Source organism: Micropterus salmoides, unplaced genomic scaffold (assembly GCF_014851395.1).
Source record: "Micropterus salmoides isolate LMB-PRFRI ecotype aquatic unplaced genomic scaffold, ASM1485139v1 Ms_hic_scaffold_15, whole genome shotgun sequence".
NCBI lineage: Eukaryota > Metazoa > Chordata > Actinopteri > Centrarchiformes > Centrarchidae > Micropterus > Micropterus salmoides.
This window is the reverse complement of record NW_024040596.1, coordinates 26,186,672-26,238,397: the sequence shown is the minus strand read 5'-3', so window position 1 is coordinate 26,238,397 and position 51,726 is coordinate 26,186,672. Positions and strand designations below refer to the sequence as shown.

At 42.1% G+C, this 51,726-nt stretch overlaps 1 protein-coding gene and 1 long non-coding RNA gene across 3 annotated transcripts; both read left to right on the top strand.

Annotated features, from left to right (window-relative positions):
- The first annotated feature begins 26,950 nt into the window (after positions 1-26,950).
- LOC119903603 (trace amine-associated receptor 8a-like) lies at positions 26,951-28,086 on the top strand. The gene is made up of 2 exons (XM_038719844.1): positions 26,951-27,123; positions 27,273-28,086. The coding sequence occupies exons 1-2, from the start codon at positions 26,951-26,953 to the stop codon at positions 28,084-28,086; spliced, it is 987 nt and encodes a 328-aa protein (XP_038575772.1).
- A 12,849-nt stretch (positions 28,087-40,935) lies between these two features.
- On the top strand, positions 40,936-49,802 carry LOC119904539. Of its 2 annotated transcripts, XR_005444719.1 has the most exons (7): positions 40,936-41,952; positions 42,045-42,117; positions 42,209-42,250; positions 42,376-42,448; positions 42,565-42,624; positions 42,711-49,494; positions 49,601-49,802. It is a non-coding gene; the product is annotated as an uncharacterized LOC119904539 (long non-coding RNA). The 2 variants fall into 2 exon arrangements; XR_005444718.1 differs by having other exon boundaries at positions 42,711-49,802.
- Positions 49,803-51,726: the final 1,924 nt, after the last annotated feature.

Below are 51,726 nucleotides of genomic sequence, written 5' to 3'. Positions count from 1 at the left end.
CGGAGTGAAGAATGTTGCCTTGAGATGGTTTAGAAGCTACTTAGCTAATAGAGAGCAATATGTTTACCTGGAAGGCTATGAATCAATGAAGTCACAAATTAAGATTGGGGTCCCTCAAGGATCAATTTTGGGGCCTCTTTTATTCTTAATTTATATTAATGATATGCCTATGACCTGTACCAAACTCCTCCCAGTTCTATTCGCTGATGATACAAATCTTGTAGCTTCGCACCATGACTTCAATATTCTAATAAAAATGGTTAACGAGGAACTATCATATATTATGGAATGGTTTCAATGGAACAAACTTACTCTTAATATAAAAAAATGTAACTTTATGATTTTTTGTAATACTCACAAACATTACCCAATTGAATTATCTAAGATCTTCATAAATAATACTCAAATCGAATTGGTTCAGCATACCAGATTTTTAGGAGTCATTATAGATAGTGGTCTTAATTGGTCTAACCATATCAATTTTGTATCTAAGAGGTCAGCTAAAATGTTGGGCATATTGAGGAGGGTTTGTCCTTTGGTTCATTCATCAGCATTTTTAACCTTATATTATAGTTTTTTGTTTCCATTTATTAATTATTGCAATATTGTTTGGGCAGCTACTTATCCTACCCACCTTAAGAAATTATTAGTTATACAGAAAAAATATCTCAGATTTATCTCACATTCAAATAGATACGCTCCTTCGGCCCCTGTTTATAATAAATTTAAAGTTCTCCCTATTGATAAGGTAAATATTTATCAAATATGTTTACTTATGCATAAGTTTATATATAGGAAACAAGATCTACCAGATTCTTTCCAGAATTTGTTTATTCCTATCTCACATGTTCATTCATTTCACACTAGACATAGCAATAATAACTTAGTCTTACCAATCACACGAACTACAAGACATCAATTTAATATTTCTTTTAGAGGTCCTAAGCTCTGGAGTGACTTAAGTCCATCGTTGCGATCAATGTCCTCTTATTCAGCTTTTAAAAAGCATTTGAAGAGTCTACTACTGCTAGCTTGACGCCTTTATGTAGTTTTTTTTTTCTTTTTTTTCTAAGTATTGTTGGTTTGTATTGAATTGCTTTCTATCGCTTGTTGTTTATTTTATTTTCATTTTTTTCTTTTTTTCCTGTGTGTTCTGTTTTTTGTTGTTGTTCTTTTTTTCTTCTACTTTGATGCTTAGTCTGCATATCTCGTGACTTAATATGGGAAAAGGAGTGGAACTCTGTACAAGCCTAGTCTGGCTTCGTTCCCTCCTTGCATTGTTCTGGACTTGTACCAAACGTGCTAAACAAATAAACTAAACTAAACTAGTAATAATTGTATAATTATTCAAAACTACCTAGAGGTCCGGAGACTCTAGGATTATAACAACTCCGGTGGTGCCCTGAAACGAGGAAAATTTAGATTTTATGAATCTTCAATTATGAATTCGTAATTGGGTATCAATTCTCATAAATTTATTAAAATGCATAACTAAAACATTTTAGGTCTGCTACACTGTGCCAATATGTCTTGCCGCGCTGAAAGAAAGGTACGGCACCGGTGCTGATCTGCCTCTGAGCCGGGAACATTGAAGTAACCGAGCCTAAACATGTCTGTGTGAAAAGCCACAGCCGGCATGCAGGTGTTTCAGCATTTATTGTGGGATTTCTGTATGAAAGCGGTTGTGTTTTGGATTATGCTCGCTCATGAGTTCAAGCGAACATGCGTACGAGCACACGCCTGGTTGCAATCTTAAAACCGCACCGCTCGCTGATGCTAAAAACTCCATAATTAAAATCAACTAAAATCAGGAAAGGCTCTCCTATAAAAGTATGTTTTAAGAAGGATTTTAAAGGGATTTTAATAGTTCACTGAGTCTAAATTACTGTCAAACCAGACGGCAACATTTTTAGCAACAGGCTTAATATGATTCACTAGGGAATAGGAGATGGCAGTATTTGCTTTGCCATTTGCCTATGACCTCAGTTTGTCTGAGTTGTGCTGGAGGAAATTATTTGACATCCAATTTTTGACATCACTCAAGTCTGTAATTGAACTCAGCATTCCAGGGTCAATGGATCTGACAGGCAGGTACATCCGTGTGTCATCAGCATAAACATGAAAAGATACAACATGTTTCTGGATATGTGAATGTGTCCAAGAGGAAGCATATATAAGGAAAATTAAAATATATCCCAGGACCAACCCCTGAGGCACACCATACTTAAACGAACAGAAAGAAGAGACGCAGTTATTCACAGAGGCACAGAATCTCCTATTGGACAGGTTGGATTAAAACCATTCTAAAGCAGTACCAGAGATCCCCAACTTGTTGTTTTGATCAATGGTATTGAATGCTGCGCTAAGGTCCAGGAGTACTAGGACTGAGCACATGCCATCAGAGGAGCAGATTAAAAGGTCATTGGTGACTCTAAGTAGGGCAGTCTCAGTGCTATGATGCTTCCAGAAACCAGATTTAAACTTTAATATGTTGTTGTTCTCCAGTACAGACAGCAGTTGTTTGGACACTACTTTTTCTAAAATCTTGCTATAAAAGGTAGTTTATAAATTGGCCTAAATCCGTCAACGATATATTGAAACAACAAATAGTCAATCAGTGAATGGAAGCACAACTTCACTGCTGAACTGTCACAATGTGTCCAAATTCACTCCTTGTTCATTCATTCATTACTCTCTAGCTAGCAGTATAGACCAAACCATGATGTTATGCAGATGTAACAACAGTCATATCTGGGTAGACAACTTGATTTGAATTGAATGTGTAAAATCTGCAAATAACATCCACTAATTTAGGGATTTACACAGTTGAGATTGGCAGAGTTGTTTGCACCTTTGCGAGCTGAAAAAAATATAATTACTTTTCCTCCAACGTAGGCTGAGGTCAAGGGCAACTTCAACTAAGTCCAGTTGCCCTTGACCTCAACCTACATTGGATAACTATGACCTGGATGACTGAAAAGCTTCACAGACAATTACTTTTCCTCATTCTCAGTGGTTTTCGCAGGAAATGGTTAGATCAATCAGTGTCCAAGCCTTTGCTGTTCTTTGATGGCAGCATCAAATAACCAGGGGGTTATTCAAGAGATGAAAGAAAGGTGGTTAATATTGTTAATCAGGCTTGTTCCTGAGGGGTTAAACTAGCTTGTGGTGTGGTTGCTGACTGGTGCATGGGAGCGTGGTTAAAGAAACAGGAGGGAGTCTCCTGAAGCTTCTGGACATATCTGTACATTATGTGTGCCACAACTGTGGTAATGATCCAACCAGTAAGGAGAAGCTAACTGCTAAAGGCAGTTGCACTAACTTAGGATTACTGATACTGATTACTTCATAAAATACATCATAAAACACAGCAAGCAGCAATATTACATGGTATCATTAAAAGATAGCATAAAAAAAAATAAAGAAAAAAGTCAAACATCAACAATCAGTGTTGCACATTTTTACAATGTGTATGCTAGTTTGAAAAGATGAGTTTTAAGAGCAGTTTTGAATTTTGTAATAGACTCCAGTATACAGATATGGGGGAGAAGAGAGTTCCAAAGTTTGGGTGCAGCTAAGGAGAAAGCCCTAGCACCCATTGTACTGAGGTTGATGGGTGGTAGTGCCAAAATACCTGTTGTGGAAGATAAGTAGGAGAACGATTGCGGAGGGCTTTGAATGTTAATAGTAATGTTTTAAAGTTAACCCTTTGTGGCACAGGGAGCCAGTGTAATTGAATTGTTGAAGGAGTGATATGTTCTGTGGACTTGGAGTGTGTATTGATTGAGTGTTGAGTTAGAGCAGGGCGTAGTCTGGACATGTTTCACAGCGGGCACGCTGTGGACGGTCAGTGATTGTTCCCTATGTCTGGATGAAGCATGACACTCCTGATTTTACGCATGATCCATGATGAAATATAGAAATTAATGACAAAAAGCATACTGTCAATATTTTGTCGCTTTGTCGCTTTTCGGCAACAATCGCCGTTTTCTTTGTAAAGTGGGTCATTTACGTGAATCGTGTAGAACCGGAGATTTTTTTTTTATGGTTGGGGGGGTAGGTACATCTGCATGCCATGCAGGCTAAAATTGCGAAACATTATTGGATAATTCTTATAGTTGACATTTCTCTGGGCCAATCAGAATCTTAGCACTTGCTTTGCATGATTCAAAGTTCAAAAAAAATTATTTTTTCTTATACTGATTCCTCATGTAGGCCTTCATTTCAGCCTCTCTCTGAACAAGCTGTAGATGCTCCTGTCACTTTAAGACCCCCCCTCCCAAAGCCCACTGTCTTCTGATTGGCCAAGAACTGAAGCATGTATTACGTAGAACAGAGCTGTTGGTAGAAAAAGCTATTCAAAACAGAGCGTTCAGAACAGGAGGAAACCTAAAGGTTTGGCCATGTTTAACATGTACATCCAACATTATAACATTGTAGATAAGTCATAAAATGTGGAAATGCATAATAGGTCTCCTTTAACAAAGTGTGTCCTTTTTGAAAGATAGGAGGCAAACCACTGATAAACAGTTCCCCCAGTTTTAATACTTGGCAGACGGTCCCAAGAGGAGGAAATATGATACAGCGTCGTCGGGGGGGGATTCTAAAACCAACTGGCTTTAAAGTTACGAAAGTTTAATAAAAAAAATCTCCTTTTCCCCCTCAAAAAAGACTTTGAGCCCAGAGTTACACAGACATCCCTCAGATAGAGATGGCAAACTCGGGTTGCTTTTACTGTTTCTACTTTTAGAATCCACTGTGTTACTAATGTCTTAAAAATTAAGAAACTGCCAAGTGGTATCGCTAGTATAACAGGGTGAATCTTGGGGAATGTGCGACTGCGGATGGGGGTAAAGAATAGGATGTCACCGCTGCCTGCCAACTGTCTGCTTGCCATGGAAGCGTGATTATGGATGTAGACCATGCCACTCCACCTAGTAGACTGGAGTGGCAATGAGAAATTGGCAGGGGACTGCAACCTTTGGATTCTCTTGCCTCATCACAGGAGGAATGGACTGACATGCAAGTGAGAATTTGTGACAGAAAACGACTCATCTGTAACACTAAACAGCTATTTCAAAAACCTATGGTATCAGCTTAGACTCTGTAAAGCCAATTTACATACTAGCAGGATAACAAAATCTCCCGTGGTAAAAAAAACTCAACTCGGATTGCATTTTTAACGTTAAAAACCCAACAACAAATTAGAAAGGAGAGTCTGCAACTTAGGAAGGAAAATTTAGAAGAGTTAAAAGCTAAATTAGACCATATTGTTCAACATTTAAAAGGCTAACGAGTTTGTACTGCAGATTATTCTCATTCTGTGTCATAGGGTTGAAAACGCCTGTGCAAATCATTTAACCAAAAACAAGTCTCCCGTGTAACAAGTGATGAAAGTGATTATGAAGAAGCAGCTGATGTACCTCTGTCCGCTTTACAAACCAGTTTTAATAATGATGGAATTGATGCAAATGAAATTGAAATGACAGTGAGTGAAAGTCTTCATCTTTTGCAAAACATAGGTATTGAAAGGGAACATCTCAGTTTATGAACCAGAGGATGCAGTTCCCACTACGCGCACATTGAGGTGGCTCTGTGTCTGAGAGACAAAATATTCAATCTGGCTCCAAAACAAATCTGCCAGAACAAAGCAGCAAAGAATTGTCTGAGCGCATACATAGCGTAGGGAGGTCGCGGGGCTTTAATATTACACAGAGGAAAAAAATGTAATGGTGTTTGAAATTAGACATTGGCTAAATTTGCCTACCATTGCTCCAGAAAATGTGTGAATCAATGCATGCTCTAAAACACCAGTTAACAGATGTTTTTTCATGAAGAGTAGCTGCTGTCAGATAAAGTAGGCTAAAACCATACTTTAAACACTTTTATGATCTTAGTGCTACAGGATTGCGGCCTATCAATAGCACTAGCGTGTACTGCAGTGACTGGAGTAATAGCTAATGCTAATTAGCAACAAGATGCCCCCCTTCTCCATGAACGACTTCTACAGAAAATTTCAGTGCTGGAAACCAAGATCCACAGGTTTAGAAGTGAATGGACTATGTGGGAATGACACTACTTTACCGTGGACCGCAAACAGTGGACAAGAGCATGCTAACACACGGCACCAACAAGACTACAAAGAAGCAGGAGGCCTATGTACTGGGTAATAAACCTGAAAGTGAGTCTTGTTTGCTACTGTCGACAGACTAACCAACCCAGATAGCAGAGGACTGTGGGGCGGATCCGCCTTCAAGCCGGCACATCCGCCGTACGCTCTCCCCCGTTTTGGCCACACTCTCCGGATCTGGCCCGCCTCCAGACAGCGCTCTGTCGAACAGTGGACTCACTGCGGACACAGTAAGTAACATTAAACTGTGCTGTGTCAAAATATGATTTTGTACAGTTGCCTAGCCAGTAAAATTATAACTTCACCGGTCATAGATAATGTTGCTGTTTTAATTCAGACAATATACGATTATGGCAAGCTAAGTTAGCTCGTGTTACAGCACCTTAGTATTAATGTTAAGCTAGCTAACTAAAAGTTAACAAAGCCCAATTTGGATGAGGAGTGATTTTAACATCAGTTACCTGCAGTGGTCAGTAATTTTTAAGCCATTCATGAGGGCATAGTATATTTCACCCCTCTAGTAGTAACAAGCTAAGCTAATCTGATAGCCTAACTTAAACGAGTAATGTTGTTAAGTTGTACTAGAACCTGCTATCTGAATTAGGCTCATAGGTTGAGTCCGTTTCTAGCTGATTTTAGCTAACATTTTTTTTAAATTGATGCCATTAGAAGTGTGCCAAAAAAGCTAACGTTATTAACTTAGCAGTTAACCTTACAGTTTGCAATGGAAAGGTGGTTGTACAGACAACTATCACCTAATGACTTTATTACTGAAGAAAACTTGAAATGTGATTATTTCTCAGGCAGGTTAAGTTAACTAACCTTAACATTAGTGTTTTTTCTGCGACCTTTAAGCAGATTTATGGACGTAAATTGGCAGTTTACATCAGATAACTTATGTCATCTGCAGGAAGTTTACTCACACTGGAAGATTACACTGTGGATCTGCGATCTTTCAGATTATTAAATCATATTATACGTTTAGGCAAAAATTCCTAAACCCTAAGTAATGTTAGCTTAATTGATGTCAGTTCATGTCTTTTTCTCATTTGGCATTTTTCTTTTCTTCAACTTTGGTTATTGTAAAATTGGTCTTAAATTTAATTCCAAGTGGCATTACTCAAAGTCTTACTAAAAGTAAGTCACATCTAACTTTTTTGCATTATACTGTACTTTGCTGCAGCATACGGCTCATTCACAAGTGGCGCCAGTCTGATTTGGGGACTGCCTGCTGCTTGAAAATAAGTATTTGAACACCCTGCTATTTTGCAAGTTCTCCCACTTAGAAATCATGGAGGGGTCTGAAATTGTCATCGTAGGTGCATGTCCACTGTGAGAGACATAATCTAAAAAAAAAATAAAATCCAGAAATCACAATGTATGATTTTTTAACTATTTATTTGTATGATACAGCTGCAAATGTCTTGAAACATGTTAAAGTTAGTCTTTTTCATTAAATAAAAAATGTATTTGATCATTTTCATGGTTGCATTTCATTTGTCCAGTAGGCTAATACATATTTAATGTATTTACAATCTGTAAAGACGTTTTTTGACCGATGGAGGATAAAAACTGTAAGGAAACAATGCATTTAGGATCCCCAGTTATTTTATCTGACGTGAGCATCGCTGAGAACTGATGGCTCTCTTACGGCCGTAGCAGAGCTTTATTAAGTTGCTAATAAGCCTACATACTCAGTTTTCCTATTTTCTGCTTCTTCACGGTAAAAGCATTTAACTAAAGAACCACAGGGTGGCTTAAAGGTTATAAGAAGTAGTTATGCTTTTATGCAGAACAGTAGTTGTACATGTTGGTCAGCTAGATTTTAGATATTTCTGTAGCCAGTTTTGGTGAGATGAGCCACTTTATGAAGGGACCCAAATCGGATCCGGGCCGGATGAGCCACTTCGCGAACCGGTCCGGTTTGCTATCTGGGAACCCGCCTGTGTCTGTAGCCTCTGAACTTCCATCCACCAGGGCCTGCAATGAATTTGCTTCCTTCTTCAGACAAAATTCAAACAATTAGACAAGCAATCAGTGCCTCCATGTCAGTAACAGGATACAGTGAATCCAAAAAGTATTTAGTCAGCCACTGATTGTGCAAGTTCTCCTACTAAATATTCCAGCTATAGTGTGTGCAAACCTGGTGAAGACTTACAGGAAACGTTTGACCTCTGCAACATAACCTTTGTTGGTAATGACAAAGTATTGAGTTGAACTTTTGTTATTGAGCAAATACTTATTTTCCACCATAATTTACAAATAAATTCTTTAAAAATCCTACAATGTGATTTCCTGGATTTTTTTTCTCATAGTTGAAGTGTACCTATTGTAAGAGTTAATGTAAGAGAAGTTAAGTTAATTCACATTTTTGAGGTAATTTAAATATATTTACAGTGTTTATTCAGTTCACGGCATTTTTTATTTGTATCACAGTTGGTATCTAAATCATTACATTTGAATCTGTAAATCAGCTACGATATTAAGCAGAATCTTTGCATTTACTTCAGTCTAACTCCTGCTAGCTCCTGATTGGTTAGTTCGGTCATGTGAGAGGGAGGACGAGGAAGTGTTGTTGTTGTGACGAGGTGTGAAAAGTAAAGTGCTGCGTAAGAAAGTTATCCGTCTCCATCCTGTTGTTTTTCTCATAAAGAGTGTTCCAACCACCTAACATCGAACCCCCACGTTACACTATGATGAAAATTACAGACCTCATCTTTCTAAGTAGGAGGACTTGCACAATCAGTGGCACAAGTACTTTTCGGCCCGTCTCTGTGTCCACTTAAAAACAATTCATATAGCATGAGACAATTTGATTCTAATAACCATAAAAACCTGGAGGACCTAATACAACATCTGAAATCCTCTTTATTCTGCCAACAGGTCTTTTCAAAAATGTTTCTAAATGCATGGCCTCAGATCTACTACAAATTGTCAACATGTCTCTCCTCTCAGGTTTTTTTCCCCACAGGCCCTGAAAACTGCAGTCATTAAGCCACTCTTAAAAAAGAGCAGGTCCCTATCAAATCTCCCATTTTTAAGTAAAATCATTGAAAAAGCTGTTTTTCTACAGCTTAGTGCTTTCTTGGCACTAAATAACTGTTTTGATGTCTTCCAATCAGGATTTCGACCACAGCACTGAGATGGCTCTTGTTAAGGTCTTCAATGACATCCATTTAAACACTGACACAGACTATCTTATGTCTGTAGGTAATTACACATCTGAGCTAACAAATGACATGTGGAGTTCCCCAAGGCTCCATTCTGGGGCCCCTTTTGTTTAACATTTACAGTACATGCTTCCACTGGCTCAGATTATGAAAAACAACAAAATGTTACCATAATTATACAGATGACACACAGATTTACATAACAATATCACCAGGGGACTATGACCCCATACAAGCGCTGAGTAACTGTATTGAGCAGATCAGAAATCAAAGCCAGAAATCTTGGTGTAGTAATGGACTCAGACCTGAATTTGATGAGCCACATTATGACAATTACAAAGTCAGCCTACTATCACCTGAAGAATATGTCAAGGATTAAAGGACTTACGTCTCAGCAAGACCTGGAAAAACGACTCCACTACTGTAACGGTGTCTTTACAGGGCTCCCTAAGAAATCTATCAAACAGCTACAGCTTATTCAGAACGCTGCTGCTCGAGTCCTCACTAAGACCAAAAAGGTGGATCACATTACTCCAATTCTGAGGTCTTTACACTGCCTTCCTGTATGTCAAAGAATTGATTTTAAAATCCTGCTGTTAGTTTATAAAGCACTAAATGGTTTAGGGCCAAAATACATTTCTGATATTCTGCTTCGTTATGAACCATCCAGACCTCTCAGGTTGTCTGGGGCAGGTCTGCTTTCTGTCGCCAGAGTCAAAACTAAGCGAGGAGAAGAAGCGTTCAGTTATTATGCTCCGTATATCTGGAATAAACTCCCAGATAACTGCAGGTCTGCTGAAACTGTCAGTTCTTTTAAGTTAAGACTTAAGACTTTTCTTTTTACCATTGCTTTTAATTAAATATTTACAGAAATGAGTAGGTACTTGAGTGAAAAGATAATGAAAGTTAGATTGAACAGAGTGAAGGAAATGGTCTTAAATATCACGCCTGAGTGATTTGCAGCACCTGTAAACATGCATGTGGGTCCAGAGTATAACTGTATGAAAGTGGCCTGCGGACAGACATGTCCTGGTTTCTCTGTAGTGTCCAAGGGTTTTTGGAGTTTCAGTGGACCCAAAGATTGCTATGGACCTGAGTACAGTCTAGCTAGAGAGAGTAGATTAAGTGTACTTCTCTGTTCTCAATTATTTGCTCAACACGTCAGCCTGTTTTTATTTGCCCATTTAACTCTGATTGTACACTGCACTGTAACATTTTCTGTCCTGTTTTACCCTGTTTTAATGTGCATTTGTTTTTTTCAATTTCCCTATGTTGCTTTTAAACTTTTTTAAATTTCCCTGTTGCTTTTATGTTTTATGTAAAGCACTTTGAATTACCATGTTGTTGAAATGTGCTATACAAATAAACTTCCCTTGCCTATGATGACATTATTCAAAAGAAAACCTAAAAATGTTGACAACAACCTTTGCTTTTCTTATTTCTCCTCACCTGTCTGGAATACAACTTGACCAGTGTGCGCAGCAGCTCCAGACAGATGTAGGATTTAATACAGATCATAAAGTCTCCCTGTCTGATGTGTCAAATTGAATGGTTTTTGGATGTTAAGATTATTTTTTATGATTATTTAAGTTTCATCACAATCACAGCACAAAGAAATTTGACTTGTAGTGGGATTAACCAGCCTCTCACCTCAAGAAGGAGGTGAGATCAGATTCTGCCAAAGGCGGGGTTCCTCCCCTGGAGTTGGCCTTTTGACATGCAAAACTAGAGACATCGCCTGATGTTTTGGTAAGGACCTGCAGAGACTCAGACATGCATCGCTTAAGGATTGAGCCTTAGTGAACCGCTCTCGCCGTAAAGGTGTCACTGGAGACACTTTGCAGGACAGCAAGAGGGCTGTCCAACCCCTCTCTCCCCCACAGGTCACCTCCTGACATCAAAAGTATCCTGCCATCCTGCTTCACCCTGAAATAAAATAGTGGCCATAAAACACCACTCTCTTCTTTTTCTAGCTGATGTGCAAATGTGATAAGCTAAATGTGATTGTGAAAGGAGGGACACTAACAATCCCTGCCTTCTTGAGCCAACAAATGTTTCATTATAAACTGTGTTTGTTCTGTTTAAATAATAATCCTAATGAATAACTGAACCATTAACTAACGAATTAACAGAAATTTGTGTAATTATCAAGCTCTACTCAAAGATTATCAAGCTATACTCCAAGACCTAAAGCCTTGGGTGGACAGCCAAGGCTTTAGGTCTTGGAGTATAGCTTGATAATCTTTAGGTGGTGCCCTTCAACAAGAGCCTTATGAATCAATATGTAGATGTCAAAAATCATATGTAGACATGCTACAGAGTTGTATCAGAGGCGTATGGTTGAATTTGCACAACAATCACTTTGTCTTGATTTTCATTTTTTGGAAGTTCTTCTGTTTGCAATTTCTGCTACAAATGTTACTTGAACAAAGCTATCCACAAATGTAAATATTTTTGCAACGTGTGCTTTTCTGTCGACTGTCTCATTTGTCAGAGAGGGTGTGGTCATTGTGGAGGGGATTTAGCATCAGACATTCAACATCAGTTTTTTATTAAGCCAGAAAAACCATCAAAGCAGCAGACTAAATGTGTTTTATGTCTTTGAAACGTGAACGCTTGACAATAAATCATCAGGCCGTATTTGTATGCGCTATTGATTTTGAGAATGAATTATAGTGTGCTTCAGGAGTAGACTGTGTTGACCTCTTTGTGAAAAAATAAAGGCAACCAAAATATAAAAACTACACATTTGCATTTTTGAGACCACTATGTCTATTTGTAAAAGGGCAAAAAAACTTGAATAGTACAACACAGTTCGCCATGAGTCGTTTGATTTTCAAGCTGAGCTGAGGTCATATGGAATCAATGATGTAGCTGTGCTACGCGAAGCCTGCTTAGCCTCGTGCGAAGCATTCATCATTTGTAATCAAAAGTATGGATCCTTTTGATTACACCACGTTCGCTTCATGCTGCATGTCTGTATTCAAAACACAATTTCTCCCTCCCAACACCCTGGCGCTACATAAACCACTACAAAATACTCCCCAACGCTTACAATACTTACAATGGCTTGAGAATGAAGCGTTCAAAAACACCATTGAGATACAACACGCTCAATCACGGTGAAAAACAATTTGGCCCCTGTCATGTTGAAGGATATAGTGAACGGAGTAGTGTGCACAGCTTATGAATTGTGGCATGGGTGTCCCAAGTGTTACACTCCAGGACATAAAAACACTCTAAATAATGTTGCATTTGGGGTTCTCTACAGTTTAGACAGGCCCTTAGACACACAAGCTTCATGTCAAGGTGGTGTGGGAATGTGAATGGGAAATGCCAAAGAAAACAGATGAGATTCTGCAAGACTTTTTGAAAACTTATGAAGCCCCTGTAAGACTCAACCCCAGAGACGTCCTGTTTGGGGGACGTACAAATGTGTACAGACTGCATTACAAACATGCTGAGGAAGAGAAAATACACTATTAAGATTTCACAACACTATATCCGACTTTGCATGCCTGTAAATGCCATCCAAAAGTAATTTTCCGAGACTTTGAACTGATTGAAAAGTATTTTGGGCTGATAAAATGTACAGTTCTGAACCCAGAAAGAATAGTCGTCATCGAGGCTGTGAGAAACATAAACAAATTGTTGCTTAATTCGTTGCGGGACTAGCTGTTAACTGGTGACTGACCCTGACCAGTACGATGTCAGACAATTTGCATTTGTATCTGGAGACATCGCACTAGTATAATGGCGCTATAGATTGGCACAGTCTGCTAAAACTAAAAATATAAACATCTTCATCAGCGCAATGACTACAGCTTATGTTTTATAATCTTATGAACAAGCTTGGTGATCGCTGTCTGACAGACGGTGTGTTTGTGTCCAAGGATGGTGACTGGACCCCCTGAGAGGACAGGTCCCTATTTAGCAGATCTTACCGATGAGATAAATGGAGACACTGGTGGAGATGACTATGCTGTGGAATTTGTTTCTGGTGGTCCAAAATGTTATGCTTACTGCACATTGGAAAACAAAGCAGAGCTAAAATGAAGAGGAATAACATTAACTTCTCATAGTGCATTCGTTGTCACTCCTGATAATGACTGATCTTGTACACGAATTTGCGAATTCTGACGAGACGCCTCGTAACGTAATGGCAAAATCAAGCACTACAGTAAGGAATAAAAGGGCCTTCGAACTAAACAACATTTGCCAAAAGATTCCAAGTGGTATACACCAAACGGCGGGTGTTTTCTGATCTGAGGACTTTACCTTTCGGTTTTTGAAGTGGCTGTTGGAGAGACTACTGGCTTTGATTTTAGACTACAGCATCCTTTTAGTTTAATTGTGTCAGGTCCTTCAAACAGTGCTAAAACATTACACCAGCAGGTGGCGCTACTAATTTGAGTGAAAATTGGCATATGAATGTGTTCAGGGCAGGACTCTTATTATACATATCAAATTTGGTGCAGATGTAAGCATGTGTACTGAAGTTATAAGAACTTCCTGTTTCATGGCGAATCATGGATTTTTGACGACATGCACCGGGCAAGCTTGTCGACTAGTAATAACCGTTTGAATAACTTTTAATAGTCAATGGGTTTAGAGTGCACAGCGAAAATTTGAAGTTGATCGGACTAAATCCCTAGGAGGAGTTCATTAAAAATCCTATTAAAATTTTATGGTTGAAACTTGTTCATTTATGCTTACTAACGTGTTGTTTGACCTGACATACATTTCTGACTTTTTTTTCAAAAGTAACAAGCTAAGATGCTGTTAGTTAGGAAGTACTCGTATGAAGACATCAGGACTATATTGTGCTCTAAGTGCTATATATGTTAGTTAGCCTATGGGTTGCATTTTCACACATTTGTGTGTGTATTTGCCTTGTAATGCTGTCTGTGCTTGCAATCCACTGTCTGTTAGTGTGTTTGACTGCCCTTACAAAGTGTAATAATAATAATTATAATAATACATTTTATATAGCATTTTATCATGGAAACTCAAAGCGCTTAACAGTGAAGTAGTGGGTGAGGCGTGTAACATGTAAAGGTTGGATCTTTCTAGTGATATTAAACCAGCCCCCAAATGCTTGTGCACAGTTATTTGCTAAAGATGGCACTGAATCTTTTTGAACCTGTGTGTATTTCACCACATAATGCTATGATCACTGTCTCTAAACATTTGACCATCTTAACTTAGTATGACATGTATATACTAAAACCCTGTAACATTGGTGTATTAGTCATGTATTTGATAAAGTTTTGTTGTTGTTTCCATCACGTTCTGTGTGTAGTTTGTGAAAAGAGAAAAGCAAAGCAGTGAAGAGCAAACACCAAGTTCATGAAAGTACTTTCTAAATGCTATTTCCCTAGCAAACAATGGGAGGTCTCTCAACAATACAGTTGATAAAATGCATAATTTCTTTGCATCAGTTTTATTGTCTTATGTGCCTTACCCACAAATCAGAAAACACACACACACTCACAAACACACACACACACAGTTTGCAATTTTGCACAGCCATGTTCTTTTGTGATGAGAAACATGTTTCAGTTGAAATAAACAGTTTTCTACTTTATTACACATTGGTGACTTTATTGTGTTTTGTAGTAAAATAGACCCAATGTCCCCATACGAGGACATAATTTTTTTCAAAAAGTACTTCCTGTTCAAAGTCAATGTTTAGTTGTTTTTTTTTTATACTTATAGGTCATACTTATCCCAAATAGCCAAGATAAATAAAAAATGCACACAGAATCAAAGCTCATTTCTTAGGAGGGTATCTTTGTCAGACTTTAGCTGTTGTTTGATAGCTTTAGCTAGAAGCTGGCTATAATCACCAAGATACATGAGGTGTTTCCCCTGTCAATATGTAGTTGCATTAATTTCTTGTCGCCTACTTATTCTCCAGCCTGTGGGTTGTCTTTGCGGTTAGCGAGACAATCAGCTGATCAGTACGTTAATTGGCAATAAAACCGTAACCTTTGCTCAGAGCAGGAAGCAACAGTCAGCTAAACTTTAAACTTTGGTTTATTATCCAGCGCTGGCTTTGGCTTGTAGTGTAAAATATGTAGTTGGAATAATTTCATGTAGTTACCCTCTCTCCAGCGCTCTGTTTTGGCTTTGTCAGTGACCTTCATGAGACAATCAGCTGATCACTAATTGGCAATAAAACAACAGCTTCCAGCATGGAAGCTCAGATCAGCCAGCTAAACTTTTACTGCGCTGGTAGAAAATATATGTAGTTGGATTGTAATTTCATTCTTCTCCAGCCTCTGTATCTTTTACCTTCCTGAGACAGATGAATATTATTGGCAATAAAACGGTACCAGCAGGGAAGCTCAGATCAGCAGCTATCAAAAAAAAAAATTTTAAAAGCTTCTGTGTAATTTCCCCCTTATAGCCTTTAATATAAAAGAAGGGTAGTGGGTCAATGCATGTGAGAGTTTTTTGCTCCACTCATCCATATAAAAGCAATACACACAAGGCTTATACCATCTGAATAATTTATCAATGTGCGAGAAGACTTCAAGAGTTCTATCCCATTCTCCCAATTGGACAAAGCCAGTGCTGAGTCATGTCTCCCACTCTTTAGATGTGATAAGGTAGCCTTTTTGAATGACAGAATCGTCCCTGCGTGATCTAAAAAAAGATAAAGGATTGTGGGTCGTAGACTTTAAGGTCTGTCTCTACACGGGAGAGCTCTCCAGACACTCAAATCATTACAGACTTTGTTTCTGAAGTAATTCCAGTCTTTGGCTGAAAAACTAATGTACGGTGTGCTTTCATGAAGAAAGATTTCATCAAGGTCTCTTGTATAAAGATGAACTGTTCCTTGCCAAACAAGAGTCCCGACATTCTAAAATCTTCCACAGCCCATTCAAACTGAGGCACCCAAGCCTTTTGGTCCAGAAAACCGGCCAATGTTGTTGGGGCAGTCTTATTTCTAGGAGCCATACTCAATGCAATAGGATCTATGTATAATTATACAGTGTTTTGGAGTCAAAACTCCCGATTGATTACCTGTGATGTCCATGATTGGGATGCAGCAAAGATGGCGCTGTTCTGCATGAAAATAGCTCTGTCCGATGCGGATTCACCCAAAAATCGTAAGCAGTCACCCCATTACACCCACACGCCCACCCACCCACCCACCCACACACACACGCCCACACGCCCACACACACGCCCACACACGCCCACACACGCCCACACACACACACACACACACACACAGCTAAAGCCACTCCCAAACCTCAACATCTGCTTTTGGAGGATAAGATTGGACACCCCGATTTTCAAACCCATCTTGTCTTCACCTTTTGTTGTTTAACCACCATGACCCCAAAGTTTATTTTCCTTCTCATACCTCGTACACGCCTGTTACGCGCACCGTGCATGGTTACATGCATGTGCAATACTAGCTTGTATTTATCACTTATTATTAAGAATGACAGGTACCAGGTCTATATAAATGTCAGCTAATGCTTGACCAGATTTATATTCTCTATAAGCATCAAAAAGGAATAGGCTTAGTACATAAAGTAAAATACAATAACCCCGGTCGCCTCAGCCTTTCTGTATGGAGTTTGCATGTTGTCCCCATGTCTGGGTGGGTTTCCTCTGGGTGCTCCGGTTTCCCCCACCATCAAGAATAGGTTCTTCAGTCAGTGCCATTGACCATACACTGCATTCAATCTGGAGATGGTCCTTGGGCGCTGTACAGTGGCTGGCCACTGCTCCCTTCAGAGATGGGTTAAATGGAGAGAAGGAATTTTGCTACATGTATGTGTATGTGACATAGTATACATACAAGTACCTTTACCTTGTGCGCTTGCCTTGTGGGACATGCGCCAGGAACAACAGGAGCATTCAAGACGAAGGAGAAGATGAATGCAGCGTGCAGTCCAGTTCAATACAGGTAATCATCACACTGCTGGTCATACAGCATGGTGTCCCGGGCCTTTCATGTACCCAATTCTACAGTCTGCAGATTAGTGCACACTCAAGTGGAGAAGATCTCAGCCCTTCGAAAAGAAGGTCATCAGACTGTCCACTGCTAGAGCACTGGGTGAGGTCTGCCAAGAATTTGTGTGGCTTGCCAGCAGCCCACTGTTCTCCAGGCGTGGGCGCTCCATCAATGGCTGCCGTTTTCTTAACTGTGGTCTACAAGAAGATTCTATGGCTTATAAAAAAAAAAGGAATAGATTTTGCCACTTCTTCCATCCTTGACAAATATTACCTTTGTTTACCATTACCTCTGATCTCTCAAACATTGATGCTGCCATCAGTCCATTAAACTTCGATTGTCAAGTATGCACAATCAGGGGTGTTGCTCTAAATTAACTTCATGAAGCAGCTAAACAAAAAGTCCATTCATGCCATGAAAGGTGCTCAAAGAAGGCCTATACTCATGATATTCAGCCTCATATAAGACTAATGAAAGCTGCAGTACCGGAGGCTGCAGTTTCAGGACCCTAGTTCTTTTGCGACAGCGCCATCTAGTGGAGTGGTGGTGGTAATACACAGCAACACGAAGGAGGTTAACCCTATCTGCTAGCACGTCGGCCATGAGGCGCAGGTGTAGGGTTAACCGGTTGACATGCATATAATCAAGAACTTAGGTTTAGGCACACACTCGGTGGTGGTTGTAGTAAGGGTAATTGGCTTCGGGGGGCTGTAAAGAGTAACATAGCTAGCCAGCCAGCCAGCCGTATCAAAATAAACAAGGGTCCTGGAATTGTAGTTCCAGTCCTAGGATTGCGGTCCCGGTACTGCAGCTACATGCTACTCGGTACAGGCCCCAGGTGTGACCTGTATGGAGGACCAAGTCTACCACAATCAGATGAATATATCCATCCATCCATCCATCCATTGTCAAGCGCTTATCCTGCGTACAGGGTCGTGGGGGGCTGGAGTCAATCCCAGCTGACATCGGGCGAAAGGCGGGGTACACCCTGGACAGGTCGCCAGTCCATCGCAGGGCCAAATGAATACAGAAATAAAAAAAAAAGCTTAAATAAAACACACTGATGGTTCACACACTGGTTCTATCACCTTATGCCATATTCTGCTAGCTGACAGTTAACTGTTGTTTCACTAACTCCAAAAAGCCTTGTCCATTTGTGCGTATCCCATATGTTCAAACAACAAGCTATTGCTCAAATTATTAAGAACCAGAGGGTCAACATCTGTGCCTGTGTCGCCAACACTTTCAGTCAGTGTCCACACGATAAAGTAGGAAGTCATGACTTGTTGTATTTTCAAATAGATTAACGCTTCAGTTCATTGATGACGTCACTAAAGAAAGCCATTTCTTTTCTGACTAGGTGGAGCAAGGCTTGTTGATCTATGCATGTAAAGTCGACCTATGCAGTCTGATATTGACTAACCAATAGGTGAAAAGTTGACCCCCTGAGAAAGAGCCCCTCTCATTTGCATAGTAAAAGCAGACATGTACACAAATGTAAAAAAAGGGGAGACCCTTTTTTTACGTTTTGGGAAATAAATAGGGACAGACAAAAATATTAAAACAAATACAGTGAATGAATAAAATTGAAAGATATAAAAAGGAAAATAAATATTATGAAAGGTGAATACATAAAGCAGCAAATTAAAATATTTATGTCACTTTGTATAATTGAATGCATACTTTTTATAGGTATTTCTGGTGCATTTATAAAATATTTATTTATTGAATTGTTTAATTTCTGTATTAATTTTGCTTGTGGAAGACTGTCCTCCATACAAATCCTTCATTACAATTGCAATACCAAGGGTTGGCCAGCAGATGTCACCATGTTACTTGTATCTTATGCTTCACAGTGATCAACAATTTTCAGGACTGTTGCTTTAAAGTGATTCACTCTTTTCAGAAAGCTTTGTTTCCTAATTCAGCAACTAGCCTTTGCCCTGGAAGGAGCTACAAACTAGTTATTTTGTAAGCTTTTTCCACATAAGACATGTGGAAACAGGAAAGCGTTAACAACAATGTGTGCTGCTTCAGTTTCAGGGTCCTGGTATTGCAGATGCTGTGAGGTGGTCACGGAATACTTGAACTGAATTAAGTGTAGCTAATTGTTATTAATAACACCTGTACTTTTCCTTCTATCAACAATAAAAATGTCTGCTGTGAAAAAGGCTTTCTGGCTGGGTCTGGTCTAAACTGAAGCGGACCATGCAACAAGCAAGTGTCTCCAAACAAATGATTCAATGTTAAATCTCTGTCATGCTTTCTGGTTTCCAGGTATAGCTACAATTGAAAAGCATTGATTGTGACAGATTTGTTTAATGCCCATTTTCCAAAAGATTTTGGCTTCTTCTCATATGTTTTGGTTAAGTCCGGTCAGGCTTCCTTAGGACAACCTTTCTCTCATGGCCACATTCGGGGAGGTTGGATCTAGTGTCTTTAGCCTCAAACTTCTTGGTGACATTGTATTTAATGAACGGCATCATGCTTTTATTTCTTTGTGAGGTCTGTAGTATACACAGTAATGGAAAGAAACAGAATGATAACTCTTCTCTATTTAAACAGGTTTACTGATTATATTACACACACACACCTGCCACTCAGCACAGGTGAGTTTAATTGACAGGAAAATCACCCACTTGGAATCCCGTTATTTTGTAAAACCTCTAAAATGTACCAATAACATTGTGCAGTACCATGTAGGATTTATCTGTGGCATAAAATATCTTTGTTTTGTCAGCTTTTTTGTTTTGTTGCACTGCAAACCAAAGAAATGTCAGTTATTTTTTAAATTTCACCAATTTTTTAGAAGGAATGTTTTTTTTAAGCATAAAGGTGCCATTTTATATTCATTTTAGCAAAACTTGACATCAAGCCAGAGGTTAAGCCAAACTAAATATGTCAGATCCTTCTCTTCTGGCTGGTCCTACATTTTAAATTGATTTAAAAACAAGTGCAATAAAATTCCTCTTATTTTTGTTAATCACAGATGCATATATGACAGTAAGGCAGAAGTTAATTATTTAGAAATTATTTAACAATTTGGCAGACATCAAATATGGTTTTGAGTAGGGTGTGTTTTACAAAATGCAATATTACAGGAATATTCATACTAATACAGAAACTGTCTTCTTTTTTTAACTGGATCCGTTTGTGATTGAGAGGCTCCGTCACTGAGTGCGGGCAGTGCGCGCGTGCCCACACACACACAAGCTCCCCGCACCCTTACAGCCTTAATTAAGCTGTTCATAAACCTCACTATTATACATTTCTCCTACTGTTTTAGTAGCGCGATCAAGGGTGCACACTTGGTAGCTCTTTCTCTTTGTTAAACATACATTTAAAAAGACATCAAACACTTACTGTGTCAAGGTGCATTGCAGTTTCGCTCTGTTTCCCCATTTGGCAAAACAGGAGCGTAACATTTCCGTCTTTTAAATAGTATTTTTCTTGCACGCTTTCCTGATCACGTGAACAGCACAATTATGGTTTTTGGTTGAATAATAATTTGTAATGCAAATAACTGTTTCTGGAGGAGGAAATGGATGTGGAGAGGGATATAATTATTGCGGAAAATATGTTTAAGTGTAAACACACACCTTCATTGTGCTGTGCATTTTTTCTTTACTTTTTATGGTGCAAGAACGTGTTACGTTTTATATGCCTGTAGAGTTTGGTTTGCAAGCCAATACTCCTGGTGCCACCTGGGGAGCACAAGCCATTGCCACATCAAATCAGGCTCCGCCCATCGAATCATCGACTATTCTGGATCAGCCCTACTCATTACCATTGAATGTAACATTGCCTAGCACCAGGGCTTTAAAAGTTGCTCTGTGTATCATCAACTTAACATAGCATCACAAGTTATAGCCTATGTTATAGCTATGCTAATAAGGACCTCAGTCTTTTCTACGTTGAGCTGTAAAGGGTTGTTAGCCCACTAGTATGTAATGGCAGTCAGACAATTGTTTTGCACAATCAGTTTCATCAGGCTTACAAGAGACATAAAACTGGATATCATAAGCACAACAGTTATGAGATAATGATTGCTAATGATATGCCCTAAGTAGCAATGTTAGAAGCTCTAGCATCCTCAACCAAATAATTGAATAGGAGCATGTACCTTCTCGCGTCGCCGAAGGTTTTCCCTTCCTCCCTTTTATTCAGTCCCCCCCCCCCCATGTGTAGTACTCTGGACCTGAGAAACTCCGGAACGACCGCACGGTGGCCACGGGCTAGGCACACCGCCCCCCAGCAGGAGAGCTCATTGCGGAAGTGGTAATAGGGGAGCAGCCTGTCATCCACTTTGGCAGGCCAGCCGTCCTGGACGTAGGTACGGAGAGTTGTGAGGACCTCATCAGCAGCTGAGGCCCGGTGCAGCTCTGCCAGAGTGACTACTGAACTGAGCGGCCCGTGCAGGATGTGGACCCAGTCTTCATCGCTCTCTGTGTCTGGTGTCACCCTGCCCGTCTCAGCTCTGACACAGCTCTAGACAGGAGGTCGGCCACCGTGTTGGCCCGCCCAGGCATAAACTCCAGACTGAAGTTGTACTGGTTCAGCCTGTCAGCCCACCTCAGCAGTCTCATGGGCCTGTGTCCCGAGCCTTGAGTCGCCAGCAGTGCCGTCAGCGCTTGGTGGTCTGTGCAGATGGTGAAAGGCCTCGCGTAAAGGTAAACACGCCAGCGCATGCCCACAGGCAAGCCAGGGCTTCCCTCTCCCCCACCGAATACTTCTGCTCTGCTGGAGTAAGTGCCCGTGAGGCGAAAGCCACCGGGCGTTCCACCCCCTCTTGAGTCTGGGAGAGCACAGCGCCCAGCACCACCCCGGAGGTGTCACAGGTGACCATGGTGGGCGCGGTCAAGCAGAAATGGGTCAGTGTGGGTGGGGACGTGAGCTGACGTTTGATGACGTGCACGGCTTTGTGGCAGGCCGGGTTCCAGTCCCACGTAACATCCTTCCTGAGCAGCTGGCGCAGGGGGGCCGTTGAGTCAGAGTAGTGTGGCATGAATCTGAGATAGTAGGCGGCCATCCCCAGGAAGGAAGACATAATCGGGGCGATGCCCTTCTTTGAGAGCCTGAAGCCCAGGAACTTAACCTCCTCAACCCCGAACATGCATTTTTCAGAGTTCAGTGTGACCCCATGCTGTTTCGAAACGCTGGAAGACCTGCTCCAGGCGATCGTCATGCAGTGCGGTGGAGGGCGCATGCACCACCACGTCATCCAGGTAGATGGAGACACCCTGGATACCAGCCAGTATGAGTGACATTATCTTCTGAACAGAAGGGGCTGATGAAAGTCCAAATGCCATGCGTTTAAATCTGAAAACCCCCACGTGCATGACAAATGCTGTAAGGTCCATGCTAGCCAGTGCCAGAAGGACCTGCAGGTAGCCGTTACGTAAGTCCATCTTACTGAAAACAGTGGAGCCATGGAAATGGCTAGTGAGCTCCTCAGCCGTAGGTAGGGGGTACTTATCAGGAATGATGGCTTACATCTGTGAGGTCAGTCCACTCCCCCTTCTCTTGGCTATCATCAGGTTAGACACCCATGGCGAGACGTCGACGGGGTCTATGACGTCCGCTTCCACCAGGCGATGCAGCTCAGCCTCCACCGCGTCACGGAGAGCCAGGGGAATGCGCGGTAGGGGCTGGATCACAGGGCGGACTGACAGATCAACAGTAGCTGGTGTACAAATCCAGTAATGCTGCCCAGCCCGTTGAACAGTTGTGGGTAGCGGTCAGGCCAGAAGGCGGCAACCTGCAGGACATGCAGGCCCCTAGCATCACTCACAGTAAAACCCAGGGCAAGTCTAGGCCCATAATGTTAGCTCCCTTCCGGGTGATGCAGAACTTGGTGGCAGGCGCGCATTGTTGATCATATCTGATGGGCAGGCGGGTCACACCCAGAGTGGAGATGGGGAAATGGCCGTAGCCTAACAGGGGTTTAGCCGCTGCTGCTAGAGGCACGTGACTGAAGAAGCGGTCATATGTGCATTTGTCAGGATTGACATTTTAGCCCCTGTGTCCACGAGGAGTGGAATGAGAGCTGTGCCCACACGGCATGTGCAGAGCTTGAACGAAGGCTGTGAGGTCTGTACCGTGTTTATGGGAACAGCAGCAGTATCATGGCAAGCAGGAGATGAGCGACAGCAGCATGCAAAATGGTTCAACTTGTTGCAGTTACAGCAATGTTTTCCATGGGCAGGACTTGACTGATCCCTAGTTGCATGTTTAGGGGAGCCACAGTTGCTACAGATCTTGTGCCCACTTTCCCTGGGCCACCTGTCCACCCTCTGTACATCCAGACTGTCACTCACCCTGTCAGCCGCCTCTACAGTCTCTGTGTGCTGAACTGAAGGTGGTGATGATGTCACATGCTCGTGCACAGCGCGGCCGAACTTTCGCGCCTCTATTAGGGCTGTTTCCAACTGCTTTCCAATTACTAAAGCGTCCGCTAGTGTCGTGGAATCTGGCTCTAGTAAAAGTCTCTCCCTCAGTTGGTTGCATGACATTTTCTCTATTAACTGGTCGACTATAATTCCATCCTCCAAAGCCCCAAAATCACAAAGTCTAGCCGCTCACGTAATGCTGATACATAATGGGCAACGGTCTCACCCGGGTTTTGGGCCCTCTGATGAAACTCAAAACGGTGCATCCGCCGGCTTCTTCCGGAGCTGAAGTGAGCCTGTAAGGCGGCCGTGGCTGTGACGTACTTATCATCCGATAAGGTGAGTGTGGCGAAGATTCGCTGTCCCTCCTGCCCGAGACAATGGCGCAGGAGCGCGCACTTCCTCGCCTCAACTAGGTCTGAGTGTCCCAAAGTCAGCAAATAATGCTGCACCATGAATGCCTTTGAAGAGAGCCCCTTTGAATTTGTGTGCTGTTATCCTCCCAGTTTGTACAGATGATTCTGTAAAGACTGCAAAGACACCATTCTTGGCAAGAGCTGTACCTCCAAGTGTGGCCATATCGTACAGGTATTAACAATTTTGCCTTTAGAAGTGGCCTGATCTCATGTTTATGTTAAGCATACTGAAGCCTGGAACACTCTGAATGAATCTATTTAGGAAAAAGATAGTGAAAAAGATAAAAAGCAGTCCATTAGATTTTCCTGTATTTATTTGCTGTATGCTGCTAATTTGATGTAATCACTGTAACACTAATTGAAAAGTGATTATATATGGAAATGACAGCCACATATTTAATGCACACAAACTATGCATCCCAAAACTCTGGTTTTGATGTTTCAGAAGATGTATGACAAAGAAATATCCATTTACTATGATGAAATTCAAGTTATGTAACAATCCGTCATGACTTACAGCATTTAGTTATTGTCATTTTAATAGCAACAACAACAAGCCCAGAGGTGATGTAAGTCTACTGTAATGTGTGTCATTAGGTCCTCTACGGTGACCTCCCCAGTGTGTCACTTCTGTGGTGAAGAGGCCTCAGGGAATTGGACTGGCTGCAGCCAGACTTCATACAGTTGTTTACTGTAGGTCCCATTGGCTACCGTCTGTTGGCCTCAATGGATGTGCCATTAACCACATCATTCATAACTCAGTAAAATGAGCCAGAATTTTCAATTTCATATTTATTGTCTGTCTTTATGTGTCAGTTGTGATGAGTAACTGACACTTCTGAAAAGTTAGATGCACAATTTGGTCATCGCAGTCTAAATCTGTATTTATCTTCATTATTCCATAGAGACCAATTAAACAAACTGCACCTCTGTGACCAGCGAACATGGGCATCGATCTAAACAAACATTCAGCAGGTTTTCACTAACAAGTAAAACAACAGGGTCACTAATGTATTTTAGAAAGACCGTGTTAGCTCACAGTTTAGTCTTCCAACCTAAACGACAACATAGGTTGTTTAACGAAATTCCAAATACGACTCGTGAGCGTATCCTACAAAAGTGCTCCTATCTGTGGCTTTTGTCTATGCCTCACAAAACGGCAATTTCAAACTGCAATTCCTGTCCTGGTTTTGGAAATCTGCTGCCACAATAAACAAACATCAGCTGTAATTTTGTGTGGCTAAAACAACGTATATGGTCATTTTTCTGTGGAGGACAAGCTCGGTTTTAGAACACTCACTTCCCAACAAATTCTTTACATTGATCTGCTATGGTTACGGTTTGGTTAGATTTTAGGTTAAAACTGGTTGAGATAATCATGGTCATGATTAAAAGATTCTTGCTGTTAAAATTATGTGAATCAGGGTCTCCCATGTCAAAAGTCACACACTTTGAATGTCACAATCACAATAAGTATCCTTCATCCATACACTGGTAATGTCAGAGACAGACTGATAAAAAGACAAGGCACACTGATGTGCGCTCTGTGTTTGTTGATTAAGATTTATCTGGTTACTAGAGTTGAAGCTGTGGGAGTTGAGGTATAGTGGATGTGGATTCTAATTTGTTCAGTCTGTCGTTACATGCTAGGTAGCTAGCCATAAACATCAGGATCCATCTTGTGGGACCATGAAAATCCATTCTACCTTAAATGGAAATCTTGCCAGTAGAATTGGGGCAGATGCATGAGCAGACCAACAGACTTACTGTAGATCACTATCTAGGGTATGTTTAAATAAAATAGTTACAAACTGCCCTATTTAAAGGCTGTTCCAAATGGCTCAAACTGGCAGGCAGGGAGTAGAGCCTGTTGTCATAGAGAGGGAGACTTTCTGACTGTTTCTCCTCAAATACATACATTGTACTTACGAAAAGTAACAACTATTTGTGTGAATAATGAAAAAAATAGGCCTTAACAGAACAAATTTGCACACATTCTTACCTCCACATACCTAATCCAATTGCATTGCTGAGTGAAGTAACCAGGTTTAACCATTGATTTCAGAAAGTTTCAAAATTTTCAGACAAAAGCAATATTTAGGTCAAAATGAAAATGCCATTTTCTAACTATTTGAAAATGATGCATTTTTAACTTTAACCTATAAAGAGCATGTTGACATGTAAATGTAAATACCATTGTCTGGGGGGGTGCTGTTTTGCTTATTGCATTTGAATAATGTCCACTGTAGAGCAGGTTAAATCTTTGAAAATGAAATGTCAAATACCGCTTTCATTTTCAAATTTAGCATTTTCATTTTGACCTAAATAATATAAATATTGTTTGCACAAATAGAAAATTTGACTGAATTGTTTATATTGCATTTTCAAACAAGGCATAACTTTTATTAAATTAAATGTCAAACAGATTGTACATTTTCATTTTAATATGGTCATAGATTGCCCACAGAAGTATGAAAATAAAAAATTCAATTCAATTATTGCATTTTAATTTTTACTCAAATAACTCAAACATTGTGGAATTACATTTTCAAGTTTACATTATCATCTGAAATAAGTCTCAGAAAATCTTCCATAAATACATCCAACATCTTTTTTAATCTATTGTACTATAGGATTGGAGTCTGAATAATGATTCCTGTGGGACTTAATCCTGTGCAGCAAAATGATGATGATCCAAGTAGAGAGGATGTTGCAAAGAGAAACAGTCAGATGAGAGATGTCATTCTCTGCTACAAAGAAAAAAAAAACACAGCAGAGGGGAGGAAGGACAGAGATAAATAAGCTGTATTACAGAGGGCTATGATCAAAAAGCTGCCAGAGCTCATCAACTTCTCTTCTCTGTGATGATGGAGACTCTGGAAGAAGTTGAACTCTGCTTTCCGCAACTCCTCAATACGTCCTGCAAGAAGCCAAAGCGTTCTCACTTTGAGGTCATAATGTCGTACATTATACTGTCCTCCATCACTGTGCTCAGCACAACTCTGAACCTGCTGGTCATCGTGACCATCTCACACTTCAAGTATGGCAATATACTGGATGGAATTAAAAAAAACAAATGTATAGGTATTTTTTCTAGAAAAAGTCTCATTTTATTTCAGTCAGTGCTTGTGTCCTATAAATATAATGAACAACAAATGTATTTTATGTGTTGCTTGTTTCCCTCTCCAGACAGCTCCACACCCCCACCAACCTCCTCCTTCTCTCTCTGGCTGTCTCAGATTTCTTTGTGGGCCTCCTTGTGTTCTTTCAAATTATGTTCATAGACGGCTGCTGGTACCTTGGTGACCCCATGTGTATCGTGTATCTGTGTCTAGGATGCTTTATTACCGCTTCCTCAGTAGGAAATATGGTGCTGATATGTGCTGACCGCTACGTGGCTATTTGTGATCCTCTGCATTACTCCACCAAAGTCACTCAAAAAAGAGTTAAAGTCTGTGTTTCTCTTTGTTGGATAGGTTCTGTAATCTTTCAAAGTCTGGTACTTAAGAATAACTTTGAAAATACAGGCAGCGCTATTTCTTGCACTGGTGAGTGCGTGGCTCCTGGTAACTACATTACACAACTTGCTGATCTGTTTTTGTCCTTTATCGGTCCTGTTACTGTCATCATAGTTCTGTATATGAGAGTATTTGTGGTGGCTGTGTCTCAGGCTCGTGCCATGCGGTCTCATATTGTAGCTGTCACACTTCAGGGTTCAGTGAAAGTAAATGTTAAGAAATCTGAGATCAAAGCAGCCAGGACTCTTGGTGTTGTTGTAGTTGTTTTTCTAATGTGTGTCTGCCCCTATTACATTGTGGTCTTTACAACCCGGGACGCTTTGCTTGATGGTTCATCAACCTTTATGATATGTATGTTATATTTAAGTGCAAGTATTAACCCTTTGATGTATGTCTTTGTCTACCCCTGGTTCAGAAAATGTCTTAAACTCATTGTTACACTTGAGATACTGCGGCCTGACTCCTGTGAGGCCAACATACTGTAGAGAGAGATGACTAAAAATAGTTTTACTATGAAAAGGAAAATATACTTCAACATATTGTAATGGATAAAAAAGAAAATGTTTGTGTAAAGGGAACATGTGCTTTTCTTTGCATTTACTGCTGCATTGCATGTCATTTAAACATGTGGAAGAATGCATTAAAAGGCAATCTACACAATTGTCTGTTGTATATTGTCACTTTAGTTTTAAATCTAGTATATATATATACACACCGAATGGAATTTTATTCAACATTGTATACATTCAAGTGAGCATTAATCATAACCATATATGTCAGATATGCACTTCTTCCATTTAATTAGGGAAAGAGAAAATGATGGAGTGCTGGTGTTTCTCAGTGGCTTCTTGAGAGAAGTAAAATGCAAAAATGCACAGTAATATAATAAATCATAGCAATGGCAACCACATTTTATAAATATGTTGATATTACTGTTGTAAGTGTGATTTACATAATAATCAATGGTGTTTACCTAACATCTTTTTAAAAGCATTTGTCATGAAACAATCACTTTGGGCAGAAGATTTAGTGCACAAGTCCTATTGGGTTTTTTCCTATTTTGTCTTACAGTTAAAAGACTGTAAAAAGTAACAACATACAAAGTGTCATTTGACCACATATAAAGGTTGTTCCAAATGGCCAAACTCAAAGTCAGAGAGAAAGAGCCTGCTGTCACAGAGGCTATGTTCAGACTGCAGGCCTTAATGCTCAATTCAAATTTTTTTCCCAGATCCGATTTTTTTTTTGACAGTTCACATTATTGCTCAAATGTGGCCCATATCAGACTCGAGTGTGAATTGTCCACGGCCTGAAAGTGATCTGCCTGTGCAGAATGTGATCATGTAATTAGGTAAATTAATTAGGTAGGCATATGGAGATACATTTATTAAGAAATATATCTTAATAAATATTTCAGTGAACAATGTCACAGAATCCAGAAGTGTGGATACACTTAATTTGTACCACATCAGAAAATTAAAAAACAATAAAAATTTGGTCACAAAAAATAAAACTGAAGGACGACATGTATTTACAAAAACTACTCAAGGTGGATGGGTCTTGTGCATCTTAGGCACTGTCAGCTGTTGCAACAATCATCCTACAAATCCCCCCCAACATCAGCTGCCTGTGAGCACAACTGGCATTTATCATGTACAGCTTTTTTGTTATGCAGAATTTAGATTCACAGTAGCAAACATGTAGCAAACAATACTATACAGTATTCTAGTGTAAATGCATAAATTGAAGAAGCATACTCAAGTTAAACAAAATAGACTGCATTTGCAGACAGACTTTTATTCACATTCTATTTTTACATTTTTTACCTCACTAACATTGACATCAACAACTTGACATTTTGCCCTGAATCCATCCATGCAAAAGCAATACCTAGGGTTGGCCAGCAGATGTCACCATTACTTGAATGAAATGCAGTGCCATTTTCTGCACTGTTGCTTTAGTGGTTCAGAAAGTTTTGTTTCCTCTGCTTTGGAAGGAGTGGCAAACTCCTTTTGTAAGACTCGTAAACTACAGTTAAGAAATCTGTTTACTCATTGATGTAGTTTGTTTCCTAATAGATAAACGTCATAAAATACTGATCAAATGTGACACATATTTTAAAGATAAATCTTACCCTAAACTGCTTAAAAAGTATAATTTCCCCAAAACACATGATAACCCCTTCACCTATAGTAACGACAGTTACGTACTGTAACTCCAGATTCTATGTGTATAGGCGCAGCTCTCCAAGGCTATCGCTATTGGGTTTAACCCTCTGAGCGCCTGCGCAGCACTGAGAAAAGTTGTCTACGCCAATCCACAGCGTGGGCCTCTCCTACATCCGCACCTTGTGTGTACACACACACACACACACACACACACACACACACACACACACACACACAGGTGAGACCTGGCCTTCGGCTCCCAAAATGCCTTTTCTTCAGCACTGAGAATCAAGGTCCGATGAGGCCTTCAACTTAGAGGGCTGCGCCTATACACACAGAATCAGGAGTTACAGTACGTAACTACCGTTCTATTTCGTATAGGCTTCGCCCTCTAAGGCTATTGCTATTGGGTTAGAGGCGAAGCAGGATGAGTCAATGCCTCATTGGCCCATACGGTACCACCAAGCACAAAACCCACCTGCCCAGAGCCATAAATGAGCCACCCAGTCACCCGCTGTCAGCGGCAGTGGTGTCGGCGTGCGCACAAGCACCGATGGTGTGAAATGGGAGGCAGGGGACCGACCCATGTGTAATAGTCGGGAAACTGGATGGGTGGCCCAGCAGCTGTACAGAAGCAGGTGGGGTCACAACAGCGACCGCATCAGCCGCGCACAGAGCAGGGCCAGCGCGAGCAGTGGTCACTCCTCCCCACCGTCCCGTGGGAGAGGGCGCACCACACACACTCACAAGGGAAAATGACTCAGCCAAAACACTCACTACTGAGTGAGTCAGCGAGAAACAGGAGACATCCCACAGGTAGAAATGGACGAAAGAGCACGGGGACGAGCAGGGAGCCGCCGTGCAGATGTCGTCCACCACCATCCCACCGTGCAACACCACAGAGGACGAGACGCCTCTCGTGGAGTGCACCCTGATGCCATCTGGAGGGGACTCACCGGCGCCAAGTAACAGGACACTGCACGCACTGGGCAGAGAAGGTGGGATGTAGCGTCGTCCTCAGACCCATGGGAGGGAGGAAAGAAGCCTGAGAGAGTAATCACCCGCGACCAAAAGGAACTGACAAAACCCTTAGGCATAAATGTAGGATTGGGGCACAGGACAGCCGAACTGCGGTCACTCTGGATCCTGGAACAACAGACAGTGTCACCAGCCTGTGCCTCCGCACCCCTTTCAGGAAACGCTTCACCAGGGGGTGAGCAAACACCGTCCTGTCACCAAAACCCTCGTAACAGGACGGTGTTCACTCACCCCCTGGTGAAGCGTTGAGATGGCAGCAGTGTAGGTTTTAACCGTGCTGAACGTCCGACCCCTGTCCTCGAGCAGCTGGAGGAAGGAAAGCACCCCTGGTTCAAACACCAGCGTTGGACCGGTGCCCACTTGGAGTAGTAAGAGGACTGAGTAGAGGCGGCTCTCGACCCCTGGATGGTGCAAACCACTTCACGGGATCGCGCCCCCTGCCTGAGAGAGGGCATCCCCCCTCTAGGGGAGTTTCCACGGCTGTCCCGCCAGCAACCGCTGGAGGCAGGGAATCCACAGGCAACAGAGGTAATGGTCTGCTTGCGACATTGGAGCCAGGCTGCACGAAGGCCTGCAGCTGGTCCACGCAGTGTGACAGCGCCCACTGACTTCGTAGAGACAGCGGCGGGCCGAGGAGGAAATATTATGCTTGTTGCATCAGAGCCAGACAGCATGAAGCCAGCTGCAGCCTGTCCGTGTTATGCCACTCCCCTGGTGAGTGGAGGGAGGCAGGGCCTCATCACCGCGCCACTCGACCGGCAAGGGAAGGCATACATGTGGGCCCAGCCACCTGACCATGTCAGGGAGGGGAGCAAGGAGAGAAGGATGTGCAGCTTTGCAGCAAGCCCAGGCTGCTTGTTAGCTGTTTGACTAACACACAGCTGGCTCACACAATGTGGGGAAGTGAGAAACAGCAGCTTTCTTCATAATTTCAAGAGCAGCTGCCTGTGAAGTGCAACACTAGGTCATGTAGTTTACAAGAAACACAATTCTCCCCAGCGTCACTGTCGCCTGCCGTGCGTAACGTGTTTGGCACATACTTGATGCCGTACATCACACATGTACAGCGCACAATACAGTCTGTCACACACCTCTGGATGCAGGTGGGGACTGCGTCGGTGATGCCGTGGTCACGCACGAACCCGCAGTTGGGCTCTGTCGGGGGGAGGGACGTGCATAATGTGTTTCTGTGGGGAGGGGTGTGTGAAGGGACCTCTGATCGTGAACAGAGAGTGTACAGCTTGTTGCTTTGAGCTTGAAGCTGCAGATTAGCCACTTGGCTAACAGCACCTGGCTCACACAGTGTGGGAAATGTGTGTTTGGTGTGGCTGGTTCGACTGAGACAGGGACAGACAGCATTTGTTCAACAACTCGGCCTGCGTGCTTTGGTCCGAGGCGCACCCAGCATGGGGGATGGAGGTCCTTGCAGGACGAAGCCTGTGTCACGGACACCCGTACCGATGTAGCGGCATCCCGCCCCGCTTGGGCAGACTTGCTTTAAGACATTGCTCTTCTTTTCCGACAGGAAATCTTCTGCTCTTTAGACAGCTGGGTGCTGAAGGCCAGGTCTCACCGTTGCTGCTCAAAAAAATGAAGGGAACACTTAAACAACACAATGTAACTCCAAGTCAATCACACTCCTGTGAAAATCAAACTGTCCACTTAGGAAGCAACACTGATTGACAATCAATTTCACATGCTGTTGTGCAAATGGAATAGACAACAGGTAGAAATTATAGGCAATTAGCAAGACACCCCCAATAAAGGAGTGGTTCTGCAGGTGGTGACCACAGACCACTTCTCAGTTCCTATGCTTCCTGGCTGATGTTTTGGTTACTTTTGAATGCTGGCGGTGCTTTCACTCTAGTGGTAGCATGAGACGGAGTCTACAGCCCACACAAGTGGCTCAGGCAGTGCAGCTCACCCAGGATGGCACATCAATGCGAGCTGTGGCAAGAAGGTTTGCTGTGTCTGTCAGCGTAGTGTCCAGAGCATGGAGGCGCTACCAGAGACAGGCCAGTACATCAGGAGATGTGGAGGAGGCCGTAGGAGGGCAACAACCCAGCAGCAGGACCGCTACCTCCGCCTTTGTGCAAGGAGGAGCAGGAGGAGCACTGCCAGAGCCCTGCAAAATGACCTCCAGCAGGCCACAAATGTGCATGTGTCTGCTCAAACAGTCAGAAACAGACTCCATGAGGGTGGTATGCTGCAACCACAGGGGGTTGTGCTTACAGCCCAACACCGTGCAGGACGTTTGGCATTTGCCAGAGAACACCAAGGTTGGCAAATTCGCCACTGGCGCCCTGTGTTCTTCACAGTGAGCACATGTGACAGACGTGAGTCTGGAGACGCCGTGGAGAATGTTCTGCTGCTTGCAACACCCTCCAGCATGAGCGGTTTGGCAATGGGTCAGTAATGGTGTGGGGTGGCATTTCTTTGGGGGGCCGCACAGCCCTCCATGTGCTCGCCAGAGGTAGCCTGACTGCCATTAGGTACCGAGATGAGATCCTCAGACCCCTTGTGAGATCATTTGCTGGTGCGGTTGGCCCTGGGTTCCTCCTAATGCAAGAGGATGCTAGACCATGTGAGTGTGAGTGTGTCAGCAGTTCCTGCAAGAGGACGGCATTGATGCTATAGACTGGCCCACCCGTTCCCCAGACCTGAATCCAACTGAGCACATCTGGGACATAAAGTCTCCATCCACCAACGGCACATTGCACCACAGACAGTTTGTGGATGCTTTAGTCCAGGTCTGGGAGGAGATCCCTTAGGAGACCATCCGCCACCACATCAGGAGCATGCCCAGGCATTGTAGGGAGGTCATACAGGCACATGGAGGCCACACACACTACTGAGCCTCATTTTGACTTGTTTTAAGGACATTACATCAAAGTTGGATCGGCCTGTAGTGTGGTTTTCCACTTTGATATTGAGTGTGACTCCAAATCCAGACCTCCATGCGTTGATAAATTTGATTTCCATTGATAATTTGTGTGATTTTGTTGTCAGCACATTCAACTATGTAAAGAAAGGAGTATTTAATGAGATTATTTCATTCATTTATTCAGATCTAGGATGTGTTAGATGTACAGTGTGTTCTATTTCGTATAGGCTTCGCCCTCTAGAGCTATTGCTATTGGGTTTACCCCTCTGCGCTGCACTAAGAAAAGTTGTCTACACAAGGTGCGGATGTAGAAGAGGCCCACACTGTGGGTGGGCGTAGACAACTTTTCTCAGCGATAACACAGGAGAATTCCTAGGATGCACAGCATGTATGCAGGACAGAGCTGCACACCAGCCCAGTCCAGGCCGGCACCTGACGCCCCAACCCCCGACAAACACACAAGTCAATAACGACATAAAGGTGAGCCAACCAACATTACCCTGCTACCAATCTAACCATCGCCCCCCCCGCAGCCGGGAAAACCACAGACCCCCATCCATGAGTGGTCCAGGGGGCTTTGATTGATCCATTTTGAGATATATTGTAGTCTATTGGACAGTAAGTTATGAGAAAGATTTGGCATTTCTAAACCACCTCAATCTTTTGCTTTTGAGTTTTTAAACTGATTCGTGGGGGTTTATTTTTCCACAAACATTTAGAGATGTTTAAGTCCAGTGATATAAACCAGACAGGAGAGGGTTAGGTGGGTAACACTGAAAACAGGTAATTGATTTTAGGTAGGACCATCATTATTGGTGGAGACTCTTCCCATGAGTGATATGGGCAATGATGTCCATCGCACAAGGTCATCCTCTGTTGATTCAAGTAAAGTCGTGTTGTTTAGCAATGTACACTACCGTTCAAAAGTTTGGGGTCACATTGAAATGTCCTTATTTTTGAAGGAAAAGCACTGTACTTTTCAATGAAGATAACTTTAAACTAGTCTTAACTTTGAAGAAATACACTCTATACATTGCTAATGTGGTAAATGACTATTCTAGCTGCAAATGTCTGGTTTTTGGTGCAATATCTACATAGGTGTATAGAGGCCCATTTCCAGCAACTATCACTCCAGTGTTCTAATGGTACAATGTGTTTGCTCATTGGCTCAGAAGGCTAATTGATGATTAGAAAACCCTTGTGCAATCATGTTCACACATCTGAAAACAGTTTAGGTCGTTACAGAAGCTACAAAACTGACCTTCCTTTGAGCAGATTGAGTTTCTGGAGCATCACATTTGTGGGGTCAATTAAACGCTCAAAATGGCCAGAAAAACAGAACTTTAATCTGAAACTCGACAGTCTATTCTTGTTCTTAGAAATGAAGGCTATTCCATGCGAGACATTGCTAAGAAATTGAAGATTTCCTACAACAGTGTGTACTACTCCCTTCAGAGGACAGCACAAACAGGCTCTAACCAGAGTAGAAAAAGAAGTGGGAGGCCGCGTTGCACAACTGAGCAAGAAGATAAGTACATTAGAGTCTCTAGTTTGAGAAACAGACGCCTCACAGGTCCCCAACTGGCATCTTCATTAAATAGTACCCGCAAAACACCAGTGTCAACATCTACAGTGAAGAGGCGGCTGCGGGATTCTGGGCTTCAGGGCAGAGTGGCAAAGAAAAAGCCATATCTGAGACTGACCAATAAAAGAAAAAGATTAAGATGGGCAAAAGAACAGAGGAAGACTGGAAAAAAGTGTTGTGGACGGATGAATCCAAGTTTGAGGTGTTTGGATCACAAAGAAGAACGTTTGTGAGATGCAGAACAAATGAAAAGATGCTGGAAGAATGCCTGACGCCATCTGTTAAGCATGGTGGAGGTAATATGATGGTCTGGGGTTGCTTTGGTGCTGGTAAGGTGGGAGATTTGTACAGGGTAAAAGGGATTCTGAATAAGGAAGGCTATCACTCCATTTTGCAACGCCATGCCATACCCAGTGGAAAGCGCTTGAATGGAGCCAATTTCATCCTACAACAGGACAATGACCCTAAACACACCTCCAAATTGTGCAAGAACTATTTAGAGCAGAAGCAGGCAGCTGGTATTCTATCGGTAATGGAGTGGCCAGCGCAGTCACCAGATCTGAACCCCATTGAGCTGTTGTGGGAGCAGCTTGACCGTATGGTACGCAAGAAGTGCCCATCCAACCAATCCAACTTGTGGGAGCTGCTTCTGGAAGCGTGGGGTGCAATTTCTCCAGATTACCTCAACAAATTAACAGCTGGAATGCCAAAGGTCTGCAATGCTGTAATTGCTGCAAATGGAGGATTCTTTGACGAAAGCAAAGTTTGATGTAAAAAAGATCTTATTTCAAATACAAATCATTATTTCTAACCTTGTCAATGTCTTGACTCCATTTTCTATTCATTTCACAACGTATGGTGGTGAATAAGTGTGACTTTTCGGGAAAACACAAAATTGTTTGGGTGACCCCAAACTTTTGAACGGTAGTGTATATTCTGACAGCCTGGAGGAAATATTCACACCCAGATATTTATTATTCCCAGACTTTAGCAGTGTGGAAGATATACTCACACATTATGGGTAAAACTATGGATTTACTCCAGTTAATGGAGTAGTCTGAGATGAATGAGAATTTATCTGTAAGTATGATTATCTTGTGGTGTACATTTTCTGTTTAAATTCCTTTAATAGTTTTATTTCGATAAAAATTATGATAGCGGCTGCTAGTGGTTCTATAAAAATAGCGAATAGTGAGGGAGAAAGTCGGCAACCCTGCCTGGTAACCCTCTGAAGACTAAAGTTTGGAGAAGTATGATCATTTGTCCTGACAGAAGCTCTTGGGGAACTGAGTTTCCAAATCCAAAATTATTTAAAGTAGCAAATAGAAATTTCCAATTTACCCCGTTAAATGCTTTCTCTGCATCTAAAGAAACAACTGTAGTTCTCAGGTCGTAGTCTATTACATCAAGTAGCCTGTATGTATTGTTATTGGAGTGCCCGCCCTTAATAAATCCTGTTTAGTCGAGGTGTATTATACCAGGAGTGACCTTCTCTTGCCTTCTTGCTAGCGTTTTGCAGATGATTTTAAGATCTGCGTTAATAAGTGATATTGGGCGCTAACTGGAACGGGAGTGTCGGTTCTTTGTCTGGTTTAAGGAGCAGGCTGATATTAGAGTTCATTGTTGGAGGCAACTTGCAAGTACCCCTAATTTGCATTTCCATCCTATAGAATGTGGGCACAAGTATTTCACAGAATTCCTTGTAGAATTCAGCAGGAAAACCGTTTGGCCCAGAAGCTTAATTATTCAGCATAGGTAAGAGGGTTAACAGTTAAAGAAAAGGTGTAGGGATTATCGATACTGTGCTAAAGCACATTTCTTTACTCAAGTTTTTTAAGACTTTGACCTCCAAGTTACATAGATATCCTTCAGATACAGATATTTTTTGAAGTGGTGAGAGAATAGGAAGGGATCCTGGCGTCGGCTTGACACAAGTGTATTAGGGCTGCTGTGGCTGAGGAGATAGAGCGGGTTGTCTGTTAATTGGAAGGTCAGCGGTTCAGTCCCCAGCTCCTCCAGGCTACGTGTCCTTGAGCAAGATGCTGAACCCCGAATTGCTGTTCCATGAGTGTGTGTGAATGTTAGTTTATGTTTGAGCACTTAAGCGTAATTTATACTTCTGCGTCGAATCGACAGCGTAGGCTATGGGGCAACACAGAGGCTACGACATCGCCTGACGTGCACCTCCTCAAAAATGTAACTACACGTCGAGGCGACGCAGACCGTAAGCACTGTGATTGGTCGACTTGCTAGCATTTCCGGCCTGTACTTCTTCGCCTGTTTCAATTTCAGTTGATTTTCCATCAGTGAAGAAAGCAAACATGGATCAAGTCGAGGACCGTTTGGTAGAGGAAATCAGCAAGTACACGCATTTGTACGACTCTTCTTCGGTAAATTATAAAGACTGTCAGCTGGCAACAAATTCGTGGAGAGAAATTTCCTCGAACGTGGGTTTGGAGGTGGCGGAATGTGTGAGGCAATGGAAAAACTTGAGGGACAAGTACGTTCGCCTCCGCAAAAAAATTGCCACGAAGAGTGGGGACCGAGGCGGAAAAAAAGTCTCTGCCTTTTATATGTTTTTGTCTGGGTTGGCACCCCACGTGAAGCACCGGGAAACGGAGTCAAATTACAACAATAAGGTAAATATATCGTGTCTTTGTGTCGTAAACCTCTGCATTGTGTTAGGCTAGCTAACAAGCTAACAATGCTACCATAGCCCTTTTCTACAGGAAATGCTAACGTTACCAGACATTTGCCATCTTATTTGCTCTGCCTTTCTGTGCATATGCACTTGATGCATCCCCTATATGATGGTAAAAATGCCAAGACTAACTAAAATATTTATTTCTGAAACAATGCAGGATGGGAGCAATTCCAGCAACTCTAACTCCTCTGCTTCAGCTGCTGCGGGACCAGCTGGTAGTTCATCTTGCAGCGAGTCTACATCCTGCAGTGATGATCACCAGTCCCGCCACCACACCCCTCTGTCCCCCCCGGCCAACTCCTCTTTCCCCCCAGCCCAAGGATCCAACAGAAAAGGAAGAGGAAGGACCAGGAGGACTGTAGCATCCAAAAACAGATTCTGGAGTTGGAAGCACAGCGGTTGGAATTACAAAAGACACTTACCAAGGGCAACGATAAGAGTGCCAGGTTTGGACACACTGTTGCGGATATGCTGCGGAGACTGCCAGAGGAGTACAGACCACAGGCAATGTTCGATGTGTACAAGCTCCTGTTCGAGCGGCAGCAACCTCAATGAACACTCCGAAATGAGGACTATGATACTTTGCACTGTATCCACTTTCATTTGTATATAGTTTGTGCCTTTTGTAAATAGTGTGTGCCTCTTTTTTTTTTATAATAGAACAATAACAGGTCTTATTTACTACACTAGCAGTATACAGTTTGTGCCTTTTCTATTTAGTTTGCATTTCAGTTTATTTGAAGATTTAATTTAATATATTCAACATTTGTTCTTGCTGTTGTGTTGTTGCAGTGTGACAGAAAATAAATAACACAAGATTTCAAACCAGGTCTTTATTTACAAGGTTGCATGTCAGAATCATTTCTTTAACATACATACAATTTACTGTCCAAGATGGCACACTATCTTCTCCTGCCATGGCACAAGACCATTAGGTGACTGAAAGAAGGCCATCAGGTCATTCCGCACACCTATTGCAGCTCTGGTGGAACGAGCCCTTGACAGGTGACGTGGATCTAGTGGTTCCAGAAGATTTGTGTCCCCTGCCACTACTCTCCTCCACTCGCCTAGTGTCACCTGTGGTGACCCAGCAGTGTCAGAGTCTGCAAAATTAGCAGGGATGTATCTGCAGACAGGCGTGTTGGTCTCAGTGTGGGCCAGGAAGTTGTGTAGAGCAGCACAAGCTTTGACAATGTTCACTGCCTTGTCTGGGTGACATTCCAGTGACCGCCCAAGGATTCTCCACCTTGCCACCAAAATCCCAAGTGCATTCTCAATTACCCGCCACGCTGTTGAGTGACGGTGGTTGTAGGTCTGCTTATCCCTGGTCAAGTTTGTCCCTGTGTAGCAAAACAGAAAGTATTAATGAATAGGCAGTCACTGCATGCCAATGTAGCTATGATGTAGGACATTTTTCTTACAGTATGCAGACACTATGAAGGGTCTGTACGATTTAATGTGTGTATATAGGCATTTTACAGATCTATATATAGGTAAATGTACACAGAGACACATACAGTGAATATAAAAAGTTTACACTCCTCTGTTAAAATGCCAGGTTCTTGTGATGTAAAATAATGAGAGATAAATCATGTCAGAACTTTTTCTGCCTTTATTGTGTGGTATATCTAATGCTTTGGAAATTCTCTGTACCCTTCTCCTGACTGATATCTTTCAACAATGAGATGTCTCATTATTTTACATCACAAGAACCTGGCATTTCAGCAGGGGTGTGTAGACCTTCTATATCCACAGTACACACACACACACACACACACACACACACACACACACACGAAGTACAGTACTACTACATGAAATCGCTTTTGTCTGTGACATACCTGGAAAGGGACGCATGAGGTTGTTGTGCAGGGGGAATGCAGCATCACCAACAATCACGTATGGGAGTGGTACTCCTGTTCCTGGTGGGGGAAGGTTCAGTTTTTGTTCAAGAAGCATAGAACCAAATCAACTCTCCCTGAAGATACCCCCGTCACTTTCCCGTCCATAACCCCCGACATCCACCATGGTAAAGCGATATCTAGCATCGCAGGTAGCCATCAGAACAATGGAGTGTGCGCCCTTGTAGTTGAAGTAGTCGCTCCCGGCGTGCGGTGGTGCCTTTATGTTGACATGCTTTCTGTCTACGCTGCCAACACAGTTTGGAAAGTTCCATAGTCGCCAAAAATCAGCTGCAATAGCATCCCATTGGGCGGCTGAAGGGCAGGGAAGGAACTCTGGCTGTAGTGCTTCCCACAACGCTTTACAGACCTCCGAAATTATGGACGACACTGTGCTTGACGACAGTTTGTAGCTAGCTGCTACGGCCTGCTGGCTTCAACCTGAAGCTAAAATCCAAAGGGTGACTGCCAGTCTGTCTGATGTCCACGGGATACTGTGCGTAGACTGATGTACGATCAATGGCTGTACACGACAAACCAAATCGTCAAATCTAACTGCCGACATCCGAAAATATCTGAAATGCATTTCCTTGTCAATGTCTCTCAGTGGCCGAACCAACACAGAAAATTCTCCCTCTGTCTGCCTCAACCTGTTCAACGGTCGTACATGCCTCTTCTCCGACGCCTTCTCTCGTTTCTGCGTTTTAGTAATTTCAGTAGAAGTAGCTGCTGTTCAACATTGATCAGCTCCAACATAATCCACTCAGTTTCAGTCGCCATTGCTTGCAACACCACGAGTGGCTACTCACAACAGCGAAGAAAGTCAACACAGTGCGATCCCACTGTGTATATGTACATGTGTATATAAACCCCACCGCCACCTACCGTTGGAGGTGTAACTGCAGAACGACACAGACACTTACACACAAGTCTAAATGCCTGGCTACGTGCTAGCCTACGGCGTAGCTACGTACATAGCCCCTACGCAGGAGTATAAATCCGCCTTTAGGCTCAGTGAATGAATTTGAGTGTGAAAGGTGAATGCAGATGTAGTGTAAAAGCACTGAGTGGTCGAAAAGACTAGAAAGGCACTATATGGAGCATTTGTTATTATGGTTGAAGATCCGCTTTTAGCTGTATGATGCAGCAAACCTTCTGATGGATTGAGAGAATAGTAAGTGACCCCCTCAGCCTGTCAACAGCAGTCATCTTTCGGCTTAAGATGAAAGAGTAATTGTTGGATGTAGAAAGTGGTGTGTCTGATTATTGTAAAATACTTTTGTCTACAGCCTATGTGGTGAAAATGTAGGTCTTAGATGTTGCAAAGAGCAAACGCCAGCAAACGCAGTTAGTGAATCGGGGCGGATTTATGTGTGAAGCAGACATGTGAGTGTGTTACTGCCACTGTTAAAAGTCGGATATCTGATGGCTTAACAAAGTGTAATTTCGGATGTAGAAACAAAACATGTTTTTATCTCATCCTATAGGCCTACTATAGTATCCTACGTGATACGTTCTGTTATCTCTATATACAGACAAAATGGTTGCGTATCGCAGCAAATGAGGTTTAATTTCAATCTTCAGGTCATTACATGTAAATTATATCATTTGTAACACATCTTGTGTGGATTCTGAAAACAGATGATGTTTATTTAAATATATCCTTTATATCCCGACTAGTCCGCAGTTCAGAGGCAGTGCTTTTTACATCGGTTATAAAAAAGGCTGTTATGAGTTTGAATAGATAAGATCTGTTTTTCTTATAAATGTTGATTGATAAAATTCTATTTCAGCAAAATAGTAGGTCTATGTAGGCGTATATTTGTGATTTATTAGACTAAATCTAAACGGGTGGTCTCTCTTCCTGATCCTGTCCAGAGATGCCTTGACATGATTGGTTCAGAAACAACAAAAAGGTTGTAAATAAGATAGGTGTGTAAAAAGGGTTGTGTTTTGACTACAAGAAGGTTGAAGATATCCCCACAAAGCACCACTTTTATAGTCAGAAACTCTGTTGCTGTTTGCTGCTGTGTCTCACTTCAACTCCAATCCAAGATGTGTCTTGTTGCTGGTAGGTACACTCAAATTAACTATATTGGTGTGTTGCTTGTATTGGCTATTTTATCTGATCTTTTTAATATAAAAAAGTTTTTCTTCAAATAGCTCTGAATTGCATCGATGTCTCAAACCGTGATGATGCGGCAGGCAGGAGACAGCGGATAGCTCATTTCTTAAGGTAAAAAGGGGGGGCGTATTTGTGTTAACTAGTGATGTGTTTTAATACATGCCCAGAGATTCGTAAACTCAAACTATTTAATGTATTCTAGAAGAACATCACTTATTTGACGGAGAACGACCGGCGCACGATGGTATGTTATGTTTTAAATTTGACGTAGTTAATATTCTTTCTCAGTTTGCAATAAATATAATTATGTGTAAATTGTGTGGTTTTTTAGCCATTAACTGTCTCCTATGCCCTGTTTGTTGATCAAAGAAGACCCCGCTGTGACACAAAATGGGTGCAGAAATGATTCCCCGTGGGGCAACAGGTCTTCCCGAGTCTGAAGGTATGCTACATATATGCACATTTATTTTTATCACATATAGAGAAACTGTATGCGTATTAAATCATCTCATTTGTTTTATTCATATGTTTACTGTTTTTACTTGTATCCCTCCACAGCAATAGAGCCAGACTATGCTGAATTGGAAATCATTGTCATAGAGGACACACAGGAGAGAGGTATGTATCTACAGTTTACTTTAGAGTTTAAGAATAGGAGTGTATAAATAATAAATTTGTTTTGTTTTTTTCCTGTGATCAAAAAGAAAACAGCGCTCCCTCGTCACCATCGATCCCTGCTGAGGTCTATCCGGACACCCTCCAACTTTATCGCCTGGCTCAAATTGTTGCTGTTGGTCTGCTAGAATCATCTGTTAACGGATTGTTAACGGTTTGGACTGATGCACAGGATGTGAATTGGAGGGAAGACGAGCAATTGGTTGAAACGGCTACCGCCAGTGTTTCTCAACCTTTGGATTCCCTTGCTTTATCATTTAAATTGCACGCGTGGACCGAAGATGAACTCCAATCATGGCATGCACGCGGTTTTCCTGATGAACAGATGACAACTCATAGTAAGCCTTCCAACATATCTGTAACTGCCAAACAGCCAATTCATCAACCCATGGTAACATTGCCGGCAGGAGTGTATCAGCGACTGGTTACTCTAAAAAAGCCAATTTGCACACTAACCGGTTCACAAAATCTCTAATTCTACTCAGATAGCGTTTTTAATGTTAAAAACCCATCAGCAAATTAGAAATGAGAGTATGCGACTTAGGAAGGAGACTTTAGAGTTAAAAGCTAAAATAGATTATCTCTTAAAATTCAAAAGACTAACAAATTATACTGTGTCAGATTTCCCCCCCCCCCATTCTGTTTAGTAGCGTCTTTAATCATGAGTTGGAAACGCCTGTGCAAATCATTTCATCAAAAACGAGTCTCCCCAGTAACAAGCAACGAGTTGGAGGTGATGATCGAATTTTGCTAGTACTTCAGATGTAATTGAGAAAGATGGAATTTAACCATAAGGCCATCCACTCAGATTTAGAAGATGTAGAAAAAGAGCTCTGGGATGCATCGGTGGCATACGATCAGTCTCTGTCCGATTTGGAAACTGTTTTGATGATGACAACTATGATATGGAAATGACAGCGGCTGAAACTCTTCATCATTTGCACAACATTGGTGTTTTGAACGGGAACGTCTCAGATGATATTTAACCAGAGGACGCAGTTCCTTCTCCACACGTATACATAGTCCCCCTGCGCAAACAGGTGAAGATCAACCTTCACAGGCATATGCATTTCGCACTTCACACACTGGGGGTAATTCTGTGTCTGAGAGACAAAATATTCAATTCGGCTCCAAAACAAATATACCTGATCAAAGCCAGCGTTACAGCAAAGAATTGTCTGAACTCATACAAAAGGCAGGGGCATGGCGGGGGTTTAATATTACAGAGAGAAAAAAATTTAACGGTGTGGAAATAAGAATATAAGTGCGAGTTATTGCATGCTCTAAAACATCAGTTAACAGAAATTGTTGATTTTTCATCAAGAGCAGCTGCTCCTGACAGTCAGCTAAATGTGGTCTTGAGAAGACCATCCATGGCGAACGATACGTGTTGTGTTCTAAATGCTGCTGACTATAATGCTTTGACATTTCTGAATGAAGTTGAACAAATTATGTAGAGTAATTCCAGAATGAGATCTGACAGTGATTTGGATATTGTTGTTACAGTGGCCATCAACAAGCGCGGGGGAGGAGGGTTGCGGCTCAAATTAGGGAATATCCCTAATGAAATAAATGATTACATTTGTCAAAAGAAAGCAGCATGCCTATATGTCCCTACAAACGCTGACAACAACCTTTGTTTTTCTTAGTGCGTCTCCTGCTCTGTACCCTCACCTGTCTAAAGTACAACTTGGCCAGCATGCACAGCAACTCCAGACAGGGTTTAATGCAGACCATGAAGTTGCCCTGTCTGATGTGTCCAAATTTGAACGCTTTTTGGATGTTAAAATTATCGTGTTTCATCACAATCAAGGCACAAAGAAAGGATTTGTATCATATGCGAGAACAAAATCACCAGAAGACAGTATGGCTGTATCTGCACAACGATCACTTTTACCTGACAGAAAAAAAAGAGAGAGAAAAAAAAAAAACTTTCATTTTTCGGGAGTTCTTATGTTTGTGATTTCTGCCACAAATGCTACTCAAACAAAGATTGCCATAAATGTAAATATTTTTGCAACATGTGCTTTTCTGATGTCATGTGCAGAGTACTACAGGCATTTGTTCAGACTGTGGCCGCATATACAGATCAGATTGTTTTAACAGACAAAACCGTGAGATTCAGAAAAGTACAAGGGCTTTACTTTATGTGATAAATATTGCAAGGACTGTGGTTTTCATTTTTCTGTAAAAACAGGCGGTGTAGGACACACATGCCGGAGGAGGAGTTGTGGTCATTGTGGGGGTGATTTAGCATTAGATGTTCAACGCCCCAGACTAAATGTGTTTTATGACTTTGAAACACAAACACTTGACCCGTAAGCACGAGGCCATGTTCGTATGTGCCATTGATTTTGAGAACGAGCGCTGGTGTGCCTCAGGAGTAGACTGTGTTGACCTCTTTGTGAAAAAATACAGGCAACCAAAATATAAAAATTACACCCACAACGCATCAGGGTTTGACAACTACATTTTGCTTGATTATTTCACAAAACAGGGTATAACACCAAAGCTAATAATGAGGTAGCAAAGCTTTTGATGCTTGATGTTGCATTCAGACAGAGATGGATTCCTACTGCTTTCTCCCTATGCGCTTGTCTAAAACACCTTCCGCTATGGGTTTTTCAGATTCACATTCAAAATAAATTTTTCCACATCTTTTCAACACTCCAGAGAATGTTAATTATGTTGGTTCATACTCTGATTTGCATTTTTACAGCTATAACAGTATGTCTGACTGTGAAAGAGCAAAACTCCTTGAATGGTATGACACAGTTTGCGATGAAACGTTTAATTTTCAGGCAGAGCTGAGGTCATATGGAATAAACGATGTCCTGCACAAAGCCTGCTTAGCATACCGCAAAGTATTCATCGGATGTACCAGTATGGATCCTTTTGATTACACTACCCTCGCTTCGTGCTGCATGTCTGTAGTCAAAACAATTCCTCCCTCCCAACACCCTGTCGTTAATGTATGACGGTGCGTACATGAACCCAGAGATGGGGACTTGAGTTAGAGACTCGGACTCGAGTGCGACTTAAGTCACACACACACACAGTGACTTCAGACTCGACTTGAGACTCGTCCTCAAAAGACTTCAGACTCGACGAGCGTCGTCTGTATGCTGGCACAGACAGTTTGCCGTTTGTGTCAAAGGCAGACGACTGGACACCAGAGACTGGGCCCTATTTAGGAGATCTTACTGATGAGATTAATGGAGACACCGGTGGCGATGACTATTTAGTGGAATTTGTCTCTGGTGGGCTGACAAAATCAGACACTATAGTAAGAATCTGTCCTTTGGTTCCAAATCCCATTCAATACAATAGGATTTTCACCACAGTATTTGAGCTTTGATTATAGCACCACCTATAAGCCGAATTGCACCAAGATTTTGAGGTGTCATCAGGGGCCCATGGGGAACAAATGTCCAAAATTTTGAATCAATTGGACTTGTGGTTATGGAGATATAAAATGAAAGTCAATGGGATTTTTTATGTCTTTGATCTGCAGTAACAGCGCCACCAAGTGGGCATATTTGGGTGAACTTTTGGTCTATGGAGTCAGGGGACCATTCTGAACAATTTCGGCTCAAGTTTCATGTCAATGCGGATTGAGGTTATAGAGGAACAATTATTTGTTAAATAGCGCCACTTAGGGGCCAGTAGCACCAAATTTTGTACAGCCCATCAGGGGGCCATGGCACACTAGCCAAATGTAAGATATGACGTCACTTCCTGATTTTAGTATTTTTCACAAACATTTGTTAGTTTATAATTCCAACAGTTTTTTGAGTATCAATCTGGGGGAGCACAAACCTTCATCAGCTTTCTAAAAATAGATTTCAGTTATGGCAATGTGGCAGAAATGGGCCTGGCCTATACCATGAGATTCAGCTGGATCCCCCGAACGCATAAATGTAAGGTTTTTGATATGCGCCTGTGTGAGTGTGAGTTCCAAGCCCAATCACAATTACCTTGTGTATAGCGTCCCCTAGAGGTAGAAGTGTGTGAATTTTTGCACTTGAGGTACTTGCAGGGGTGTGGAGCTACCCTATGAGTTTCGCAGCTGTAGCACTTACCGTCCAGGCTGCAGTACCACTTTTAGCGGCGGAACAAACAAGAGGGCGCCGTGATACCCAGAGTTCTTTTACCAGAGAAGAGCTCAAACATCAGGAGAACACCACCAGTAGATTTAATTCCGACTTTTCTCATGTCAGTGGAAATTTTGGACACTTTGGTCAAGGCTTCACTTTCCGCTGTTCATGTGGTGAGACGACAGGGAGGACGCTCGACTTTGTTTGTTTTTCCATTGCGGAAAAGTTGTACATGTACCTGCTTCCAGGTACTTTTCCTATTACCTTCATTGAGGTTCTAAGCGAGCTGAGGCGATACTATACTGAGGTGAAAACACGGCAGACTGCTGATGAGAGAATCGTCACTATTCACTGCGTCATTGTGCGTTCCAGACGGAGTAACCATGAACAACTCCGCCATTTTTAAATAGTTTGGCCAGAGGAGACTCCTCCTCCTCCATCAAACGAGGAGGTGCAGACTTTCCATTGTTTAGTTGCCGACGAGAGGATCCAGCGAGAGCTTGATGGGGCAATGAGGTACGAAAAAGTGTATCAAGAAGTGTGCTGTCCACACACGGCTACAAAAGGACATTCCAGCAATGTAGGGAAAAGTAAAGAAAACTGAAAAGTGACTACAGAGCTGTAAAGGACACAGTGGTTCAAGCCGAAAAAGCTGGAAGTGGTATGAACAGATGGACGGTATCTACGGCCATAGACTGGCGAGCAACGGGAGGGAGGGTGGACTTGACTCGGCCACCAGTTTGTTGGAGTCTCTGATGGAGGATGGTAAATGTTTAAGTTTAACATTAATTCTGTGGGCACACTCTGCTTGAGAGTTTTGTTTTCTGTAGGCTGGCTTTTGGAAAGCTAAAGCTCACTTATAACAGCGAGGACTACTAAGTCGTAAACTTGTGTCACCATGTCTTTTATGTAGCAGCTGTAATAATACATGTGAACAATTTAAAACACACAACCTTTGAATGACATGCGAGTTCAAATGTTAGCTACATTAGCATAACTTACTCTCTTGCGTTGGCTTTGAAAACCCGGGGTCGTCTCGTAGTCTGAACTCTGTAGTAATTCCCAAACTCTACGGTTGTTTTTCAGCAGCGTTTCATTTTGGTGCCTTCAGCTTCTCCTGAAACAACATTTGTCTTCATGCTGTGAGAAAGCCGAGGATCAAAAACAGCATTCACTTGATTTCCTCCATTGTCGTGTGTGTGTGTGTGTGTGTGTGTGTGTGTGTGTGTGTGTGTGTGTGTGTGTGTGTGTGTGTGTGTGTGTGTGTGTGTGTGTGTGTGTGTGTGTGTGTCTCTCAGGTGTTTATCGCATAGAAGATTACGTCACGGCAGTTTCCTGCTGCGTCGGTATGATGACCAGGTACTATTGTGGAGGTGCTATCTGCATTGGAAAATGAAGCGCAAAGCGAGTTGAGGCGAGTCAAGCTGGTATTGGTGATGGAAAAGCACCAAAAGTGACCAACCAGAGAGGGTAACACTTTGGATCACTACACCACAGTTAGCAGTGCGTATCACACTGTCCCTCGAGCTCTACTGGGACACTTTGACCACACAATGGTTCACTTGATTCCTGCTTACAGAGAAAAATTAAAACACTGTAAACCTGTAGTAAGGACATCAAAGCAGTGGACCAGTGAAGCTGTAGAGAACCTCCAGGCGTGTTTGGACTGCACTGACTGGGATGTTTTCAGGTCTGTTACCAACAACCTGGGGGAGTATGCAGAGGCTGTGACGTCCTATATCAATTTCTGTGAGGACAGCTGCATACCAACATGCACCAGGGTGAGATGTGAGACAGCTGTACGCAGAAAGATTACAGCACCAGTTCTCAAATAATGATGCTTCTGTCTATAGAGGCTTCAGATCACCAGCTACAAACCTAAATCCTCCCACCCCATGAACGACTCAAGCCTTGCCAATGATGAAATGTCGTTTTGAAAGACAATGGGACAGACCTGACACCATCCCCCATCACACCACTGATCGGCCACAGTCCTCTATCTCATCCTCCACCTCCTACCCCTCTCAACATCCTGGAGAGGGATGTCAGACTGTTCAGGAGGCAGAAACCTCGCAAAGCAGCTGAGCCGGACTCTGTCTCCTCATCCACCCTGAAGCACTGCGCCAATCAGCTGTCTCCGGTGTTCAGACATTTTTAATACCTCGCTGGAGACATGCCATGTGCCAGCCTGCATCAAAGCCTCAATCATCTCTGTCCCCCCCAAAAAAAACAATTACCACTGGACTAAACGACTACAGACCCGTCACCCTAACCTCTGTGGTTAAGTCTTTGAGCACTGTAATGGGAATTCCATGAGTACCAGCTCCAAACACAGTCATGTAATTACAGTGTGGGAGGATTTACTGGTGTCCTTTTTAGACCGATTTCATATTTCATTATTGGTCCCTGATTCCAGGGTGGTGCCCCATAGTTATTAATGACAATTAATACATATAGATATTAATAATTTTATTAATATTTCTAGAATGATATTGATATTCTGTCATGGGTTGGTCTCTCTCCCCTTTTTTCCTTTTGTTCTCCGTTTCCCCGCCCCTGTTGTTTCTGTCAGTCATGTGTCTCTTGTCCCATGTCTGTGTGTGATTGGGCGTATCTGAGCCTGGCCTCTCTCCACCTGCAGCACTCCGCACCTGGGACTCATCAACTCATCAACGCCTCCAGTCTTAAGCTCTGGTTCAGTCTCCACTCGTTGCCAGTTCGTCCGTTTACCTACAGTGGTATTTTGCTCCGGCCAATTTCCTAGTTTGACTAAAATACCTTTTTGTGACTTTGCCTATCCTCTTGTTTCCTGTCTGCCACAGTTCCACCCTGGTGCGGTGTCGCTGCCAGCCTGCCTGTATTCTGGATCGCCAGCCCGTTGCTCACAGCCTGCCAGTCTGCCTGCCCGTCCTGACACTATGCAATCGGATCCCCCCGAGACTGGAAACTCTCCTCCGCCAGCCCCCCGAACTCCTTTGCCATCTCTGAGCTCTTTAAATAAAGTCCTGCCTGTGTGCCTGCCTACTTCCGCTCACGAGTCCTTTCTGTGATCCCTAACATATTCAGCCAATAACCAAACCTGATCGTGGCCCCAACAATGGCATATGGTGTGCGTACCATCACCATGTTTTATGAGCATTTTTTAATTTCTATTTTTTGATTGTGGTCCTCCATACTAGTCACATCTGGGGTCTGTACCATGAAGCAGGATTCAAGCTTAACAAGGTTACTTCTTCACTTCTTACCAGAGAAGATTGCCATGGTAGTTTAGGCTTAATCCCTAATCAGCTGTGGAGCTGGTTATGTTCCAAATAAGAGAACTCCATAAAAGCACCGCCTACTAACCAATCAGGTATCTTGGAAAATGACACCACCATCCATAGGAGATCCCATTAGAGTTAAAATGTGTTTCCCTGTCACTCTCATAAACAATTATAAAATCTTTGCCCTTATTTTTGCTAAGACTTAAAGTGTTGGACTGTAACAGATGAGTCAGTCTGGGTTCATGAGAAAACGACATATTGCAATTAGATTAGTACTGGACATATTAGATTATAATGTGCTTGTTAATGATAGTTTCACACTTTATTTTTACAAGGCGTTTGATTCACTTGAACACTTATTTTGAAAGGCCTTAAAAAACTTGGATTTGGAGATGGTCTCTGCAGCACTGTCAGAACCCTATATAAGAATGGCAGTAGTGCGGTCAAACCTGAAATTTGGCACTTCGCCTAGATTCAGTGTGTCACGTGGCATCAAGCGAGGCTGCCCAATTTCTCATTACTTGTTTTTGATTGCCTCACAACTCCTCGCTCTTCAGGTCTCTAACAGGACAGTTATGTCTTGGAATGGATAACTATAGCTAATAGACATTAGTCAGCTGGCCGATGACACCACTGTTTTCCTGAGAGATGTATTAGATTTAATCCATGGTTTCTCGCTGGCATCTGGTTTGAAGTTAAACTTGCGAAAATGTGAACTAATGGCAGTTAGAGTATAATGTCTCTTCTATGTGATATCCCTGTGATGGATCAGGTAACATACCTTGGAAGTGTTATCTCCAAACACCCAAATGCAAGAAGTCTGTGAAATTTTAACCCAATCCCTGACAAAACACACAAATTAAACCACTGGCTGCCAAAGGATTTATCTTTGAGAGGTAGAATATTCCTATCTTAAGCAGAAGGCATATCCAGACTCACTCACTTGGCTCTGTCTTTGGATGAAGACACTGTGTGAACCAAAGGATTGACGTGTTTAATTTGTGTGGAAAAAACACTCACGTTAAAAAGTCTGATTATGAACACTGCTCAGTGTGGGTTTGAATTTTCTGGACCTTAAAACACCTTCAAAATCAATTGGCTTAGACAATTCATTAATAATCCATTTTCGTTATGGAACTTTATTCCAAATGCAATCTTTTCCAACATTGGTGACCTGGACTTTTTTTTATTGTGTAATTATAATATCAGCAAAATCCCAGATATAAAACTAATTAGTGGTTTATTCCAAAAAGACATTGTGACTATGCCTTATGTAAATTCATATTGGAATAGTATAATAGAGAGTGTGCCCTTGGGATACCCTTTAAATATTTGCTTGAAGTTTGGTTTAAAATTGATTCACCGGTTCTACCCAGTAAAATCTTTAAAAGATATAAACTGAATATTGATAGTGAGTGTTCATTCTGTAAACCTGCAGAGGAAAATGTGTCCTATTTATTTTGGAACTGTTGTCACACAGAAATTCTGGCCAGACATGTTGGAGTTCATTCAGACTCATCTCATTCTGGATATTTTGTTTTAAGGAGGTTGGACTATTTCATAACAAATCTTTTATTCTTACTTGCCAAATTCCATATCAAAAAATGTAAGTTTACTGGTTCTAAACCATTCTTCCCTGTCTTTGAGTGAACTAGATGCATATATGGATGCCATAATATTCCAAA

Excerpts from the sequence above, each read along its gene's own strand:
- LOC119903603 (XM_038719844.1), top strand. The coding sequence starts at position 26,951 with ATGGAGACTCTGGAAGAAGTTGAACTCTGCTTTCCGCAACTCCTCAAT. Across the intron at positions 27,124-27,272 it reads GTGACCATCTCACACTTCAA|ACAGCTCCACACCCCCACCA; the intron begins GTATGGCAATAT and ends TTCCCTCTCCAG.